Source organism: Adiantum capillus-veneris, chromosome 26 (genome assembly GCF_014529385.1).
Source record: "Adiantum capillus-veneris isolate H3 chromosome 26, ASM1452938v2, whole genome shotgun sequence".
Taxonomy (NCBI): Eukaryota; Viridiplantae; Streptophyta; class Polypodiopsida; order Polypodiales; family Pteridaceae; genus Adiantum; species Adiantum capillus-veneris.
This window is the reverse complement of record NC_140956.1, coordinates 25,897,819-25,969,907: the sequence shown is the minus strand read 5'-3', so window position 1 is coordinate 25,969,907 and position 72,089 is coordinate 25,897,819. Positions and strand designations below refer to the sequence as shown.

At 44.8% G+C, this 72,089-nt stretch overlaps 1 protein-coding gene across 1 annotated transcript; it reads right to left on the bottom strand.

Moving 5' to 3' along the window:
• Nucleotides 1-14,638: 14,638 nt before the first annotated feature.
• Nucleotides 14,639-67,489, bottom strand: LOC147423160 (synaptotagmin-4-like). Its single transcript, XM_086502144.1, has 12 exons — nucleotides 67,054-67,489; nucleotides 66,834-66,935; nucleotides 51,694-51,744; nucleotides 51,483-51,603; nucleotides 50,745-50,866; nucleotides 50,547-50,648; nucleotides 50,263-50,337; nucleotides 50,093-50,172; nucleotides 49,815-50,010; nucleotides 16,872-16,973; nucleotides 16,186-16,339; nucleotides 14,639-15,491 (listed from the first exon to the last, which is right to left on the bottom strand). The coding sequence occupies exons 1-12, from the start codon at nucleotides 67,261-67,263 to the stop codon at nucleotides 15,163-15,165; spliced, it is 1,644 nt and encodes a 547-aa protein (XP_086358270.1). The 5' UTR covers nucleotides 67,264-67,489; the 3' UTR covers nucleotides 14,639-15,162.
• Between the last annotated feature and the right edge of the window lie 4,600 nt (nucleotides 67,490-72,089).

Below are 72,089 nucleotides of genomic sequence, written 5' to 3'. Positions count from 1 at the left end.
AATTATTGGAAATTGTCCACGTGGCCACTGCATGTCCGTCTTTGGATTGTCTAGTGCATTCTCATGGCTAATGTGCATTTTTACTTGCCTCTGTTATCCTGGTCTCAGTTGCGCTTGCAGTCCCTTATGTCTAGTATTTTGGAGCATTTTTGGCGAGCCTCGTGTAGCACAAAGGGTCTTTGGCTTTCATCTATGGACAAGTTGTGTTCTCCCAAGAAACTTGGAGGGTTGAATATTTTGGACTTGCGACAACATGTTCTATCTCGAAAAGCTATGCTGTTGTCCGTCTTGGTGGAGCAGCAGCAACCCTAGGCTCTCATAGTCTCGCATTTGTGTACACATATTGTCATGCATTTTGTTCATTGAGAGTCGACATATTGGGATTTTATTTTTGGGGAGCTTGAAGGATGCATTCCTGGTTGTCCCTTTACTTCGTCTCTCATTGTTGATTGGAAGGCTGTCAATTCCCTTTTTGCATGGCATGGTAGACAATCCTCTGTGCGTAACTCCCGCCATTTGGAGAGTTTGTATTCCAACAAGGCCTTCTCTTCCACTTTGGTTTAGCAGTCTCCTTTCCAAACGTATTTTCTTTCCCAAAAAGAAATCTGCCTGGTGCATCAAGTGGTGGATGCATTAAGAAAAGTTTGGACTCAAAAAAGGACTTTTTGGCATTAGAGAGAGAATGTTGTTCGACCAATAGAGTTTGAGTCACCACAACGGTAGCTCCAATTTATTTGATTTTTATCTCAAATTTTTGCGTTTCAAAAAAGAGTTTTTCTGTTAAAAAGATCTGAATAAGAAGATACGACGCGATTTGTGCAAATTATTCCCCTGCCATGGCCGACGAACGCCGAATGTGCCATAACTCACATTCAATGAGGCACACCTTTTGATGAACACTTTTCAAGCTACTACTTCTTGTGTAAACTAGTGAGCCTCTTTTCTTCTATCGTTTTTGCGTAGTGTCACTTCGCAGCTAATAGAAGCAAAGATGGAAGGAAGACGACCATGATGACCATCCGCCTCTGTTAAATCTGTGGAACTATTCAACAGCTTTGACTTAGACCATGGTCGCTGGATGTCTACCACATTCACCATTGGTAGTTGGGTTCTGCTTCAAACAAGAAGAAGAAAACGGATGTCAAATGAATTCATCAACAGCTACAAAGGACGTGTGAAAGATTTTCGTTTGTCTCAAATGGGAAAGACAGTGAAAGAGGTGCTCATTGAGCATGCATATATGCACTCCGAACTACGACTACAACAGTCACCTTTGGGGTTTCGTGCTCATAGACCAAACTGTGTGACTACTATATTGCTATAAAGTCTTTAAAGATCCTAAATGTTATTTTGTTGACCATTTCTTGTGACCATTCTCTTATCTTTTGTTTTTGCAGATATTTATCCTTCTAACAAAGAAGACTGGCAACTAGTTGAGTGCATAATTGGTATTTTTGATGCTTTTCATGCTTCGGTGGGAGAACTTATGTACAGAACTAGTGCGAGAAGAGCTCTTGCAGAGAGGGGAGTTTTCTTTTATGACTACTTTTACAACGCCCCTTGCTCTGTCCATGGATTTGACACTTTGAAACCTTTCCCTCTTCCCCAACAAGATTCCCCAAAGTAGCCAGTTCCAACTTCAGAAACCTCTGAGTGTTTTAAACTCAAGCTTCATCACAAAATTTTGAAGTGTTTGCGACCAACATTGCAAGCAGGCAAGTACGAGTCAGTCTATTTATGCCATTACATGTCTTTATAGATTTCTTCCACAATGAGGAGGTTAGAAAAACAGAAACCATGTTCATCTGCAAATCCCAAACTTGCCTTGATTTTTTGGATGATAATTGGGATGTCAATGATTTTGAAGGCATTTTGTGCAAAGTTGACAAGCACTCAGTTGTGTGCAAGTGTATGATAGCATCACAGAATTTTATAGTTTCTTTCTACTACATGAGGTGGCATCGAGTGAATGGTCAGTTGGTAGCTATGGATCAAAATTTAAGTGACAATGCTTTTAATCCTTTGATGTCCATCGAGATATGGTTTTCAAATTATTTGCTTACAGTTGTTGTGGTCAGATCAAATGTCACTTTAAGACAGGTTCGAGAGGATCTGTTAAATGAGTCCGATCTCAATTTGCCTTCAAAATTTGTTTTCAAGTGTAACATGCGAAAGGTACTAAGCTACATGTATTAATTTTATACGTTGATGTTTCTATCGTGCTCATGTATCCCAACGTCTTATCGCGTACGTTGCATTGCAGGTACCTCACAGACAAGACTCTTTGTGCACAGATTATCAGTGACAAACTTGAAATAATGAACTAACTATACACAATGATTCAAATACTATTCTCAAAGATTACTCGACAAAGGCATCTCTCTACATTACCAAACACCATTGGATCCTCACTCTCCCTATATTTTGGAAAGCTGTATACAATATTTTGTAAACTTTGAACCATAATTAAAAAAAAAGTCAAATTTCGATCCACTGCTTGTAATCAATTTGTCAAAAGTACATTTCATAATCTCTTTCTAATCTTGTGCGTGCGGTGATGTGGGGGCTGTTGGTTGAAGTTGAGGAGAGGTGGTGGCTTGGGGGTTTGGGGGCTCTAGAGCTGCTTCATGAGTAGGAGAGGTGTTGGGTGGGGGGTTTGGGGGCTCTGGAGATGCTTCATGAGCAGGAGAGGTGTTGGGTGGGGGGTTTGAGGGTTCTGGAGCTGTTTCTTGAGGACGAGAGCTGGTGGGAGCTTGGGTTGGGGAGGCATCTAGGGAGATATTGATATGTGCTTGTATTGGTATGGCAGACAAGGGGTATCTTGTCGGCGGAGGCCTAGGCGTGGGCCTTGTGCTGGCGGGATAAAAGCATCACGTGCTCCGTCTGGACGCATGGTCATGCCATTGATCAAGTTTTCAATCATTCTGTTTCTAAACGAAGAAACATCAGCCTTTGAATAATTTGCCAAATTTCTTACCTCCATTAAGAACATCATGTTTATTAACATAGCTACTAACTTATTAAGATACAAATCTGTAAACGAGTGTCAAATGCTTACACTTTTACAACTTCCATCAAGCATGACCCCTAACAAAATTTCTGCATTGATTAAGACCCTCCATCCACAAGAGTAGGCATCGTCCTGCTTAGGGACTTTGCAACTAATAATCGTAAGATTCTCATATATCTGCTCTTGCATTAAAGCTTCAAGAGCAGACACAAGCTTTGGAACAAATCTACGCAAAATACAATTAAATTTCATAAGCGACTTTTAACAAAATTCTATGCGATGTCGAACAAAATACAAAACCTCTTACCTACGTACTTCACCATGAAATCCATGGGATGAATTAGCAAGGTAGCACCGGTTTCGTTCAAGGTGTAAGAGAACAAGACTCCAATGAGCACTGTTACAAATAAACATAAGCAAAACATATGTCATCACAACAAATTAGAGTTCAAGATAAAATAATTTTACTATTGAAAACATTGCGTACCCTTCATGATAAGCCAAAATAAAAATTTTTTCCGTCTCCATGTTCATTGACTGGAACTAGTCAACTACTTCCACTAAAGATGTATCCTCGGCTGTCAAAACGACAGAGAGGTTCGAGTCAAGGACGACGACATCATCTTGCATATTCCAAGGCAAATTTGAAACTACAAAACTGTAAAGAAATTCGTGTCATAAAAAATTGAATATATTAAAAGAATTTATTGTGAAAAAAAGAATAGCACGCACCAAAGCAATCAATTGATAATTGAGTCTATGAGTTCCCTCGTCCGGTTCTGTAAAATTGAAATCTCGTGGGGGTGATACGAAAAATACAGAATGTGTCCCCACAGAGGAAGGCCAACATGGAAATAGGGAAACAGCAATGACAAATCATCAGCGTTGGTGTCGCTGATGGCATCTGCCATTTGTTCCTCCATCATCTCAAGGCGTAACTGCTCCAATCTTTCACTATCTTCTTCTGTTGTGTCCCACTCGGTGTTGATATGGGTGCTATATCGATGCATTTGTGTAGAGACTTCATGAACTTTGACCTTGTCAATAGGTGGTATTCTAAGAATATTGTCCATCTTTCGGTCTGAAATACCGGCAGGCGATATTGTTTTGTCATACCTGAACCTGAAAAGGCAAAGTGTGTTGATGTCTCGCGGCATCAATGTTGCCCTATGGACGTGGGCCGAGAGAATGTAGCTGTCTTGGAAAAGCTCTACAAAAAAATCCTCGACGACCTCGTGCAAGCACCCCATTGCACTTCGAGACCACCGAAAATTCAGGTTGTGTTGCTCGCAAATCTCGCGAACAACTCTCTGGAATGGCAGTTTAGGTATTGCCGATGAAATGTGCTTTTGGATCTTATGAAGTTCGAGTAGAACGCTCCTATTCTGCTCGTATCTTCTTCTTCGCATTGTTGCCCGTAAGTACGGTATGGTCTTGCCCGGAATCACTTACGGCACTGCAGACGAGCTAGCCTGGCCCTGCGGACCAGACTGGCCAGGATAAACCTTCCTTGCTGTTTGCTTTGTGCAAGCCATGACCTGAACAAGGAGAATGCAAGGAAATATGGAAATCTGGATGTGGGTAAAAACGTAGAGTGACTAGAGACAATTCGGAAAAAACGATGAGAAAAAAGAGGGGGGGGGGGGGGAATGTTTATATTAGCGGAATAAGCATAATCACATCTTAATCATGTGAAGAGGCGGTTGCCTTAATCATGACATTGCGAGGTATGACGGGAAGCGTGCGAGCATAATGATTACGCGCCACGTTGCACATTGAGACTTAACGCGATATTGGTGGTGCCGAAATTAGTGGCACTGCCTATTCGCGGTGTGGCACGACGAGGAAAGAAGCGCCCCAACGGGTATCCCTAGCAACAACGGTATGTCGCGGCACAACGCGAGGAGGCGGACCCTGATGGTTCCGAATTGCAGTGTTCGCATTGTGGCAAGACAAAATGTTGTCGCGTCAAAACGCGATAAGTAAGGTCCCAATTAGTTTGACCGCAAGTATCGCGTTGTGGCGCGACAAAAAGGCGTCGCGTCACAACACGATATGGGGCATTCCTGAGTACTCTGGACTAGCCGTATCCCGTTATGACGCGACAACAAGTTGTCGCACCAAAACGCGATAGTGGTGCTTTTGTGGAGCAGCGGCACCAGTTTTGCGTTGTGGCGCGACTGTTCCACGGCAGCTGACACGTGGCGTAATCATCACGGTGATTGAATGATGCACGGGTGGCGCGACAAAAAGGCATTGCGTGACAACACGATACAAGATGTTCCTGAGTACTCTGGATTGGCCATATCCCGTTATGACGCGACAACAAGCTGTCGCGCCAAAATGTGATAGCGGTGCTTTTATGGAGTGGCGGCACCAGTTTCGCGTTGTGACACGACCGTTCCACGGCGGCTGACACGTGGTGTAATCATCACGGCGACTGTATGATGCACGGCGGCCCCATGATGCACGTCAATCGATGTCATCAATGTCCTCGTGAGTCCTATAAATATGACTTGCTCCCCCATTTGCCCTTTGTTTGGATGTTGTGCTCTCTCGTCTATCTTCGCTTTTGAATTTCCGTTATGGACCCCTTCAATGTTGAAGTAGAGGAGGAAGTGCCTTGCTCTCAGGATGCCCCCCAAGACAAACTATCTCATTTTCTATACCGCATTGGGCTTCAGCAGCGCGAGACAGAGATCAGGATGATGTTCAATCCATATTTTTCTTTGCATGAGTGGATTGTCTCCACGCAACATTACCTATCAGGTTTTGAGCAGACCTACCATAACAAACGTTTGGTGGCAGTGTCGAGATACAAGGAGCTCGTTTTGTTCACATGAAGGATATCAATTCAGACTCCTCCAAGAAACACATATTTTCTAGGAGTTGCCTTAAGCTGCCAGTGCACTTGCGGATAACAGACTACAAGTGTACACTTCATAACTGCAAGTGTCGAGTGGCTGAATATTATGCAGGTTTTATTTTATATTTGTATTTAATTTTGGATGAGCATGTTGATGCTGCAATGGCCTCGCTAGAGGATCAGACTGGGGAGGGTCAAGAGCCCAAGTCTCGGGGAAGCCTTGCCTTGCAGGTTTCAGAGGGAGTCCAGCTTCAAGAGGGTGCTTTGCCTACTAGTGTTCTACCTACCATACCTATTGGTGATTTGCAGTATGTCATGCTTAACGACATTATGGAGATTTTTGACCTTCGAGAGGACTATTGCCTTGCCATTGTGGCACAGAATCTGAAAGAGGATGATGCTGTCATTGACCCTGAGCACGACAAGTATTCTATTATAGATGCCCATATAAATGACGATGATTTCGTTGACCCCGCAAGTGCACTTATGATGATTTACAATGATGTTGCTAGGTATGAGCGCACGCTTCCAACAGAAAAGGAGTTCATGGAAGTGCAAAAAAAGCTAGGGATTGAAGAAATGGGTAAGGCAAGCACTTCTTCATCATCTTTGGCCTCAACCTCCAATGCGCCCACTGGAGGTCAGGGCGGCATCAACCTATGGAATGAGGACTTACTTGAGGAAGATCAAAACCAGAAGGTAATCTTTTTTTTTTGCCTTACCTTTTTGGTTTCTACTTATCTCATTTCATAACTTTAATTTGTTGCAGTTGGCGGTCTATGATGATACCTTCATTCCTTGCCCTCGTGGACAAGGCATGCGAGATTTAGGGAAGAATTCCTCTCTCGGCCAATACTTAAAGAATCTTAAGTATCCGAGTTTTTTGGTCTTCCATTCGTCGTTCTCCAATGACAACGCGGAGCTACCCTTGATGACGTTGAAGACACTTTCAAGATATTTAGGAGGGGCCGTCATTAGGTGGAACGCAGATAAAATAACGCTTTTAGAAAAAAACGCCGCATTGTATATGTTTGGCCAAGGGCTAGGAATGTATGGTTTGCGTAGTCGCTATTTTTTGACTCAAGAAGCATATGGTTTGGCATACGGAATCACTCACCCTGTGCAATTACTAGAGTATGACAAGCATACTATGTTTCGCAATAAGCAATCAATTGCGCATCTGCCTACTGAAGAAATGCCTCTTGTGGCTGTGGAGGTGGAGACAAATGTACTGTCGACAAACGAACCTGCAGGACTAGGTTGCAAAAGACCAAGGCAAGAAGAAGACGATAACACACAGCAGGCAAAAAGGCCAGAATATTTTGTAACTTTTCCTGACAAAGATGAAGAATAGAGAAGCTCCAATGTATATTGTCGATGCCAAAAAATAGTACATTTTCTATCAAAACAACGAGTACATTATGTTTCTCACTTTTGTGACTAGTTGTCTTCTCTTGGCACAAAAAATTATATTGTGTTACAATGCGCTATCTTTAGGAAGTCTCAAACAACTTGGATCAGAGTTGTCCAAGTTTTTTTCCAATACGTTCTTTTTGAAGTCGCCACTTTGCATGTTGCGATGCCGTAGAAGATGCCTCCCATATTTCCTTCTTCTGTCGTTTGCTTGTTAATCTCATTGCTTGGCTAATCTGACTGTCTTTGACACATTCCTTTCGGTGTGTTCTATGCATAAGTTTTTGATAAGTCCATTGATGTAGTTCCTCCAAACTGTTGGCTTTGTTTGCACCACCTCCGTGACGAGTGTGGCTAAAATAGCCAGTACGGGCTTGGTAGTGAGTTTTCTCCATACCTTGTGTAGACCATATAGCCAAGCTACCATACTGCCTAGCAAACCAAGGCATGCGGTTGCATATGATATGCTGCAAAAAAGACCAGCCTATTGTTTATATGTAAATATATAATCATAATTTTATTAAATAAAGTAATATACCATGTAATGAGTTATGTGTTGATTTGTCCATGCAGCTATGAAAGACCTGTGGAAGGTCTCTAGAGCGTCTTGAAACAATGTATAGTCAGTATATCTCCAAGTATTGAGCTCACAAAACTTGAATATGGAATCCAAACTTTTCCACACGTTCGCTTTGCGAGTCCTTGCTGCACCATTGTCTGCGTGGTCAACCACTGCATTGTGCAGGTTTCTCCACCGGTTGTATCTCAATGTCAACCTTTCCTGAGCACTTTGGATTTTGCGTTGTCTGCCACTTGTTGGCATCGACAAGAAGAGACGGGCTTTCACATCGCCAATAGACAACTTCTTTGGCACATCTCGACCATTCTTAGACCTCTTCTCGTCCTGCTCTATTTTCACATGTCCTCCATGCAAGCCCATATATGAGAAAACTGTTTCCAATGATAATATAGCTCTTTGTTTTGCTGATGCTGGCCGAGTGGTCCAAGCAAAACAAATGTACAAAAAAATAAGTTTCTCAATGATTCTGCAGAGTGCATGCATCGTGCAAATATGTACTCTGGATAGTGGAATATCCAACACTGGGCGGAAGTTAAGGTCCTGCAAGTGCTTGTCCAGTGCTCTCCTCCAATTTATTTTGTCAAGACCAATGACTCCTCCCATGCAATACAAACAAGGGCTTTTACTTGTTGCTCCTTTTGAGATTTTGTACATACACTTTAGGCTTTTGAGATCTCCAGCCATATGCCACTCTACTGTGTATGAACCCATGCCTAATACATCGAGTGTCTTTCCATTTCTCTGTTCGCTTATGAATTCAGGAATACTTGTTTGATGGAAAACCCAGTTAAGAATATCGAAATTCTTTGCAGGCACCTGAAATGGGAAAACCAAACCAATCAAATGAAACATGTCTAACCATTTTTTAAAGCAAAAACTTGTTGATATCAAATCTTGAATGTGGCTAATAAGAAAACATTTTTTTCGGATTGCACGCTAAAGTTTCTAGGGTCATCTGAAGCAATGCTTTCATCTAATGCTCTATTCATAAGTGTTATTGTGACACGCTCAACCTTTGTCTCTTTCACTAGCTCGCACTCATCCAGTTTAAGCACAAACTTCAAAACTCCATTGCATTCCTCTTGAGAAACCTCGAACAATTGAACAATATATGTCTGGAAAGCTACTAAATCATAAAAGATATTATTGTATTTGTCATAGACCACTTCCTGCCCAATGTCCGAAGCACTTCTTGGTTGACCTCCAATCTTGTCTTTCGAATGGAGAAAGGATTTGGCAGCAACGTGTGCTTGAGATTGAACTTTTTACTTTGTTGCTGCATAGTTCTGTAAACAGAAAATTAAGTAAATGGACTATTTCCAAGTTTTCAAATGCTACACATATCCAATATACCTAAAAATTACAGACATTTGATTTGACAGGTGAAGACAATTGATTCAAACACCAGACATACCTAAAAATTGCAGAATAACCTTTGTTGGATATTTCGGGTTCATCCAGAATTGACTGAACATCACGTGTTTGGAGTTGATTTTGTTTCAAAAGAGTGTCAAGTTGCTTAGCAACAATCTTTTAGTAGTGCTTATCGTCCAAAAGTCCGGCGACATCTTTGCGTTTTAGTATGAGACCATAAGGAATTGAAGAAGTTGGTGTGTTGCTGTCAATATTTGACTAAGGATGTAGCAACGATCTAAGCATAAATATGAAAAGTAAGATATAAAACTACAAATGTAAAGATGAATTAAACCTGCTTGAATGATAATCTTACTTGATTGCTTTAACCCTCTTCTTCAAACCCCCAGAACCAACCTTCAACGGTTCAATGTCTCATAAGCGTCGTTCTCTTAACCGAGGACCCAAGACAGTATTTTTTTCTCTGAGATCCTGCGTGAGCTGCGTGATGCTTTCATCCTTGCCTTTCAGTTGCTGAGCGCACTCTGTCACAGTTTGCTTCAAGCAAAAGTTTTCTTTGTGTGCAAGGTCTCTCTCAAGCTTAAGAATATCACTTATGGCCGCCAAATTCTTGGTGTAGCTATATAAACCAGAATAACCGTCTCCTACGTAGTTCAGCAATGACGTTATGTTTCTGAACGGTGGAGTTGAGTTGGTGATAGGATGCTCAGGATACATCTTGCCATCCACCCAAAGATCGATGCTTTTTTTACCTTGAAATCTGAAGTTCTCTTTTGAAGCTTCGGAAAGGATGCCTCACTTATTCTTCTTCTAGAGGGGCTCGTATTCTCTAGACAGTTCGATATGCATATGATACACATCGTTTTGACTCGTCGTCTGAGTTCTGTATGAAGATGATAATGACATTAAGACGACTTGGTGAATGAGAAAGCTCAAAACAGAGGAGAGCGCAAGAGTGGAGCAAATGGAAGAGAGCTCAAGGGAAGAGACTGCGCGCAGGCGAAAAGCAAGAGAGATGTGGAGCTGAGGAGAAGAATAACATTCAATGCACCTCGTTGAGCGCCAAATCTTAGTTTTGAAAAATCCAAAAGATTGAGATAATCGGCGTTCAATTCGAAGCTGTCGTATGTTATCATTGTCTGAACACTTTTTGAGAGTTTTAGTAAATGTACCCCCCAAATATGATATCTGAGTTTTTTTGAAAGTGAATATAAAAAATGAAATTAGGGACTTTGTATTATCTCTCTCTAAGCTGACCTGGCATTTCTTACAAGGCCCATTTTTGAGTCCAAACTTTTCCTAATGACATGGGTCATGTTTTTTCGTTCGCTGATGCGACATCCCATTTTCCATTAGATCTCCATTATTCTCCTTTATGGTAGGAAGTTCAAAATATGGTTGCTGATCACTTGCCCATTCCTCCATTGAATGTGTCCGGACTCTCACTTCTCTGAATGGAACCTTGCTACTACCAGATTGGATTGCATTTCAGTTGGCAATGTCTATGCCCTCCTACAATCTCATGTGTGGATTGTGCATCATGGTAATCAAGTGTATTCACTCTCTGAGTCATCCTTGTGGTGGTACCAAACATTGTCCAGCCTTTGGCAAAGTCATCTACCTTTGAAGGAACGTATTTTCTTGTGGCTCTACTTAGTGGAAGCATTACCTGCTGGCAGTGTATTACATGCCCGACATATTGCTTCTCTGATTGGAACCTTGATACTACCAGATTGGATTTCATTTCAGCTGGCAATATCTGTGCCCTCCTATAATCTAATGTGTGGATTGTGAATCATGGTAATCAAGTGTAGTCACTCTCTGAGTCATCCTTGTGGTGGTAACGAACATTGTCCAGCCTTTGGGAGAGTCATCTACCTTTGAAGGAACGTATTTTCTTGTGGCGCTGCTTAGTGGAAGCTCTACATGCTCTGCTGGCAGTGTATTACATGCTCGACATATTGCTTCTTTGATTGGAACCTTGCTACTACCAAATTGGATTGCATTTCAGCTAGCAATGTCTATGCCCTCCTACCATCTGATGTGTGGATTTTGCATCATGGTAATCAAGTTTAGTCACTCTCTGAGTCATCCTTGTGGTGGTACCGAACATTGTCCAGCCTTTAGCAGAGTCATCTACCTTTGAAGGAACGTATTTTCTTGTGGCGCTACTTAGTGGGAGCTCTACCTGCTGGAAGTGTATTACATGCCTGACATATTGCGCCTTCTTGCTGCTTGAGATGCTTGGAAGTTGAAGAGATTGTGCCACACTTATTGTGGGATTGTCGCTGCTCCAAAGCCTTCATTCGACAAGTGTTGAGAGCTCTTTGGTTGCGTTTTCCTTATGGAATTTTTCACAGACGGTTTTGGCTTTTTGGGCTGCTTCAATCTTCGCAACCTCAATTTACGATGTTCTTTACTTGGGTCAGATTTTGGGATATGTGGGCCATCTGTGACCATAGCAACTCATTAATGTTTCAAGGCATTGATGTTGACCCCTTTCCCTATTTCAAATTGTCGCTTGGTCAAGCGATACATGTCGCTCATGATACTGGGGACATCACTCTTGATGCCTACATGATCTACTTTGACTGTTTCTAGCCGTCAGAGTCTCATCGTGTTGTGCTATTTGTATCTCTTGTTTTTCGTTAGTTTTCCTCGCTTTGAGTTTTTAAACTTGTGAAGTCTATCAACATGATTTACAAAAAAAAAATGTGTGTGCTCGCGCACGGGCACACACACACACACACACACACACATATGTATATGTACATCTGTATATGTACATATGTATATATCTATATATACATATATATGTATGTATGTATATATATCTATATACACGTATGTATGTATGTATGTATATATAAATATATATACATACATACATATACATATACATATATACACACACACACACACACACACACACACACACACTTGTTTTACCTTGTTCATGAAAGCATTTTACCTTGTTTCTGACTTGGTACAATGCTTAGTACGCTACAATCATGACACCTCACAAAGGAAGCATAAGAAGCATTTACTTAGGTTGACCCGATCATTTGTACATTGAATTTTTAAAGGTTGTCCCCTTTTTCTCTTTGGAGGGAAAAAAATAAAAACATGCAAGTTTCCTTGCCTGGGAGAGTTTGTTGTATGTCTCCAGTTTGTACGTGGGAACATGCCATTTCCACGGCAACATGAGATTTGTAGTGTGTTCATTTCTTTGTGTTGTTAGTAACAAGTAAAGAGTCGAGAGGCTTCTATTTTAGCATTCATTACCAATTGTTGTAACGGCTATAATGTCGTCGGCTAAACCGTTGTCAATGAGCTTGCCGACATGCTTCCTTGCCTGTTTTCATTGGTATATTGTTCAGTCAATGCGCTCCAAGAGATTTCATTTTGAAAATATACGTCAAATCAAAACATGGGCCAAATGAATTTGCATTTGGTTTCCTCACCACAGCCATATCACGCAATCCGGACACGAAGCTAATTAGTCGTGCTTTCAAAAGGGCACCACATTTAGCGTACATATTAATTAAAGCAAAGCATTGTGAAAGACTATGTTGCCACAACTATGCTTTTGTTAAGGGTGCCACATTTGAAGCCCGTCAAGAACTTCTCAGGCTTTCATGATTGCTAGTGGATTTGTTGCCACGCTGTGTACACAAAATATTTGACGCTTTCAAGATATTATTTTTTGGGAAAATTACCCCTCTAATTTGTGGAGATTCCCAAAATACCCCTCAAATTTAAAAAATTACCAAAACTAGTCGGATCTATTTTGGTTGGACCGTGCAATCTTTATTCCTTCTTGACAATTTAGATCCGTTTTTGAGTGCTTAGCATGTAATTTGTCACAAATTACCTTGCAAAAAGGGCAATTATGTCTAAAAATAATGAAGAAATTCATCTCCAACACCTACGTAACATACCCAAGTTCTAGTTTTAGCAGCTTGGTTTGATAGACAATCAGTTTTCTTATGAAAAGTTACAAATTTTTTCGTCTTTCAAGAAATTTAATCTCACGACCAGGGGTACTTTGGGAATTTTGAAAAAATTGAAGGGTATTTTGGGAATTTTTGAAATTTGAGGGGTATTTTGTGATTTTCCGCAAATTAGATGGGTACTTTGGTAACTTTCCCTATTTTTTTCCGATGCACCAAAGGGCCCACGGGGGTGGTGCCTATTCCTTCCAAATATTAGCCATGAAACATGGTCTAGCAAGGGCCGCTTGGCTTTGGGCAAGAGCCAGGCGTAGGCATCACCATGGCCACCTAATTGATGCACCAAATGCTGCCAACGATGGAGAGAACTCCTAGCAACCAGCTAGGAACCTCCTCCTCGGATGACCCACCCGTGGAGGAGGATGCACTCGAGTAGAGCCAATGGAGGGATTTGAACCTACAACGTGTAGCTGCTGTCGGTGTCGCCTGGAGCAAGTGCCGCAAGAAATTCGACAACCTGGAGGAGCTTCAAAGAAAAGTGAGGCAGCTGAGGATTTATGCAAAGCTAGCACCTAGCGATTAGAAGCAATATTGCCTAGTGAAAAGGTGCAACGTAAAATATAGCAATATTGTCCATTGAAAAGGTGCAACACATGGATCAACGAGCTGCGAAGTTTTTGCATGGAGATAGATAGCTAAAAGTAAAAAGTGATGTGTTATTTTGTTGTATGGACCTTGCTGGTGTTGTTGTTTGCACACCCATAGCCGCAAGCCAAGCTCCAAACCATGCATTCACAAAATGTTTTGGACAGATTCTCACAATAATTCCCACATTATGACTTTACCTCAACATCATGAGCTTCTGTGAGGGAGGCACGGCATACCTAGCTAGGTACGATTGGGACAGGGGACCGCCGGCCTGCCCCCAACCCCCAATCGCACCTAGCTAGGTATGCGGTGCCTCCCGAACAGAAGCTCATGATATGTATTGTATGAAAAACACTAAAAAAAGGCTCCCTTTGAGAAAATTTCTAAATCTTCTTGTGATTGTTCTTCACTGTTGCTACGAGCATCAAGGTTGAGTGCTCTTCTTGTCACAAGCTCCCTTATAGAATCACACACATTAAAGGCCACCACAAGATGCTTCTTGCCCTTACTAGTCCCCAACCACACCGATTTCTCACCTAAGGGGGGATAAATCAGCTGATGGGACATAGCAGCAAGAGTATGCTGCAACTTACACACTTGCTTCGAAGCATTTCCAAGGCACCTAAAGATTTTCACGCATGCAGCTAAATCTACACGTAGTTAATTGAGAATGCAAAGAGCAAGAAGGTCACAAAAGGAGGTGAACAGATGGTGCTTGAAGCACAATACGCCACAATTTGTGAGATTAACAAAAAGAGAAATGAAATGAAATGTTATATTAACGTCTTCAAAAGGCCAAAATGACCTATGAGATCAAACTGTTACATAATTGTAAATCCGATACCATGTCTGGGTACAACAAAACTAGAACAAAAATACTACTACTACTAGAATCCATCCTCGTCTGCACTCTGGATGTTGAGAGTATGGCTCAAATCCTTTGAGACTCACCAAGCTGAGTATTATTGACATATCCATCAATCATCAAACATTTTTCTCAATAAACTTTTGTTAAATTAAGCATTAAACTTTTTGTAAACTTGTTCAGTGAGATGACCCACCAACTTAACTGTACAAGAGTCATACAGAAATTGACAAACAAATGCTACAAAACTTGTGATTGTTCAGATATAACTATGCCCATTACAACTCCTTCCACTTCAGGCTGTCCATTTGAGATGTGAAGCTATCTGTGTGGTGCCTTCATGCCCACTTTGGCAGGGGCTGCGCTCATTTTGAGAACTCCATGGCGCATTATGTCCATGAGCTGCCTCATCCCTTGCAACATGCATTCACAGACCTGTGTACCAATGAGGTTTTACACTGCTTGCTTTGCGTCCACGTCATGAAGTCCTTTGTGTGCACTCTCCCTCAACATTCCATTATTCTTGTCAATGTGATGTTGGTTGCTCGCCGCCTCGTTAGGCTGTTGGTCATCGTGATTCCCTTCTTGCTCTCTCTCCATGGATGTTCCACTGTTTCTGTCTGTCTGCTCTTGACTGTTTACCGCCTTGCTAGGCTGTTTTTCGTCGTGATTCCCTTCTTGCTCAATCTTCATGGACGTTCCATTCTTCCTGTTGGTTTGTTCTTGACTGGTCGCCATTTCCTGTTCAGGCTGTTTGTCCTCTGTGGAATGATCTTTTGTACCTGTAAGAGCCAACTCTCTCAAGGGATAAGTAAGGTGAAATTAGGGGTTCATATTGCTGAATGGAGGACACACTCACTCTCATCTCAAAGTTTAAAAACCCATTGGGTGCACATCTTTTCAGAAAGTTACTTTTCTAACATGGATAAGTGGAATACTTTTGCTGAAGTTTCTCCATGCTTTCAGGGGTTCCAAAGAATTTTGATTGGTTAGAATCCCAAGATCCAAGCTAATGCTCACAAATTCCTTGTAATTGTAGTTCTAGTAGAATTTAGGAGCTTGCCCCCCCCAAACGTACTGAAACCATTCCAAATCTGTGTGAGCAATATATGATGGTTTTTTCTCTCAACACCTTGTGGGACTCGGCTCAAAGTGTTAAGGCAGTGGTCACGCAATGCATAGTTACCAATTACTTTTTGAAATAACTATGCCTCATGCATGGTCACATGTGCACCAGTTATTTGTCTTATATGCAACCATGCAAGGCCTTTTGTAACTATGCCGATTTTGGCAGTTGTTGCATCAGTTACATCTTATTGATTACTGATGCATGCATGACCACATCCTAAACACAGAGACTCAAAACCAAAGCAAACATGATCAATAAAGACACAGTATCTAACTTGAAACACAAAAGCTGCAATCACATCTAAATCTCAAAAAGCCTATACAAAGCAGAGTACTAGTATGCCTTACCCTCATCATTTTCCGCAAGCTCCACCGCTCTTGACTGTATCTCAAATGGTTCATATACAAGAACTACTTGAACCCTTGCACGAGGCTTTGTACACTGTAGATCTGCGCTTTCCATCATGTCCAAACACGTCTCCTTTGGTTCATGGGGTACCAGCTGCATAGTATCCTCATCATGAGAAAAGACCCACAAAAGCCAAAAAAGCCCATCATAAAAGCAAGGCTTGCTATAAAAATGATGATAGTTTGCATTCATGGAGTTTTAATAGATACAAAATATTAAAAGGCACAAATTTTCCATGGAAAAAACATTATCTATGATCAAAATATCAAGAAAACATGGGAAAACTACAAATAAAGGCATTGTCTCCATGTATGTTTTGTGCACCTTTGTACAGCACTTGATTTAATAAGGTGTGCGTGCATGCACATTAGTCGTTGCTCAGGTGTGAACCTTTGTGAGAACTTGTCACTGAATCACCGATTGTTTCATGCTTGTGCAAAGTTTTTCCACCCCCAAGTCTACCAATTAATACAATGATAGAAGCAAGTGTGTGTGTGTGTGTGTGTGTGTGTGTGCGCGCGCGTGCGTCCGTGCATGCATTTTGAAATCCAAGAGCCACTTTGCTATTAGTAAAAATAATAAAATAATAAATATAAAGATCAAGTGTGAGTGAGCAAAACCATACATCATTTAACGGTACAGTCGCCCGCCCAATAAATTCTGCTTTAGTGACTGACTCCTCATCCATCAACTGAACCGTTAATATTTGATATTGAGGATCATCAACCTGTTCCAAGGTCTAGTTGGTTAGTTATCTCCATGTGCAAAAGTATTCAAGAACATACATAATCTTTCCCCCTCTCTCTCTCTCTCTCTCTCTCTCTCTCTCTCTCCTTATCAGTGTCGCCCAAACCTGTTGGAGGGGCTGTAGATCATGCTCAAATACCTTTTGCAGTAGATTTTACTCGCAATATTAGTGTCTTTCATCATGTAGCACATCGCGATCCGAGATTCCACTTATGCAGAGAGATAGATGGGAGTGTATATAGAAGAGCTGTATAGTCTTCTAGCATGTGAGAATCCCCATAGACCCTTGTCAAAGCTCACCCACATATTGACAGAGACGATACACACAGCAGCAGTCACAGCTTTTCCCCACTCTCAGCCTAGTGGGAGACAATGGTCTAGGAGCACACCTCAAAATAGTTGGTATGATGGTGGTGTCGAGAGACGAGAACCCATACTCTTCTGCCACCTTATACGGTGAAAGAAGAGCGCTTTCTTAGCTCAGCTTGAGAGAGATATCTATCAGTTACTTCTCAGCCAAGACTTTAGGGAGGCTTGGCGACTCTTTAGAAAGCACTCACCCTCTCATGTCATTACTTCTATAGAAACATGGACACAATATGCATCCTCTCTTTAAATAGTAATAGAGTAGTTACCATTGTCACACCCGCCGGAGCCGTGTCCTCCCACTTCTACTTTCTTCACAACAAAGATGATGAGGCGAGCCATTAATAGATTGCACACAGGGAGGGCATAGAATCATGATGGTATAGTGGCAGAGCATTTCGTACATGCTAGGGATCATATTGATGGTTTGTTGGCCTTCATGTTCAACAGGGTCATGCGTGAAGGGTTTCATGAGACCTAGAGTACATCTACTGTAAGGTGCAGCGGAAGTGAATGTTGAACTTTGCTCAAGATGAGTGCTCCGAAGTGTGCTCAAGGTTCCTTTTACTTATGGAAGGGAGATCCTTCCGTTCCTTTAATGAGAGAGTGTAATGAACACAAACAAAAGTGGTGAACACTGTGAATGAAGTTATTGAGACTGAGAGATAGAGAGAGAAGAATACGACACCAGAATGTTGTCAAATCCTCCTCCGAAGGCCCCACTCTCTATGGCGAGAGCGGTCTACTATTGATTGCACAAATCTCTACAATGCTTGGACTTGCCGATGATGTCGACAACGACGAGATGGGCTGAAATCTGAAAACGCTAATGGCCGAAATTTGCAAATCTTTATCTGCTGAATTTTGACTCTATGACGATGACGATGATGCGACGACGAGGAGCTGAAAACTGAAAACGCTGGTGCTTACTGAGGTTCTGTCGCAATGAATCTGCAAAACGTCGAGGCTGATCTGCAAACCAAAAATGCTTGGGCTGGTTCTGTCTTGCTGGAGAAATCTGCTAATGCTAGGGCTGATCTGCTATGTTGTTGTGGAATCTATTGTCGCCGGGGCTGGTTCTGTCTTGTTGGAGAAATCTGCTAATGCTAGGGCTGATCTGCTATGTTGCTGTGGAATCTACTGTCGCCGGGGCTGATCTGCAATGCAAACATCAGGGCTGATCTGTCATGCAAAAATGCTAGGCTTTCAGATGGGCTGAAAATGCTAGGTCTATTGCGGGAAGGTCGTCTTGCTCAAAAGGTGCCTCTTGAACGCGAAGTTCCTGCTGCCTCTTCTGCCAGAAACTGCTAGGCTAGGTTTCTTATGTACTTGCTTATCAAAATTGCCCTACCCAGTTTCCCAACAAAAGTCACTTAAAAATAATAAGTGAAAATTGGCTAAAATAGGGAAAATAGGTCTATGCATTGTAAAAATGCTCCTGATGGGTTTTGATGGAATCTGATGATCATGCTATGTGCAACCAGAGGATATGCATCTACTCTAAGTGTCTGGACATGTACAGTCTACGAACAGACTCACAAAAGTGGGAGAACACTTCCTAGACTTATTGAACCCTTGCCCTAAAGTAGCTTGTCCACGTACACATAAGGGTTAGATGTGCACGTGACATCCCCTCCTTTTCAAAGTGAGGTACTGGTACCAAACTGTATGGCGTCGAGAGAGATCGCCAACAGCGTTTGGAATCCTGGAAAGGACTCTTCGCCGGCCCGCTCTGATGCGTGGGTCATGTGATACTTGAACTACATAAAGGTCTGCAATGCTTGCTTCTTTGGGCCGTGCCGAAAGTGGCACAAAGTCTTCAGTGGCTCCTTCGATGCTTCAAATTCGTCTGTAGTCATGCGTCTACCTTCTTCAAGAATCTCCGAGGATGAAAATTCCTGAAAGCACTTCCAACACAAAAACATGAACATATCATTCCATGTAAAATGATTGAAAAATTGTAGTCTTCCTTCGAGAAGAATGTGCATACAATGCAGATGAACAAAGTGACGGAGTGCCAACCCGTTCATCAAACACACGCAAACTATGGAAAATCACAATGGATGTCACGTGACACATCCAACCCTATGTATCCCTGGACAAGCTACAGCATGACCAGGGTTCAATTCAGTCAAGTCAGTCTAGAATAAGAAGTGATCTGGCACTTCTGTGAGTCTGTTCGCAAACCGTGCATGACCACACACTTAGATTAGATGCATTTCCTCCGGTTGGACAAAGCATGATTATAAGCATTCCAATCAGAATCCATCAGAATCCTTCAGGGGAATTTTCCAGTGCATTTAGCCTATTTTATCTATTTTTGATATTTTTCACTTATTTATTAAGTGACTTGTTGGGAACTAGGTAAGGCAATTTTGCTAAGATAATATATAAGCAAACCAGAGCTAGGACTTTCTGGCAGAAGAGGCAGCAGGAGCATTGCTCACAGGCAACTTCTCAGCAGGACCCCAAGTTCTTTAGCGTTTTTGCATCACAGCAGAAGAGCTAGCGTTTTTGGACAAGAACCCAGATCAGCCAACGTTTTTGCATCTGTGTCAGCCTGGCGACAACAGAGGAGAATTCAGCCCTAGCATTAGCAGTTGCATCAGCAGATCCACAACAGATTACACCAGCAGTAGAATTCAGCCTTAGCGTTTTTGGAGCAGTAGACGACCTAGCGTTTTGCAGTTCCGTCGCGACAAGGCCACAAGAAGACCAGCGTTTTCAGTTTTCAGCAGTTAGCACCCACTGTACAAGTCCTGAACCTGACACATCTCACCTTCCCACAGCAGATCCTCACCGCACGGTCAGATCCCACGCAGTTCACAGATTCTGCCCGGAAAACGCAAACTTCAGCATCTGCATTTTCAGCGCGTCCTCGCCATCGACATAAGAGTCAAAATTCAGCAGATAGAAGATTTGTAAATTTCAGCCCTTAGAGTTTCCAGATTTCAGCCCATCTCATCGTCGTCGACATTGTCGACGAGTCCAAGCATTGTAGAGATTTGTGCAATCATAAGTAGACCGCTCTCGCCATAGAGAGTGGGGCCTTCGGAGGAGGGTTTTACGACGTCTCTGGTGTCGTATCCTCTTCTCTATCTCTCAGTCTCATACACTTTCACGCACAGTGTCCATTCACTTTGTTTGTGTCCATTGTACTCTCTCATTAAGAACGGAAGGCTCTCCCTTCCATAAGAAAAAGGAACCTTGCGCACAGTTCGGAGCACTCATCTGAGCAAAGTTCAAACATTCATTCCGCCGCACCTAACATTGGTATCAGAGCTTTGGCAGTGTTCTGTATCACTCAAGGAAAGAACCACAAGAATCACAAGAACTTTTTTGCTTGTTGCGATCGCACGAACCCAAGTTCGCTTGGGCGTGTTGATTCCTAAACGTGTTTTTGAAGAGTGACAGGAATCCCAAGAAAGAATGTCTTGTCCAGCCTCCCCTTGTGCCTCTTTTCACTCATTGAGAGCGGACCGTGCACTTGGCGGCCGGCCAATCGAAGTGAGGTGGAAAAAATCAACCTTGGTGTGAGCGCAAGGCCGCCAAGGGATGTGCCCGCGGAAAAGAGCAGAACTCGGGTGAAGAGAAGATCCTTCTCAAACACAGATTGCAAGCTAAAGAAGAACCTCAAGAACCTCAAGACCCGCAAGAACCTCAAGAACCCAAGAACCCAAGTTCCTCGTGAGCTTAAGAACCCAAGACCATAAGAATCCACAAGAACCCAAGACTTCAGAGAATGGTCATCACTCGAAGCGGAATGGATACTTCGCTTGGAGGTGATGAGCATGAGAGAGGCGAAGAAGAATTTTCCCCACCAGGAGGTTTTTCCGACCCTCCCCCTTCCCCATCTACGTCAAGGATTGCACTAACTCCTATGGAGGCTTTCAACAAGATGGTGATGGACATGAAGTTAGAACGCGAAGCAAGACACGCAGAAAGAAAAGCGGAAATCGATTGTAGACACGCAGAAAGAAAAGCAAAAATAGATCACAGACACGCAGAAAGCAGAGTAGAAAGAAAGGCAACCAAAGTAGGACAAGAACAGAGCGACCGACACATGCAAGAGTTCTTGCGACTTTTTTCTCAAGTGCAGGCACAGATGCAAGAGATTCAGGAGACAAAGACTCTCTGAGTCTCTTCTTCTGCCAAGCATGACACATAGGATTTGCATGATTATGAGAAGCATGATGAATTGAATGATAATGATGAGCATGATGATTTGAATGACAATGATTTGCATGATGATTTGAATGACAAAGATATGCATGATGATTTGGATGTTAATGATGAGCAATGATGATTTGCATGATCAAGATGTGATTTCTTACAAGCATGATGATTTGCAGGATCAAGATGTGATTTCTCACAAGCATACTGAGTTGCATGAAGATGATGTGATTGTTCACAAGGAGGATGTGTTAGTTGATGCTTTTTCTAGCGAAGCTAACCTCGTTGCAGATTCAATCAATCACGAAGGATCGATCTTGGCTCTCGAGCCTAGGTCCAAAGAACCCCCTCAGGAAGAACCGATCTTTGCTCTCGAGCCTCGGTCCAAGAACCCTCACAGGAATTATTATGTGTTCGCATGATTCATACGCACGCATTGTTTGAGTGTTTCATTCGTGATCATTTCCTGTTTTAGTCAGCGTCTTTATGTGATCCCTTTTCCTAGGCATGACATATTGTACGTTGAGCACGTTTCACTCATGAATGAGCACGGATGTATGCGGATATTTCATGAAAAGCTGAAAAGTATGCATTCAAGGAAGTCACATTCCATGTCTCTTCCTTGGCATGACACAATTGTAGAAAGAGCACATGAAAGTATGAGCACCAAGCATGGGCATTTCCATTGTGAATTGCCACAGTTGATTGCCTCTAGATCTAAGAGAAAGATTCGATCTCATTATTTGCGTGTATGTGGTGACGGTTTAGCACTCCGTCTATTTGTTTATCTACATTGCATGCACAGTCTATTAGGACGACAAGATTTTTTCCACTCACTTTACATGAAATAGGTATGTTCATGGTTTTGTGTTGGAAATGGTTTCAGGAATTTTCAGCCATGGAGATTCTTGAAGAAGAAAGAAGCATGACTCTCGACGAAGTTGAAGCATTGAAGGAGCCACAGAAGACCTTGTGTCGCTTTCGGCGGGGCCCAAAGAAGCAAGCGTTGTAGACCTTTATGAAGTTCACACACATCAGAGTGGGTCGGCGAATAGTTCTTTTCGATTCCGGATACTATCGGCGATCTCCCTCGACGCCATACAGTTCGGTACCAGTACCTCACTTTGAAAAGGAGGGGATGTCACGTGACACATCCAACCCTATGTGTCCGTGGACAGGCTACAGCATGACCACGGTTTAGTTAAGTCAAGTCAGTCTAGAATAGGAAGTGATCTGGCATTGTTGTGAGTCCGTTCGCAGACCGTGGATGACCAAACACTTAGATTAGATGCATATCCTCCGGTTGCACACAACATGATCACAAGCATTCCCATCAGAATCCATCAAAATCCTTCAGGGGAATTTTCCAGTGCATTTAGCCTATTTTACCTATTTTTGATATTTTTCACTTATTTATTAAGTGACTTGTTGGGAACTAGGTAAGGCAATTTTGCTAAGATAATATATAAGCAAACTAGAGCTAGCACTTTCTGGCAGAAGAGGCAGCAGGAGCATTGCTCACAGGCAACTTCTCAGCAGGACCCCAAGTTCTCTAGCGTTTTTTCATCACAGCAAAAGAGCTAGCGTTTTTAAACAAGAACCCAGATCAACCAACGTTTTTACATCTGCATCAGCCTGGCGACAACAAAGGAGAATTCAACACTAGCGTTACCAGTTGCATCAGCAGATCCACAGCGGATTACACTAGCAATAGAATTCAACCCTAGTGTTTTTGGAGCAGCAGACGACCTAGCCTTTGCACCCGCATTACAAGTCCTGAACCTCACAGATCTCACCTTCCCGCAGCAGATCCTCGCCCCACGGTCAAATCCCGCGCAGATTTCAGCATCTGCGTTTTCAGCGCGTTGTCGCCATCGACATAGATTCAAAATTCAGTAGATAGAAGATTTGCAAATTTCAGCCCTTGGAGTTTCAGATTTCAGCCCGTCTCGTCGTCGTCGGCAAGTCCAAGCACTGTAGAGATTTGTGCAATCATAAGTAGAGCGCTCTCGCCATAGAGAGTGGGGCCTTCGGAGGAGGGTTTTACAACGTCTCTGGTGTCGTATTCTCTTCTCTATCTCTCAGTCTCATACACTTTCACGCACAGTGTCCATTCACTTTGTTTGTGTCCATTGCACTCTCTCATTAAGAACGGTAGGCTCTCCCTTCCATAAGAAAAAGGAACCTTGAGCACAGTTCGGAGACTCATCTTGAGCAAAGTTCAAACATTCATTCCGCTGCACCTAACAATGGAAATGCCCATGCTTGATGCTCAATCCTTCTTGTGCTCTTTTGGATACTATGTCATGCCAAGGAAAAGACATGGAATGTGAATTCCTTGAATGCAAACAATTCATCTTTTCATCAGTAATCCACAAACATCCGTGCTCATTCATGAGTGAATCGCGCTCCGCGTACAATATGTCATGCCTATGGAAAGGGATCACATAAGGATGGTGACTAAAATACAGGAAAGCATCATGAATGAAACACTCGAACAATGCGAGCTGACTAATCATTTGTACACATAATACTTCCTCTGGCGGTTCTTTGGACCTCGACTCGAGAGCCAAGATCGGTTCTTTGTGATTGATTGAATCTGCAATGAGGTTAGCTTCACTAGACAAAGTATCAACTAAACCATCATCCTTGTGAACAATCACAGTTTCTTCCTGCAAATCATCATTCTCGTGAATAATCACATCTTGATCATGCAAATCATCATGCTTATGATTATTATGAAAATCATGTGTGTCGTGCTTTGGAAAAGAAGAGACTAAGAGAGATTCCTGAGAGAGTCTCCTTTCCTGATCCTTTGCAATCTGTGCCTGCATACTAACAAAGAGTCGCAACAACTCTGCATGTGTTGGGCTCTCTGTTCGGCCACCAAGCACGCTTGCTCCGCGCTCGCGCTCAATGGCTGCCCTTGTTTCTTGGTACTTACGATCAATTGCTGCCTTTCGTTCTTCGCGTTCTAACTTTCTGTCCATCATCATCTTGTCGAAAGCCTCCATAGGAGTTAGTGCAATCCTTGGCGTAGATGGGGAAGGGGGAGGGTCAGAAAAACCTCCTCGTGGGGAAAACTCTTCTTCGCCACTCCCATGCTCACCACCTCCATGCGAAGTATCCATGCCGCTTCGGGTGATAACCATCCACTGAAGTCGTGGGTTCTTAAGTTCACGAGGAACTTGGGTTCTCGAGGGTCTTGAGGGTCTTGGGGGTCATGAGTTCTTGAGGTTCTGGAGTCTCAAGGTTCTTGAGGTTCTTACCTCGCTTGCGATCTTCTCTTCACCCGAGCTCTTCTCTTTTCCGCGGGCACACCCCTTGGCGGCCTTGCGCTCACACCAAGGTTGCTTTTTCCCACCTCACGTTGATTGGCCGGTCGCTAAGTGCACAGTCCACTCGCAATGAGTAAAAAGAGAAACAAGGGGAGGCCGGACAAGCCCTTCTTTCTTGGGTTTCCCGTCACTCTTCAAAAACACAATTAAGAATTGACATGCCCAAGAGGACTTTGGTTACGTGTGACCACAACAAGCAAAAAAATTTCTTGTGGTTCTTTCCTTGAGTGATATAGAACACTGTCAAAGCTCTGATACCAATGTAACGTGCAGCAGAAGTGAATTTTGAACTTTGCTCAAGATGAGTGCTCCAAATTATGCTCAAGGTTCCTTTTACTTACGAAAAGGCAGAGCCTTCCGTTCCTTTAGTGAGAGAGTGCAATGGACACAAACAAAGTGGTGAACATTGTGAATGAAGGTACTGAGACTGAGAGATAGAGATAGAAGAATACAACACCAGAATGTTGTCAAACCCTCCTCCGAAGGCCCCACTCTCTATGGTGAGAGCGGTCGATTATTGATTGCACAAATCTCTACAATGCTTAGACTAGCGGATGATGTCGATGAGGAGGACGAGACAGGCTGAAATCTGAAAACGCTAATGGCTGAAATTTGCAAATCTTTATCTGCTGAATTCTGACTCTATGTCGATGACGATGTTGATGGCGATGATGCGACGATGACACGCTGAAAAATGAAAACGCTGGTGCTTACCGAGGTTCCGTCAATGAATCTGCAAAACGCTGAGGCTGATCTGCAAACCAAAAATGCCAGGGCTGGTTCTATCCTGTTGGAGAAATTTGCTAATGCTAGGGCTGATCTGTTGTGTTGCTATGGAATCTGCTAACACTAGGGCTGATCTGCAATGCAAACGCCAGGGCTGGTTTTTCATGCACAAACGCTAGGCTTTCAGATTGGCTGAAAACGCTAGGCCTGTTGTGGGAAGGTGATCTTGCTGAGAATGTGTGTTGAACGCGAAGTTCCTGCTGCCTCTTCTGCCAGAAAGTGCTAGCACTAGGTTTCTTATGTACTTGCTTATCAAGTTGCCCTACCCAGTTTCCCAACAAAAGTCACTAAAAAATAATAAGTGAAAATTGGCTAAAATAGGGAAAATAGGTCTATGCACTATAAAAATGCTCCTGATAGGTTCTCATGGAAATCTAATGATCATGCTATGTGCAACCAGAGGATATGCATCTACTCTTAAGTGTCTGGACATGCACGGTCTACGAATAGACTCACAAAAGTGCCAAAACACTTCTTAGGCTAGACTGACTGAACCCTTGCCCTAAAGTACCTTGCCCACGTACACATAGGGTTAGATGTGCACGTGACATCTACTATTGTACCACTGCCAAGCTATATGTATCTATACTTGAGCATGAGTTGAGCGATGGGAAGAGAGAGAGTGTACGAGCTTTAGGACAGGCTGGAGTCGGGAGGGATTCTCTACACTCGATCATATCTTCACGCTTAGAGCTATCATCGAGGAGAGCAAAGCACATGGGAGAAGGACTTATTGTCGCTTTGTGGATTTCCCGAGAGCTAGGTGGATACGACGACTACATGATTTGGGAGTCCCATAGGAGCTTGTAAGGGGGATCATGGAACTGTATGAGACACTTACAGGGAGAGTACGGACAAGGATCACTTTAAGCGTCCCACAGGAGCTTGTAAGGGGGATCATGGAACTGTAGGAGACACTTACAGGGAGAGTACGGACAAGGATCACTTTAAGCGTCCCACAGGAGCTTGTAAGGGGGATCACTTTACTATTGGGGTGATGCAAGGATGCCCACTTTCTCCGACTTTGTTTAGATTGTATATTGATGAGGTTGCTGACTATATGGAGACTGCAAGGGATAGAGGAGCACAGTTGTCAAGTACATGGATACCTCTATATTGCTTTATGCCGATAAAGGCTTATGCACACGATAGTGGGTTTGCACAGATATCATCTTGGTTTGAGCTACATGGATTTAGTATGGACATGCTGCCCCCTTTTCAATTTTCCCTGGATGCACCATCCATCACTCTCACACATTTAGAGATTAGCAGGATTACCAGACATGATCTCATTTAGCTGGATACTAGGAGGACTTGATTGCCTCCGTTACATGAGTTACGGACAAAAATGGCTTTTTATTGAGAGCATCTTCTTCGGACGACAGATGATGGGTTTATCTCACACCCCAAGTATATGGATACCCACCTGTCCCATGGCATTATATGTGTTATTGGTAAGTTGCGCACCTCATCTCACCAATTGGAGATAGAGACTGCCGGATATAGAGGTATAACCCTCGAGAGATTATGCCAGCTTTTCCAAAGAGAGCCAGAGATAAGAGGAGCACTATATCTGCCAATGCACAGCATACAATGAGATCCGTGAGCGTTCATTGCTTATTTAGAGAAGGCTTGGGCCCCTTATCATGCATCATGGATTACTACGATCAGAGGTGCTTAGGTCTCTTCTTGCTGGAGATCGGTAGACACAGAGAGACTACCCTTAGGCGCGGAGGACCTACACATAGAGGATCCATACAAAGCCAGATCATTACTTTTTACAGAGGGACTACTCGGGATGGCCCACCACAGGTAACCCAGTCACACCCTCATTGGAGCAATCTTCTTAATTGAGCCATTCAACTTCGCTGCTCACGATGCCCTAGGATGCGAGGATCTTCACACCGTAGACGAGGTCTACATCAGAGGCTACTGAGTATGATTGAGCGACATCTAGCACACCCCCTCGAGAGCTGACCATGGAGGATATTGAGGTCATACTCTAGAGACCCATGAGAGAGCTCATGGGATGATCACCATTGCCTATTTTCCCCATGTGCACCTCATTAGCCCTCACGTGATTGTACCCCTCCTCATATATTTTGAGCTGATGTATTATGTGATGAGGATGTTGATGATGATGAGGATGTAGGTTAGGCTTACATACCTACCTACTCTAGGTACCCTCATTTATTTTTATCTTTATGTTCCCCTAACACTGTAGTAGAGTCACACATGGATGTAATAATTTTATTTTTATTTTGAGAGAAAGATCCTTCCATTAGTTAATAAAACTACCCATATGGCTACAAACCGCCTCTACTAAAGAGGGCTACATCAAAAACAAGGGGAGACTCTTCCAGTGAGTAAAAAAAGTATGTACAATTGAGCTAAACCACAAGATGGGAGGAGGAAAAAGCTACACTGTCGCTGGTAGTGCCATCTAGGCACTACCGGCGAGGGTGTGCCATCTAGGCACACCCTCGACATGCTGAAGAAAAGCCCTGGGTGCCAGAGTCGCAGGAAAGCCTCTCTGCACTCCCGCATGCGGTCAGAGCTACCCTTGAGTCTCTCGAACCGACTCCTGAGAGTGTGAATCAAATCCAGCCAAAGGTCAAGAACAGTCTCTGTCGGTGGAACAGGGCGAGCCTTCGAGATGCAGAAGCCGCGAGCCCGCCAGATAAACCTGAGTGTCAGGCCGCAAACGAGCTACCAACACACCTCTTTTATCACTGCACCACTCCTAGGGAGTAAGCTCTGTGGCAAGCTGGAGAGTAGGTCGACCCCCTGGATCACTATCATCCTGTTGGTGGAAGCCAACTCAAAATGGAGCGCAGGGCCCGTGAGAGTGGACCAAGCTACAGCACCCCAAGTGTACTGTCAAGCTGTGGAAAGAGCTAGCATCAGCCAAAGAACCCGAAGCCAAACCTGCTGTGCCATGGGGTAGTCCCACAGACTGATGCCGACTCTTCAAAGGATAGCCACAAGCTGCACAGGCTGCCGAGAAGCCGCTATGTACAAGCCAGCTCCCACAACTGTTGTAGCTCTGTGTGCAACTAGCCACGGGAACATAGTAACTCTCCTCGATTTCCTGCAGTCCCACAACCGCTCCCAAAAATCTAACAAAAACTCAACTGTGAGACCCTCCTCCTGCCAATGAAGTGCTGCAGTAGGACGAGCCTCTCTCTGTGCTGCCACTATACGACGCCCCACGCAAACTATGTACTGAAAAAAGGGGGTCCTAGGGTGATCGTTGAAGAGAGAGAGAATCCCGCCAGAACCACTCTCCCGGGTCCCACTTTACTTGTGCAAGAGGGTAGCTCTCCCAAGCCCAAAGCCACTAGTGGCCTGTCTCAAGATCTCTTGAGTCGGGATCTCTGACATGGGTCCTTCCACATATTCCCGCAACTCGTATTCTCTAGAAGCAACACTCTACAGCCTGTGGAGCCTCTACTGAGACTGTGTCAAGGTGACCCCCTCCCTGAACCTCAAAGAACATGTGTGGTACTGACTTTGAGCAAGCTCGAACAGCAATGAGGACCTCGAGACGTGTGAAGGGCCCCATCCATCTGGGAGACGCTGCCTCTAGAGAGGTGAGACACTCAGCTGGTAGTGCCTCTGTAATATCCTGACACATGCTCTTCATCCCCCTCGTGCCTCGTAGCTCGATGCTTTGAGCCTCCTCGGACAAGCCTTAAAACTGAAGCCATTCGCTAAAAATGTGGGCTGGACTCTCTGCCATGGGACCCCAAGAAACATGAGGCCTACTACCAACCAGATGGCCTCTCTGAGTGCTAACCATGGGGTTTCAAATAAGAGGCTGCCTCAAACGTTCCTCCATGCAAGTGGGTTGACGTTGCTCTAGGCCACTCCTCAGTTGCTCCCAAGACCTGAGCAGGCTTGCAGCAAATCTGTCCTCCAACCTCCTGCTCAGACCAACTCTGTGCATCTCTATAAAAAATCCACCTGATGGATGGGCTCCAAGGGCCACCCGCATGAGGAACTCGAGCTCGAATCCGTTGAAGCAACAACTCCTTCCAAGGCTCCTTCCCTGGAAGGAGTCCTCTAACCACAATCTTCCCAAGGAGAGCTCTGCTTTGCTGTGCTGGGTCAATGATCCCCAACCCCCCCTGAAAACAAGGTAAGGTGATGACCTACCAGGCCACTTTGGCCCGAGCTAGCTAGGTGTCGTGCCCTGATCACAAAAAGTGCCTGATGAGCCTCTCGAGCTGGCTGACACAGGAGCTCACGAAGATCCAGCAAGACGTGATGTACCACATAGTAGCCAACACACCTGGTTGGCCACTACAACTCTGTCTGCCAAAGAGATCCGTGCCGAACTCCAGTAAAGCAGTTTCCTCCTAATGGATAGGAGGAGGAGAGATGTCTACTGCTCCGGGGTCAGATCCATGCCAACCTGACAACCTAGATAGCGTACTGGAGTCCCGGGGAATCCACTTGAAGCCCTCACCCGGCGACCAATCATCACTGTCAACCCAAAAGCCATTGTCTTCCTCCAATAGATCAATGCTCCTGATGGACAAGAAAACACCTCCAGAGCCTGCTCACACCTGTGCAGATTGGCCTCCTGGCCCTTCAAATACAAGGCTGAGTAGTCAGCAAGCTCAGTGTCAAGTAGCTTGTCTCCCCTAATAAGAGCTCTAAACCACGCAAGCCAACCTCCTGCGAGGTCAAAAATCTGCTCATCGCCTCGCATAGAAAAGAAAGAGGAAGGGGGCAAGAGGACAACCTTGTCTAGCCAAACGCGTGAGCATGAAGCGTTCCCCTCTTCCCCCTACCAAGAGCACTTGGCTGTACACACACCTGTAACGAGCTAACACACCTCTAATCCAAGCATCTGAGAATCCCATCATGCGTAGAGTGCCCGCCAAGAAATCCCAATCGACTCTATCATAAGCCTTCTCAAAATCGAGGAGGAGTATCACAAGATCCTCTCCTCAAAGATGCGCGACGGTAGACGCCTCCCAAAAGGTGAAAATGTTGTCAAGGGTACTACGCTCCTTGAAAAAACCTGTCTGGGTCCCATGTATAATGCTCTCAAGTAGCAGCTCCATCCTCAAACTCAGAGCCTTTGCTAAAATTTTGTAGGTTGAGTTGAGAATGGTGATGGGTCACCACTGCCGAATCTCATCCAAGGAGCCTCCCTCCTTGGGAATTGAGGTAGATCAAGCCCTACGCTCATGTTGTTAGGCATCTCTCTAGTGTGCAAGATGTATTGATAGGTGCTGCAAAGATTTGAATCGAGCAAGTCCCAGTACTCCAAGAAGAGAAGCTGGGAGTCAAAACCATCCTGCCCTGGACAGCTACCTCGAGGGAGTGCTCCGAGGGCCTCTCCAACTAACAAATAATGGATATGTGATCAGACCGGCCTATATGGACACTCATTTATCCTATGGGATATGATGTGCCATTGATCAGATGTGCACATCATCGCATTAGAGATTGAGACTGGCAAGTTTAGGAGAGTACCAGCAGAGGCCAAAATATGCCAGTTGTGTCATATAGAGCCAGAGACAGAGTTACATCACATTTGTCATTGTCCGGTGTACTATGAGATACGAGTCCGCTTGCATTGTCTATGCACATAGGACTTTGGACCATTGGCTAGAGTCATGAATATCACGATCAGAGATGCCTCAGGTTGTTTTTGCTAGAGCTGCGTAGACATAGGGAGTGTCTCTTGAGGATATCGGGCAATGGGCGATGCCACAAACTATTGATGTGTCAAGCCACTGAAGAACGGAGCCAACATGTAGATCCCGAGAAGCCTAAACCCTGGCAATAGAAGAAGTTTCACCAACTTGCAAAGTTTGGCCGAGTAGCCTATTTTTAAAGAAGAGTTCCCACCAACTTATGGGATCCCGTCCGATGGGGCCAGGGGACCTAAGGACATTAAAATAAAGCAGGACCAATACACACATACATACACAGATTTACGTAGCAACTGACGACGTGGCAGTAATACGGACGTCCCACAAATTGCATTGACATGTTGACGTGGCCAAATAGCCAAAATGACCTATGAGACCAAACTGATATAAGCTTGGTGAATCTAATCCAATGTCTGGGTACAAAAATAAAAATAAAGTGCAGTAAAGTGAAAGACTAAGAGAGTCCGCACGTGCTCACTGTTGCTGCTCTTCCCTCCCGCCTCCCTGCTCTCCATCGCACTCCCCCCTTCTCGCGCCTTTCCCCCCCTACCTGCCCACTACCCTCCCGCTGCTTGCCCGCCTGCCCACTGCCTGCCCACCAGCCCTGCTGGCATGCCCACCTGTCCGCTGCCCTGCCCGCCTGTCCACTGCCCCCTGCACACCTCCTCGCCCACTTCCGGCCCTGCTTGGCTGGTCTCGCTAGCACCTTCGACGTGCTCGGTCCAGCAAAAGGCCTTCGTTCGCCGACGCCACTTTGCCCTTTCTTCACAGCAGCAGACACTGATGGAGGCTCATGCTCCACTCAGAGGGACTCTCAAGAAGCCCCCTCGCCCGATCCTGCAGAGCCCACCATCTAACTTGCTCTTTCGCCGACAGAAAGAGCGAGCCTTGCAGCAGAGGTGGAACGCCTTCAGCCGACTTCCGTCATCTGCAAGATTCTCATCACGAGACCCAGCAATGGAGAGCTACGTGATCTTCTCCAGGCCCGCCTTCTTGCAGAGGTGGACAAGATCTTTGATGTTTAGTCTCTCAGACGCGGCTACGATCAGATAGCGTTCGAGACTTCCGAGATGGCGTCCAAGGTCATCACGATGAGCCCCTTGGCCATCCGAGCAGTTCGAGCCCACTTTCGACAGTGGAGGCATGGTTTTGATCTAGCTACAGATGTTCTGGTGGAGGAGGCAGACCTTCCCATCTCCGTCTGCTTCCTCGGTTTGAGGAGGGACTACCTATCACTCTTGTCCAGGATAGACTCAGAGATTGGGACTGTCTTGGAGACACCTCGTACGACAGCCTCTGTAGCTGCCACGGCGGCCGGCATCCCCTCAGTACGTTTCTGGTTCGGGACACCCATACTCTCCCGAAGATCATCCTATTACATGGGTGACTGGGGGTTGGTTCCGTAGGAGTGTGGAATATTCAGGCCTCATGAGTCAATGTTTCATTTGCAGACAGATTGGCCATTTGGCAAAGGCCTGTTATCGCAGGAGACCTCGACCCACAGCGCATGCACAGCCTCCCAAGGCTGAGCAAGCCCAACAGCCAGACACACAGGACGCACAGGCTGGTACCTCGACTAAGACTAGTGATCAGACAGCTGACGATAGGCAGCATGTGTCTCACCGCCGCCGCTGCTCACAGGGGCGGGCTCACCCCATTGCTCCCCCTCCAGGCCGACCTTCCGCAGCTCAGCAGCACTGGGTTCTGATTGGGAACCGCTTTGACCCCCTTCAGCAAGACCCGCCTAAGGAGGCCCCATCCACTTCAGTTCCTCCACCTCCGCCCCCTCCTTCCTCGGACACTGCCGCTCCGCCTCCCCCGCCTCCTTCACCTCCATCCCCTCCTCCCTCAGACACTTCCGCTCCGCCTCCCCCGCCTCCTCCCCGTCCCCCTCCCCGTCCCCTTCCTCCACCTTCGCCTCCCGTCCGTCATCTCTCCTCGGTGGGACCCGCAGCCTCATCTCCCAACCCCTCGACCACTCCTCCTCAGACGCAGGGGACTGATCACGTGTGCCGCGAGGCGATCTCTTGGTAGTGCTTTCGCTACGAGCCGTGTGGCTCGAGAGGGACAACCCCACTTGAGGCCGCCTTTTTTGGTGCAGACTTCTCCTTTTGCAACAGTCCCTAGAGATTTGACTAGCTTTGACATTCGGAGACGCTGCGACTTCTTCGACTACAGTTTCACACGGTTTTTGGGTGCCTCATCTCTTGACATGGAGGAGTCTTGCTTTCGAGTCCACGTCCTCTTTCTTCAACTAAAGGCATTCAGGCTTTAAACATAACAGTGGGTTTCTCCTTTCCGCTGTGCGGTAGGGATCTCACAGAGTAGACTCAGTAGCCAAGTCCAACGTGATGCCTCCGGATGCAGTGGGTTGCGGGCACATTGTAGTGCATTTGGTTGTGGGCACATTGTGGTGCATTTGTTATGTGTTTGTACATGAGGATTCTTGGGTAGAGGATGTAGCCCTTCGGGCTGCACGCTTAGCTTCGGCCAGGGCGTGACATTCACTTCTTTCGCGCTTGTCCAGAGGTCGTTCGGATGTGGATTACTCTCCCCATCCAAACCGGCCTCAAAGATAGCGAGGTTGGCCGCTATGGTTGCACTTGTTTTCTCCCATTGACTCCATGAGGATCATCTCATGGAATGTGCAGGGATTAGGAGGGTCCCAGTTTCAGTGTTAAGAGGGGTCGGCTACGTCAAGAGTTTCAGAGATGCCTTGTGGGTGGTGAGATTGACATTCTTATGCTACAGGAGCATCATCTTTGTGAGAGCCACATTAGACAGTGTGGTCAGATGTTGCGTGGTCGCTATGAGACATTTTGGTCCGGTGCATTTGAACCTGGAGGCATCTAGGGTGGGGTATGTATGACTATTGCGGATTCTTTGCAGCAGGCCATTGTGGGCAGAGGGATTATTGTGACAGGCAGGGCTCACTGGATTACTATGCGGGTTCAGGGTTGCCTCATGGGCTTCCTGAACATCTACGCGCCCAATGTGGCGTGTGCACGTGCAAAGTTTTGGTCTCATATTGTAGAGTCTCTGCCGCTGGCAAAGCAATGGTGCATTGGGGGTGACTTCAACATGTTGGAGGACCCCTCTGACAGGATTGGAGGTAGCCATACTACTATGCATGGAGTTGAGTTGGCAGCTTGGGAGAGGTTATTGTATGACTCAGCGGGTTTCAGATGTGTGGCAACATTCTAGCTTTGTGAGGCCCCCAGAGAGCCTGACCTTCTCTCATTCGGACCGCAGAGTGGGAGGAGTGAATCTCAAATAGATCGCTTCTACACTAGTGACCACTTTTGTGACTTCGGTGGGTCAGTTTGCATTCTGGCTCGAACTTCTTTTTCGGACCCTGCACCAGTAATCCTCACAGTGACAGATAGACAGAGGAGGGGGAGCACGATGCTTCGCATCCCTCAGAGAGTCTTGCTGGACTCTGTGCTTAGAGAGTGAGTGGTGGCTATTTGGACAGGGGGTTTAGCCATGCAGGACTCTCCTGTTGACAGAGTGGCCTCTAGATTTCCTCAGCTTAGTCGGCTATTTTTCCAGGAAGCGAGAGAGGAGTAGCGTCTCCGACGGGGTGTTGCTTCCTTGCAGAGGATGCAGGAGTAGCATCCAGACAGTCCTTGGTTCGAGGAACAGTTGCAGCAGGCTCGCCAGGAGCTTGCAAGCACAGAGAAGAGGCGCTTGGAGTTTGCTTTTCATCGACAAGCATCTCAGTGGACCCACGTGGGTGACAGAGTGACAGGGGATTTCTTTGAGACAGTGGGGCTCTGACATGCGCATGCCAGGGTCAGCCAGTTGAGGAGGCCTGATGGGTCAGTTGCTTCAGAGCCAAAGGACATGCATGCAGTTGCCACCGACTTTTACCGTGACCTGCTGTTACTAGAGCCTCAATCAGAGCGTCAAGATGCATGCAAAGAGCAGGTGTGGGCACAGATGCCTTGTCTTGTGACTGAGGAGATGCGCCAGAGGCTTGAGCTGCCTCTTCAGTTAGAGGAGCTTCACACGGCCCTCATAGAACTTTCCCGCGGTAGATGTCCAGGTGAGGATGGTTTCACTCCCAACTTTTTCTTAAGAGTATTGGAACTTGCTTGGCTCAGATCTCCGCAACGCTTTTCAGTACATCCTACACACAAGAGAGATGCCTGACAACATGAGTGAGGGCCTGATTTACCTCATTCCCAAGGAGGGTGGCTCCTCAGATGAGATTCAATAGTGGCGCCCATCATCATCCTCAACTCAGCCTACAAAATTCTTGCCAAGGGAGGATTCATCCACTTCTAGAGAGCATCATACACGGGACACAAATAGTTTTTGTCAAGGAACGTAGTATCCTTGACAACATCTTTACTTTCTAAGAGGCATTTGTCCTCGCGCGCCTCTCTGGTGAGAATTTGGTGATACTTCTTCTCCATTTTGAGAAGGCCTACGACAGAGTTGACTGGGACTTCTTGTCTACGCAGGATGTGCTTCTCAGATGCCTGCATCAGAGGTGTGTCAGCTCTTAGCTCTTTACAGACAGGCACAATCAAGTACTTTTGCCAGGTGGTGGAAGAGATCGTTTCATGCTCACACGTTCGGTCAAAGAGAGCTGCCCTCTTAACCCCTTCCTCTTTCTGTTCTATGATGAGGCGATGAGCAGGTTTTTGGTTTTACAACAGGTTGGTCTACGTGGCTTAGCGCTCCCTATTCGAGGAGATAATCTACTGGATGATGAGTTTGCTAACGACCTAGCCTTGTACTTGGGAGGGCCAGGAGGCCAACCTTCACATGTAAGGTGCAGCGAAAGGAAGAGCCTTCAGTTCCTTTAGTGAGAGAGTGCAATGGACACAAACAAAGTAGTGGACACTGTGAATGAAGGTGTTGAGACTGAGAGATAGAGAGAGAAGAATACGACACCAGAATGTTGGCAAACCCTCCTCTGAAGGCCCCTCTCTCTATGGTGAGAGCGGTCTATTATTGATTGCACAATCTCTACATGCTTGGACTTGCCGACGAGGACGACGACGAGACGAGCTGAAATCTGAAATGCTAATGGCTGAAACCTGCAAATCTTTATCTGCTGAATTCTGACTCTAAGTCGGTGACGATGATGGGACGACGACGCGCTGAAAACGCAGATGCTGAAATCTGCGTTTTCCGGGCTGAATCTGCAAACTTCGCGGGGTCTAACCGTGCGGCGAGGATTTGTTGCGGGAAGGTGAGATCTGCGAGATTCGGGACTTCTTCTGCGGGTTCTAACTGCTGAAAACTGAAAACACCAGAGGGCTGATTCTGTCGCGAAGATTTGCAAAAACGCTGAAGTGTCTTGCAGATGCAAAAACGCTAGGGCTGAAAATGGTTTGGCTGTGGAGAATCTGCTAACGCTAGGGCTTCTGCTTGGTCTGCTATCGCCAGGAATCTGCAAGAGCAAAAACGCTGGCTGATTTGGTCCAAAAACGCTAGCCTTCTGCTGCGATGCAAAAACGCTAGGCCTCTTGGGGGTTCTGCTGAGAAGTTGCCTGTTGAGCGAGTGCTCCTACTGCCTCTTCTGCCAGAAAGTGCTAGCACTAGGTTTCTATATATACAAACTTAGCAAAATTGCCCTAGCTAGTTTTCAACAAAAGTCACTTAAAAATAATAAGTAAACATGTCAAAAATAGGAAAAATAGGTGTATGCAATGTAAAAATGCTCCTGATGGGTTCTGATGGAAATCTAATGATCATGCTATGTGCAACCAGAGGATATGCATCTATTCTAAGTATCTGGGCATACACGGTCTACGAACAAACTCACAAAAGTGCCAAATCATTTCCTATTCTAGACTGACTTGACTGAATTGAACCTTGGTCATGCTGTAGCTTGTCCACGGACACATAGGGTTAGATGTGTCACGTGACATCCCCTCCTTTTCAAAGTGAGGTACTGGTACCGAACTGTATGGCATCGAGGGAGATCGCCAACAACATCAGAAATCCTCGAAGGACTCTTCACCGGACTCTTCACCGGCCCACTCTGAGGTGTGGATCATGCGATACTTGAACTTCATAAAGGTCTGCAAAGCTTGCTTCTTTGGGCCGTGCCAAAAGCAACACAAAGTCTTCTGTAGCTCCTTCAATGCTTCAACTTTTTCTATGGACGTAGGTCCAGAATCTCCAAGGCTGAAAATTCTTGAGACCACTTCAAACACAAAAACATGAACATACCTAATCCATGTAAAGTAATTGGAAAAACTCTCGTCTTTCTAAAGACTGTGCATGCAATGTAGATGAACAAAAAGACGGAGTGCCAAACCGTTCACACCACACACAAAAACAATGAGATCGAAACTTGTCTTTCTGATCTAAATCTATTAACTGTGGCAAATCACAATGGAAATGCCGATGCTTGATGCTCAATCTTTCTTGTGCTCTTTCTGAGACTGTGTCATGCCAAGGAAGAGACATGGAATGTGAATTCCTTGAATGCAAACATGTCATCTTTTCATGAATAATCCGCATACAATCGTGCTCATTCATGAGTGATATGTGCTCAACGTACAATATGTCATGCCTAGGAAAAGGGATCACATAAACATGTTGACTAAAGTACAAGAAACGATCACGAACGAAACACTCGTACAATGTGTGTGGACTAATCATTCGAACACATAATACTTCCTGTGGGGGTTCTTTGGACCTAGACTCGAGAGCCAAGATCGTTCTTCCTAATTGATCGATCTGTAATGAGGTTAGCTTTACTAAAGAAAGTATCAACAAACAAATCTTTTTCCTGGAAATCATCATGCTCGTAAATAATCACATCTTGATCATCATGCAAATCATCATGCTTGTCAGTGTCATCCAAATCATCATGCTTGTCATTGTCATGCCATTCTTCATGCGTATCCTTATCATCCAAATAATCATGCTTATCATTATCATTTAATTCATCATGCTTATCATCATGCAAATCCTGTGTATCATGCTTTGGAGAAGAAAAGACTGAGAGAGTCTCCTTTTCTCGAATCTCTTCGATCTTCGCCTGCACATTAAAAATGAGAGAGGAAGAATGAACAACGTTCTTACGATCCAATTTTGTTTTTCTTTCTGCGTACTTGCGAACAAATTCTTTGGCCTCCAAGCGTAATTGCTCGCGCTCACGTTCCATGGCTACCATTCTTGCTTTGTGCCACGTTGTCATAATGTCCATCATCGCCTTGCACCAAACCTCCATAGGACCTGGTGCAATCCTTGACGTAGATGGGGAAGGAAGAGGGTCGGCAAAACCTCCTGGTGGAGAAAACTCTTCTTTGCCACTCCCATGCTAACCACCTCCATGCAAAGTATCCATTCCGTTTCGGGTGCTGACCATCCACTCAAGTCTTGGGTTCTTAAGTTCACGAGGAACTTGGGTTACTGGGTCTTGGGTTCTTGAGGGTCTTTGAGGTTCTTGGGGGTCTTGAGGTTCTTCTTTCGCCTGAAATCTGTGTTAGAGAAGGATCTTCTCTTCACCCGAGTTCTGCTCTTTTTCGCAGACGCACCCCTTGGCGGCCTTACGCTCACACCAAGGTTGCTTTTTCCCACCTCATGTCGGTTGGCCGGCCGCTAAGTGCACGGTCCGCTCTGAATGAGTGAAAAGAGGCACGAGGGGAGGCTGGACAAGCCCTTCTTTCTTGGGTTTCTTGTCACTCTTCAAAAACACGATTAGAATCGACACGCCCAAGAGGACTTGGGTTACGTGCAAAGCAAAAAAAAATTCCAGTGGTTCTTGTGGTTCTTTCCTTGAGTGATACAGAACACTGCAAAAGCTCTGATACCAATGTAAGGTGCAACGGAAGTGAATGTTGAACTTTGTGAGTGCTCCGAACTCTGCTCAAGGGTTCCTTTTACTTACGGGAGGGAAAGCCTTCCGTTCCTTTAGTAAGAGAGTGCAATGGACACAAACAAAGTGGTGGACACTGTGAATGAAGGTGCTGAGACTAAGAGATAGAGAGAGAAGAATACGACACGAGAATGTTGTCAAACCCTCCTCCGAAGGCCCCACTCTCTATGGCGAGAGCGGTCTACTATTGATTGCACAATCTCTACAATGCTTTGGACTTGCCGACGATGAGGACGACGACGAGACAGGCTGAAATCTGAAAATGCTAATGGCTGGAATCTGCAAATCTTTATCTACTGAATGAGACAGGCTGAAATCTGAAAATGCTAATGGCTGGAATCTGCAAATCTTTATCTACTGAATTCTGACTCCGTGTCGGTGACGATGTTGATGGCGATGATAGGACAACGCGCGCTGAAAACGCAGATGCTGAAATCTGCATTTTCCGAGATAAATCTGCAAACTTCGCGGGATCTGACCGTGCGGCGAGGATCTACTGCGGGAAGGTGAGATTTGCGAGGTTCGGGACTTCTTCTGCGGGTTCTAACTGCTGAAAACTGAAAACGCTGAGTGTAGGGCTGATTCCGTTGCAAAGATCTGCAAAAACGCTGAAATGTCTTGCAGATGCAAAAACGCTACCTTTGAAAATGGTCTGGTTTGTGGAGAATCCGCTAATGCTGGAGCTTCTGCTTGGTCTCCTATCGCCAAGAATCTGCAAGAGCAAAAACGCTGGCTGATTTGGTCCAAAAACGCTAGCCTTCTGCTGTGATGCAAAAACGCTAGGCCTCTTGGGGGTTCTGCTGAGAAGTTGCCTGTTGAGCGAGTGCTCCTGCTCCTGCTCCTGCTGCCTCTTCTGCCAAAAAGTGCTAGCGCTAGGTTTCTATATGTACAAACTTAGCAAATTGCCCTACCTAATTTCCAACAAAAGTCACTAAAAAATAATAAGTGAATAATGTCAAAAATAGAAAATAAGTCTATGCACTGTAAAAATGCTCCTAATGGGTTCTGATAGAAATCTGATGATCATGCTATGTGCAACCAGAGGATATGCATCTATTCTAAGTGTCTGGGCATGCATGGTCTGCGAACAGACTCACAAAAGTGCCAGATCACTTCCTATTCTAGACTGACTTGACTGAACTGAACCCTGGTCATGTTGTAGCTTGTCCATGGACACATAGGGTTAGATGTGTCATGTGACATCACAGGTGTGAGCAGGCTTTTGAGACCTTTTGTTGTGCATCAGGCGCACTCATCAACTGAAGAAAGACAGTGGCTTTCTCGGTTGGTAGTGCTCCTACGCCTGATTGGCTACCAGGTGAGGGTTTCAGATAGATTCCCCGAGGGACTGCAGTCCAATACTTGTGCTGTCAGAATAGTTTGGACTTGTCTCCTGAGCAGGAGATTGCTCCCCTTCTCCTATCCATGAGGAGAAAGTTGTTACATTGGAGCTCCGCACGACTTTCTCTGGCAGGCAGAGTTGTAGTAGCCAACCAGGTGTTGCTGGCTACTATGTGGTACATCACTTCTTGCTGGATTTTTTTGAGTTCCTGCATCAGCCAGGTAGAGAGGCTGATCAGGAACTTCCTTTGATCAAGGCGTGACACTCAGATAGCCTAGGCCACAGTGGCATGGCATGTCATCACTCCTCCTTGTTCTCAGAAAAGGTTGGGGATCATAGACCCAGCACGGTAGAGTAGAGCCCTCCTTGGGAAGTTTGTCGTCAGAGGATTACTTCCAGGAGGAGCCCTAGGAGTTTTTGCTTCAGCGGCTTAGTGCTAGAGTACCTCATGCTAGAGGCCCCTGGCAACCTTCGACCAAATGGATTTTCACAGAGATGCGCAGAGTTGGCATGAGCAGGAGACTAGAGGACCATTTCGTTGTGAGTCTGCACCGTTTCTGGGAGCAGCTGCGGAGAGGACCGGAGCAGCATCAACCTACTTGCACGGAGGAGCGCCTGAGACAACCCCTTGTTTGGAACCCCGTGGTTAGCACTCAGAGAAGCCACTCGATTGGTAGTAGGCCTCGCGTTTCTTGGGGTCCCATGGCAGACGATCCAGCACGCACTTCAGGTGACTGGCTACAGTTTTCAGCCTCATCACAGGAGCTTCAAAGCATCCAGCTATAGGGCATGACAGGGGTGCACAGCATGTGTCAAGACATCATAGAGGCAGTACCAGCTGAGTGCCTCACACCTCTCGAGTCAATAGCGCCCAGATGGATGGGGGCTTTCGAGCGGCTGGAGGTTGTCATCGCAGTTCGGGCTTGCTCAGAGACTGTACCCTCCCTGTTTTCTGAGCTACAAGGTGGGGGTCGCTTACACCGAGTTTCAGTAGGGGCACATGTGGCAGAGTGTTGTTTTCAGAGGATCAAAGTTGTGGGCAACTGTAGGAGGACTTGTGTCATAGATCCTGACCCTGCAACTCTTGAGACAAGCCACCGGAGGCTGTGGGCTTGGGAGTGCTGTCCACTAGCACGAGTGCAGTGGGATCCTGGAGAGTGGTTTTGGAGGGACCCTTTCTCCTCAGACGATCGTCCAGGTGTCCCTTTCTTTCGGTACAATGTTCGACTGGGACATCACATATTGGCAGCAAGGAGAGAGGCTCGTCCTGCTGTAGCACCTCATTGGCAGGAGGAGGATCTCATAGTTGAGTTCTTGTCAGCTTTTTGGGAGGGGTTGTGGGACTCTAGACAGCCGCGGCAAGTCACTTTGTTCCAGTGGCTGGCTACACATCGAGCTACAGCAGTTGGGAGCTGGCTTGTACACAGTGGTCTTTCGGCAGCATGCGCCGCTTGTGACCATCCTGTGGAGAGTCAGCACCATTGTCTTTGGGATTGTCCTTTCGCACAGCAGGTTTGGCTTCGTGTCCTCTTTCCACGGCACTGCAGTACACTTGGGGGGAAGCTGCTTGGTCCATTCTCACGGGTCCAGCACTTCAGTTTGAGCTATCCTCCACCAACAAGACGATAGTGATGCATGGGAGTCGACCCACACTCTAGCCTCCTATAGAGCTTACTCCACAGGAGTGGTGCAGTGAGAGAGAGGTGTTGAGAGCTCATTTGCGGTCTAACACTCTGGTTCATTTGGTGGGCCTGCTACTTCCGTATCTTTGAGGCTCGCCCTGTACCACCAGCAGAGACTGTTCGTGATCATTGGCTAGAGCTGATCCATACTCTCAGAGGAGAGTTCGAGAGACTCCAGGGAAGCTCCGACCGCATGTGGGAGCGTAGAGAGGCCTTCCTTCGATTCTCGCACCCTGGGCCTCTCTTCACCATGGTCCAGGGTGCGCTGAGATGGCACTACCGTCCACATGTGTGGCTTTTCCCTCCTCCCATCTCTTGATTTAGCCTCATTGTACATATGTTGTTTTTCATTGGGAGAGTCTCCCCCTTATGATTGTTGTAGCCCTCTCTAGTAGAGGTGGTTGTAGCCCTATGGTCAGTTTCATTAACTAATAGAAGGATCTTTTTCTCGAAAAAAAAAAGGTGAAAGACTAAAATCATCATCATCATCAGTGCCCGAGGATGCCCGACGTTGGGCGTGTCCAAGAAAGTACTGCATCTGTCACTGAAGAGCTTCGTCAATGTCCACCTCTGTAAATAGTCGTACTGGGCATCTCCCATGTCGTGCTAGAATAGTCCTAATCCTCTAATGGAGCCTGTTAAGTAGGCTCTGAAGTCTGTTGTGGAGCATGCTCATCTGGCTGCTAAGACCTTGCTCTAAAGAAGTAAGTAATCTCCCTTTGTAAATGTCTCCTGTCACAAACTGCTAACGTATCGAGCCACTGAAGAACGGAGCCAACCTGTAGATCTCGGCCAAGAAACCTAAACCCTAGAAGCAGAAGAAGCAATTTCACCAACTTGCAAAGTTTGGCCGAGTGGCCTTTTTTTTAAGAAGAGTTCCCACCAACTTATGAGACCCCGTTCGATGGGACCCAAGGGTCCTAAATGCATTAAAATAAAGCAAGACCAACACACACACACACACACAGATTTGCTTAGCAACCGATGATGTGGCAACAATACGGATGCTCCGCAAATTGCGTTGACATGCTGATGTGACAGCCTGTACGGATTTACACTACTGACGTGGCAGTTATACGGATTTCTGCAAAATGCGTTGCTTGTTTTTTTGAGCACCAGCTTTTGAGCCAGCTGCTTTTGAGTTTCAAGCTTTTCATGTAAACTACTTTTCAAGGCCAAGGGACTTTAAATAAGTGCAGAGGGCTCAGTCTCTGGCACTCTTCCGCGTGAAGGTGCAGAGCGCGAGTACCGGCATTGTCCTGAAAGAAATGCCAATAGGGGCGCCAAGGTTTGGGGCCAGTGCTCTCTGGGGGTGGAATTCCGCCACTCTCTCTCTCTCTCTCTCTCTCTCTCTCTCTCTCTCTCTCTCTCTCTCTCTCTCTCTCTCTCTCTCTCTCGTTGAAGTGCTAAAAGTCTGTTCAGTCTGTTCTTTTCTATTGGCATGTGGTGCTCGTCTCGTGATAGTGGTACCAAAGCTTTAGGCGTGTGCTTTTCTGAAAGCATACTGGTCCCACCAAAGAGCAGACAAAGCAAACCGGCGTTTCCAAAGTCTACTAGAATTTTATTTGAAGAATCTTCGTTCTTCAGTGGCCGACCCCGGACTTATTAGCCACTCCCACCCTTCACGCATCGGGCGCGCTCCCGTCTTCACCACTCTGTCTTACAGGGCATAAGCCATATAGAACCCAAGACATGGCATTCATGGATTCAGCAGAATACTTGCAGTTTCTCCTCAACGAGCTTTGTGACATTCTTTCGTAGCATCCTCAACAGAATCTTCCGATGTAAGTTTTCAACAATTTTTGAATTACATGTTACCCCCTTTGATGCCCCAGGTGGTGGTACCTCCTCCTCCGACAGCAGAAAGTACAAGAGCTTCCAACCGGCAACCTCCCAGCCGTCTGTTCTGATCGGGGGAGTCTTCAAGAATATGGTGTAGCCATCTGACCCTGACCCTGTGCGACCGCCTTTGCCACCGCCGTTGCTCCCACCACCACCGCCACTAGGCTACTATGGTCAGAGCCCATATGGATACCGTTATTATCCGTACCCGAGATACGCGTCTAACCAATCGAAAGATTTAAGGATAGCGACTCTCAAATTTCACACCTTTTCCAGGGTGAAAGATCGGAAGAAAGCATTGCAGTTCCTACAACAATTCAACAACATCTATGTTTTGGGAAACTGTACAGAAGAATCCAAGATTTCTCAGCGGGATTTCTTAATGCGATGCAGTATTGGAGTTCAATCGTGACACAACCGCATGCTCCAACGACCTAGCAAGCTTTCAAGACAGTCTTTGCACACTGTTACATGACTCTCTCTTTGAAGTCCGGATTTCGGCAGAGGGGCAACTTTTTTTTTTCCGAGAAAAAGATCCTTCTATTAGTTAATGAAACTGCCCATAGGGCTACGACCACCTCTGCAAGAGAGGGCTACAACAATCATGAGGGGGGGACTCTCCCAATGAAAAAACAACATATGTACAATGAGGCTAAATCAAGAGATGGGAGGAGGGAAGAGCCACATAGGTGGACGGTAGTGCCATCTGTCCACACCCTGGACCATGGTTAAAAAAGGCCCAGGGCGCTAGAGTCAAAGGAAAGCCTCTCTGTGCTCCCGCATGCGGTCGGAAATGCCCTTGAGTTTCTCAAACTGTCCTCTAAGAGCTCGTGGTCGAGGGCGAGCCTTGAAGATACGGAAGCAGCGGGCCCGCCAGATGAACCAGAGTGTCAGGCCGTAGATGAGCTCCCAACACTCCTCTCTCTCACTGCACCACTCTTGTGGAGTAAGCTCTGGAGTAGGCTGGAATGTAGGTCGACCCCCCTGCATCACTATCATCCTGTTGGATGAAGTGTCGGGCCCGTGAGAGTGGACCAAGCAGCTGCCCCCCAAATGTACTGCTGCGCTATGGAAAGAGCTGGCATCAGCTGAAGAATAGGAAGCCAAACTTGTTGTGCCAAAAAACAGTCCCAAAGACAGTGACTCTGACTCTCCACAAGATGGTCACAAGATGTGCATGCTGCCGAGAGACCACTATGTACAAGGCAGCTCCCAACTGCTGTAGCTCGATGTGCAACCAACCACTGGAACAAAGTGACTCACCTCGGCTATCTGGAGTCACACAACCGCTCCCAAAAAACCGACAAGAACTCAGCTGTGAGACCCTCCGCCTGCCAATGAGGTACTGCAACAGGACGAGCCACTCTCCGTGCTACTAGTATGTGACATGAGTCGAACAGAGTACTGAAAGAAAGGGACACCTGGATGATCTGCTGAGGAGAAAGGGTCCCTCCAAAACCACTCTCCAAGATCCCACTACACTCGTGCGAGTGGAAAACTCTCCCAAGCCCACAGTCTCTAGTGACCAATCTCTAGAGCTAATGGGTCAGAATCTATGACACACGTCCTCCCGCAGATCGCCACAACTCGGATCCTCTGTAACCAGCACTCTGTTACATGTGGGGCCTCTACCGAAACTCGGTGTAAACGACCCTCACCCTGTAGCTCGAAAAACAGGGAGCGTACAGTCTCCGAGCAAGCCCAAACTACGATGAGAACCTCCAATCGCGTGAAGGCCCCCATCCATCTGGGCACTGCTGACTCCAGAGGTGCGAGCCACTCAGCTGGTACTGCCTTTGAGATGTCCTGACACATGCTCTACACCCCTCTCATGCCTTGTATAGCTGGATGCCCTGAAGCTCCTCTGACAAGACTGAGAACTGTAGCCAGTCACCTAAAGTGCGTGCTGGACCGTCTGCCATGGGACCCCAGGAAACATGAGGCCTACTACCAACCTAGTGGCTTCTCTGAGTGCTAACCATGGGGTTTCAAACAAGGGGCTGTCTCAGATGCTCCTCCGTGCAAGTAGGCTGACGCTGCTCCAGGCCTCTCCGCAACTGCTCCCAAGATCGGAGTAGACTCACAGTGAAGAGGTCCTCCAGTCTCCTACTCAAGCCAACTCTGCACAACTCTGTGAAAATCCATCTGGTTGAAGGTCGCTAGGGGCCTCCAACGTGAGGCACTCTAGCACTAAGCCGCTGAAGCAAGAACTCCTTCCTGGGCTCCTCTCCTGGAAGAAGTCCTCTGATGATAAACTTCCCTAGAAGAGCTCTGCTCTGCTGTGCTGGGTCTATGATCCCCAACCCTCCCTCATAGACCCCCAACCCTCCCTGAGAACAAGGAAGAATGATGACTTGGCATGCCACTTTGGCCCGGGCTATCTGAGTGTCACGCCCTGACCAAAGGAAGTTCCTGTTCAGCCTCTCTACCTGACTGATGCAAGAACTTGAGAGTGGGGCAACTTGAAAATGCTTGCCACTAAAACCATGGACGACTATAACCAAAGGTTTTGCGATGTGTACCTTTTAGTGTTCTTCTTTAGGTTCGTTCCCTTGGAGGCCCAATGTGAGCGATACACCATTGGACTATCATCACCATTGCAGGAATATTTTCTCTCCAAGCATGAGCTTAGGGTCCATGCCGCGGTCGGCTACAAACTGATGAAGGGAAAGCTAGAGTTTACCACAGAAGAACCTCCGGCCACTAACCACATCTCTCGGCAACAACAAACAAATTCTCTCGAGTCTCGTGAAAATCAACCGCAAAGGCCTCGTTTGACACCTCAACAACGAGACACCTTCCTACAAGACGACCGATGCTTTGGATGCTTTCAAACAGGGTATAACCATTCTAGTTGTCCCTATCGCACTAATAGACTAGTGGAGTCGACGCCCACACCAACGGTCGACAGAACCCCAACACCACCTCAAGCTAAGACAGTTAGACCCGCATCGGACTAGTACCTGATATCTATGATGTGTCAAGCATATTGCAAAGTTAACGGCTTCAAAGCCCTAATTTTCTTTGACCTAGGAGGTGTAGAGAACTTCATCCATCCAGAATTTTGAAGCAAATGCACTTTGATTATGATGCAAAGGGTGGAGAAATTGAAGCCGAGCTAGCCACAGGGCAAACTCACAAAGTGGTACCACTCAGGTGCTCTTCCAGTGACTATCGGAGATTATCATGAAAAAGCCAATTTCCACATTATGAAGTTGGGCAATTGCGACGTTCTCTTGGGCATGCCTTGGCACAAAAAAATGATGCGACTCTCCACATTTGGAACCAAACTATTACCCTCATGCAAAAGGACAAGCCAGTTGTCCTCAAAGTTCGGCTGTCCGAACAAAAAACCGAATGAATTTTCTAGTTGTTTTGTAGTTCGATACTTTTGAACTCTGTTTGAGCACATATTGTTTGAAATTTGTTTGAAATGAATGGTAACTGTGTTAAACATGTCTTGGTGACGATTTGAATTGTTTGACTCTAGTTTTAATACTAGTTTCATTGATTGGTGATTTTACTCCCGAGTGTAGTGAGAAATGTTGTTTTGGTGTTGTTTGAACCTCGGAACGATGCAGACGGTATGTTTGGGGAGCATTTCGTTGTATGCTGGAAAACCTTCGAACGACGCAGATGGGAGGTCTCGGCTGCATTTGGTTGTATGCTTCAACCTCCAAACGACGCAAGCTACGGTCAGGGGAGCGTTTGGTTGTAAAAGGATTCTATATCTCCCGGCCCGAACCTTTTTAGGTTATGCGGGAGAAGTAATGAGGGAATCGTTGAATATCTCCCAGCCAAGACCTTGTTAGGTTACGTGGGAGAAGTGTTCATTGGCGACTTAATGTTTCTATGTCTTGTAACATAGATATGTATTTGTGTTGTGCCAACCACTGAATATTCCTTATTGGATGAGATAATTCTGGGAAAAAAACGACCCAGGATATCAAAAGTTTCGATCTAGAATGAGACTCCTTACTGAATGAGATATTTCTGAGAAATGAACGACCCATCATATCAAGAGCTCCAATCTAGAATGAGACTCCTTATTGAATAAAATTCTTCTAGGAAGCCAATGACCCAGGAAATCAAGAGCTCCGATTTGGAATGAGAAAACTCATTGTCCCTCAGACTGTCCCTCAGAATGACCCTCGAAAATCTTTCAGCTAACTTGAGTTGTTTTGAAGATATACGATAATCGCTTTCGTTCAAGAAGGGGGAATGTCACAAACTGTTGACGTGTCAAGCCACTGAAGAACGGAGCCAACCTGCAGATCCCGGTCGAGAAGCCTAAACCCTAAGTAAAGAAGCAAAATCAGCAGAAGAAAGAAGAAGTTTACCGACTTACAATGCTCCAGTGTGAAGGTGCAGGGATTGGAGTACCGGCATTGTACTCACTGAAGCAATATAAAGAAACACCGAAAGGGGCGCCAACGTTTGGGGCCAGTACTCTCTGGGTGGAATTCCGCCACTCCATGTCACGTGTGCTCTCTCTCTTTCAATTCAGTTGTTATTGAAGTGCTAAAAATCTATTCAGTGTGTTCTTTTCATTGGCACGTGGTGCCCATCTCGTGACACACGTACTCTAAGCCCCAATGCCTCCGAGAGCCCAATGATCCTCTGACATCCTCATGTTCTCCTCTACAAAAGAGAGGCTTGGTGTACAGGCTTGGAGTTCCTCCAATACGCGTTGCATTTCCTCCCTCCTTGTAAGCTCTTCCATATACAAGACATACAATCTTCTACCCTACCCATGCAACCGCCGAAACCATCACTTACAAATAGCACAAGCATGCTAATGTTATATGAAGGTAGAGGGCCACTGGGCGTGTGTGAGAGAGGTCTAGAAAACATGCACATGCCCTTAAGACGTACAGTGCTTCCACACACCCCCGCCCCCCGCTCGTTGCCCTCCCCAGATCTCATTTGCTACTTTCCAAGCCTCACCACCTGCAGCTCATGCAGCTTGCACTCCATTTTTTCCATGCTCCTGCATATCAACCTGCAATCTCTTTGATACAATGGAGCTCTCTGACAGTCGAGGCATCATATACATATACATCAGTATCCACTCTGTCGGGACGGCTCCTATGTCGTGCTAGTATGGTATGGATCCTCTGTCGCAATCTGCGTCGATGTCGAGAGGGACCCCTCATCCGTGGACGACAAGACCACCCCAACTCTATCGCCCGATCAAGCAGTATGCCTGTGGTGCCTCTGGTGTTGTTATGCTGTTGGGGCTGCTCGGACTCCTCTGTCTGTGACTGAAAGAAATCTGTAATCTTCTGCTATTGCTGGATCTCTCTCATTGTCCCCCTCTTCAAGAGGTCCTCTCTGTGTTTGCGAATCTCCAGTAAGTATAATCCGAGGCATCTTTGATCCTGGTATCTCACTCTAGAAAGTGGCCCAAAACCCTCTTTGAATAGATAGTGAAAGCGGCCTCCTATCTCATAGTATACTGGGCAGTGACATATGTAATGTAGCTCTGTAACCAGACCTGGTATCAAATTCACCACATGTAACCTTTTGGTCTCATAGGTTATTTTGGCTTTTTGAAGACGTTAATATTACATTTCATTTCATTTCATTTCTCCTTCTTATTGCTACATACACCGGCTGATGTTCCTTTCGACTTGTTCTGCACACACGCACACAAACAATCTCTCTCATACAGCACTCACAGACACTCTTTCAACCTTAGATTCACACACTCACACAATGCATCGCACATTGAAAGACACGAGATGCAAGATAAAAAGGTCCAAGATAACCTCAATCCGGAACCCTTCATTCCAAACTGGATTCAAGGTGTTCTTCTTGGTGCTGCTGCGCTTAATCCGCTCAGGCTTCTTCCGGACAAAAAGTATGACAAAGCAATCCGATTTCCCCAAGATATCAGTGTTCATCACTCCTTCAGCTTTCAAAAGGAAAACGTCAAGTATTCCAACTGGTTTAAGCTCCAGAAAGCTGTACGAGTAAAAAGTTAAAGAGTAAGTTAAAAGAACCCCAATTCCAAATCCAATACTAAGAGTGTATATCACATGCTTGCCTATAATCGCCCGGTAGCACTGGGCAAATAATACGATTGGGCCACACTAACATATCCTCCACAGCATTTCGAATAGAATTCTTCATTTATAAGAATGGACCAAAAGGAGAACATGATTATCTGTCTACAAAAACCTTCAAGAAAGAAGAGCCGACCAACAAAACACTCACATCAATCATCCTCTCTATTCCCGGCAATGCATTAGCATCACCTTCAGCAATTTTCAAATCAAAATCCACCACTGGCTGATTACAACAATAATAACATCAACGAATCAAACTAGTTATTTACTAATAACTATAAATGAACCAATAAACGGACCTCACATTTTAAGTAAAAAACAAACAGAAAACATTTTCTCACCTGGAACATATTGCAAAATATGCAGTTATAAACATAGGCATTTACATCGCATACAATATGCATTATATAAAAGCATTCAGGTGTCACATACAACTCCACTTAAAGAGACCAAGATTGCTCCAAAACCCGGTATGGTGTCTATCAAAGGCTTTAGAACAATTTTTATCGTTGCCATAACCCTGATGTTTTGCACCTGTCATGCAAATCAGCCTCTCATCAGAAAAAGACCTTACATTTATTATACCTTTTAAGCAAAAGATTACACTGCTTCATAAACATGTGTGCACACCTTCACTTTGAAATCAGGACCCACAGTTTTCACTTTCACTTTGATCTGCTCTCTCTCGGCTGTCCATTGCAGGTCTGCCTCAATAGATGCTTCATCCTCACCCATCTCCTCCGTCTTCACACCTATTTTCAATAACCAAGGTATCATGAAAAAGCGGAAAAACTACGTAGTCACCTTCATGAATTTATACCTTTGGTGCATCACAAACTCCAAGCAAGCCAGTAAGCATGTATGTTCCAAATGGCCCTTAATGTAAAAAACTTTGCGAACCATGGACAATGCCGTGAGGCAACCACTAATACACTGAGTGACGTGGCTTCAATGCAAATGGCCCTTAATGTAGAAAACTTTACGAACAATCGAATATGGCATGAGACAAGCACTAATCCACTGAGTGATATGTTATTAACGTGGCTACAATCAGAGTGTTCAATGCCATGTGCAATTGCAAATGTTAGCAGGAGCATTAAGTGAGAGCAGTGTCTGAAAAAGGTTTGCATCAGAGTGACAACCCTAATCTATTGTGTGATCTATTTACAAGGTGCACATATACCAAGTATTTGAACCCTCACAACTTCCCTTTCATGAACATTTTCCCAAGGTACGTAAGTCTCAGATCCATAACCCAACATGTCATTGGTAGACTTATCCACCACAAATGGCAAGTTTGAGGCAACAACATATGCCCATGCAAGAAACAAGTATAGATGTTAGTTGAACTAGGGTTCCTGCATTTACCAAGGAATTGAGGAGCTGCAGAACCAAAAGACATCCACTGTATTTTCATTTCTGCAAGTGCGCCCACTTTGTACTGATCGAGCACTGGTTGCAACTGATCCCTTACAACGTCTGAAACAGCCTAGCCAGAATTCCATGCTTTTGATAAGCATAACTACAATACTTGGATACATTTCTGTCAGGAACCTTTTTAAGTAAGAATGGACCTTACGTCATTGAGGGAAGGCCAGGCCTTTGCTAGCTCCAAATTCAGCCATTCAAACTGCAAGAAAGTGTAAACTGGCCAAATTAGCAAAACTTCAAGCCTAAGGTTTATCGTTGAATCTCATGGAGCAGAAAATCTCATATTCAAGTTGTTGCAAAACGGAAAGCGGACAACAGTATCCAAACTTACCCAACATGAATGAAAAGGTCACTGTATTCTGAGTGGGAGAGAAAACAGGTGCTGAGGGGGAAAGATATACAAGTACATAAATGGGAGCATGGTTCGGTTAAGTTAGTGGAGGTTTGTTTTCATGAACCTTCCACTGTTTGACTTCCCAGGAGAAAATTGCTTACGAAAAAACAACTAAAAACTGCATAAATGTGGAAGACAATATCTACTATCTTCCTGCGCCGACTAGTAATTGTGTCTTTTATTTGCACCTGATGCACGTTGCCACCCCTATTCCCTTGTTACCGAATATTGGGGGGAGATGGGAATATTTCAATGCTCTTGTCAGCCCTGTATGGGAAGTCCAAGGGCCAAAAAACAGCAAAAAGAGCAAAACTATAATTTGCAAATTCACCCGAATTGTGCTACTATTTGCTCCATTGCCGGCATTGTCAATGACATCTATGAATTGACAGCTGAAATTTATACATTTCTAGAACAGCTCTGCAAATAAATAATAGGACATGAAATGTTTGTTTACATCTGCAAAAGACCTAAAGGCTAAAAGACCTATGACATTATAAAATTACATCATCATCATCATATGATCCAGAATGCATAATTTTTACTCTCTTCAAGTTCCGTATTTCAAAAGTTTCTTAAACTACCATTTCTTTTAGTCTTGAAAAATATCAAACGTATTTTACTCCACGTTCATACAAAAGACTAAGGTAAAAAATGCTTTAAATGTAAACAAATATGTGAATGAGTAGAGCCATCTGGTAGTGAAACCCTCAAAGTCTTGATCTTTGTCAAAGTAGGCGGTCGTTGTAACTACCATCACATAAACTCTTTCATGGGCCAATGCATCATGGCCTCAATCTCCTCCTTTGTGAAGAACCTCGTAGGAGCTGTTGTATGCATCTTGATAATGGCCTAGATGCAACAATGCTCAATATATCGGTGACGGTGATCTGCGAGAGGGACAAGGGCATCGAGGTTCTGAGCTCTATCGAGAAGAGTCCCCATGAGCTGAACATCGGCGTGTCATTTTCATGATTTGTGTCTGAGAACTCGACGGGAATGATGATGTGAATGTGATTGTTGATTATCAGTAACACTGTCCTATGTAATTTGTGCTGATGCATGGTTTGAGTAGTCAAATGCATGTCTGCATGAAGTCAGTGTTTATTGAGTTGGTTTACCTTTACTGCCTGTTTTGCAAGCGTAATCGAGGGTGATTACTCTTCTCTTAAAGGGGGAGCGGGGGGGGGGGGGGGGTCGAAGTGATGATGTGGCTTTACACTAGACCAGATAGAGGAGAGTAACAGTCAATGAACTTTATGAACAAGCCGCAACACACGCCACAATTCACAGGCTTCTAACGGGGCAATGGAAGGGCTGCTTTTTGGTCAGTTCATGAAAGCACTTGACTCTTTGGGCGCCAGCTTTTGGATAGAAAATCTTTTGGGGTCTTTTCTTTAGAAGATTCTCTTTTGGTTGCATTGCTTTGTAAGGGACACCACTGGCAAATCAGTGCATGGTTGCACAATAGCAGAGTGGACTCTCAACAATTATGTCCCCATCACAAGGAGGAAGCCTAGTCTATGACACTGTCGGAATGGGTGTCCAGTGTCCAGGCAGATGTATTGTGAAACCGGCTGGTGTAGCCAGTCACTTATAAAATGAGGCCAAAGCCTCATTTGTAAACGACGATCTCCACTAGCAAAGTGCTAGTGGTCAGTCCGTGGGACTAGGCATGCACGAAGTCACCTCGAGTGGGTGAGACAGGGTGGTATGGGACACTCAGTCTTAAAGGTGCGCATCTACGCCCTCGGGTGTTGGTCCACTTAGGGGGTGTTGTCAGACACTCGGTCTTAAAGGTGCGCATCTACGCCATCGGGTGCTGGTCCACTTGGGGGTGTTGTCAGACAGTGGCTATGGTCAAGTGGTTCGATGCATGTTCCATAGGCCCAGGTAGTCGGGAGATCTTCATCTCTTTATTCATTTCATGGTATCAGCACCCAGCTTGGCTACTAGCTGACTTGTGCACACTTACAGAGTACTTTTAACATCAGATAGTGTCAATTTTAATGCAATTTTTTAAATAAAAAAGTCAATTGCTGATTTTTCTTCTCTCAAGCATATGTGCAGGTGATTTATACCAGATTTTTGCTGATTTTCTGATAACAATCAGATTTTGACTAGTGCTTTTGCCGGTTTTTGACAAAACAGAGAATTTCAACATGATTAACTTCTGATTTTACAAAAAAAACAGCGATTGTACAAATTTCTTTGTTGAATTGTGCCAAAACTCAGGTATTTATTGTTAATTTTACAAAAAATCAAGGACATTGCAATAGAGAGACAATGTTTTCGGCAGAAATAGAGAGAGCAAGACCCTCTATGTGGGGTAGAGAGACGCTCTATATACAATTCAAAAGAGAGAAGGGGGAACATGTATTCTCCTACAACATACCCTACATGGGTGCAACTACCAACACATTGTTGATGCAAACCCTTTTGTGTCACTATCACGAGGAAGCGGCAATTGCTAACTTGAGTTGTTGGTTTCTTTCCGATGATTTTTTTTTAAATTTTTGGGGCCCTCTTTTTGAAGTTGCAAATGACCGGACATTGCGTGACAAATGTGAAACGGCCAATGGCCGATAGTTTCACCCGCAGTCGGGAAGGGCAGGTCACCACGAGTTGGTTGGGCTAATCGGCACTGGAATTCGAGCAGAGTTTAAAGTCATTTAGGCCCCACACTTATAAGTTGGTGGGTACTAGGGAATTAACTCAAAAGAGGTAAACTGGACACATGGCGGCTCCAGGCTGATCTGCCAAATCTGCATGAAGAGGGGGCGCCCAATTTAAGAGTGGAGGCTGGTTTTTGTTCATTGAGGGTTGCTACAGTGTGTGTGAGTAGTGGGTGCAGGTGATCACAGCTTTAATGGAAAGCTTGCCTTCTCCCTTGCTCTATGTAGCGCGACGATTTGCTCTCATGCATCTCTCTTTCCCCTTTGCACATATGGTAATGCCCCACTAGTTGGGCTTCTCAGATGACCATGTACAGTTATGGCGGTTTTGTGCGCGTTTGCAAGGCAAGAGCCTTCGGTACAGGAACCGGATTAAGTAATTGCTAATCCCCTTCATGTACACAGTTCCAGCGCGAAGGAATGCGAAAATGGATAGTTTTCTCGCATGAAAACTCGTCCGATTTGAAAGGGAACTATCCCATTGCGTGCGGGAGCACCTGAGACACGGGTAGGCGTGCTCGCTCCGCTCGAAACGGTCCAAAACAGAGAGTTACAGCCTGCTATGTTTTTCTGCAGGTTTAGGGTTTCGCACCTAAACTGCAAGGAATCGCCAGGGGAGCCTCGAAAAGGCCTTGGGATGCGTGTATAGGGCAATAGGAACCTAAAAGTGGCAAAACAGAAAATTACAACATGCTGAAATTGACTTGCAGCTCACTAGAAAGCTTCCATACCGCAAGGGAAAGTGTCCTTGACGTGTACTTTTGACCTACAAGGATATTTGCGCCGTTATGCTGGCGAAATTGAGTCAAAAACCTGCAATTACAGTTATGGACAGGTTTGGACAGCTTGGTGAGAGCTAGGTGCAAGAGTTCGGATCGATTATTTGTCAGGGGAGCCTCAGGAAAGCATTGGGTGCTTGTACAGGCCATTTTGGAGAGATTTCGTGCGAGGAATCTCGTCTAAAGGGGCTAGTGATCCTACAGGTGCGAGAGCTCGAGGGCTACCCAGAAAAGTGATCGGCACACGGATCAGAGCCCAAAACAGAGAATTCAGCGAGTTGCAATTTCTCGCCAGGTTTTGCAAAGCGCTCTAGAGTGCGTGGAAAGTCAATGTTTGCTTCGGATTTTGTCCGTGGAGACTTCTAATGTGGTTATGTTGCCGAAATCAGGTTCGAGTAGAGAGATTTCAGCCCGATAAAAGTGGGACATCTTTTGGAAGTTTACATGTTTTTCTCGAATATAATGAGAATAAAGAAATACCGAAAGGGGCGCCAATCTTTGGGGCAAGGTGTCATTGTCTGCTTGGTAGCTGTCACGAGGACGTGGCAATTGCTAACCTTAGTTGTTGGTTTCTTTCCAATGATTTTTGTTTTATTTTGGAGACCCTCTTTTTGAAGTTGCAAATGGTCGGACATTGTATGGCCCATGTGAACGGTAGTTTCACCCGCAAACGGGAAGTTGGTCGGCACTGGAACTTGTAAAGTAAAAGGATGTCTAGGCTCGGCTCAAGATTATGTAGGTCCCCCCGTCGCACTTAGCAAGTTGGTGGATACTAGGAAGTGAACTCAATAAAGGTACAATGTCAACATGGGGTCACCAAAGGAAAGGACCTGACAGCTTGCCTACATTGCATTTATGGATGTGGTCCCAATGGGGATAGATGGTAGAAGACCAGTGGGAACCCAATGGAAGCATCTCCTAAATTTTAGGGAACTGCTATTTTGGGCCATGAAATATGTTCGCGTCATTAGCTTCAGAATGACAAGGGAAACATTTTATTACTCTGCTGCAAAGTCAACTAATACCCCAATTAAGAGATTTTTAAGCAGGAAGCCCAATGGGGGGAAATTGCATGAGTGCCAAGTGGCACTTTTTGGCCAATTTACCAAGTTTGGGAGAACATAACTCGTAACTGACTTTTGGAGCAGTTTTGGAGGCTGATAACTCTGATTTTCAGCCATTTCTCTCCATTTTTGAGCTTCCCATGACTTCACCTAGGTCCAGAGAGCTCATTTTCAACATTGGAAGGCATCAGATACGTGTTTACAAGGCTGTTTTGCTGCGTTTTCAGCAGTACGTAGGTTTTGGCAACCATGGAAATCTTCCCCTTTTTGCATCTATTTGTTCACAGATGCATTAGAGGTCAAGCGCAGAAGAGGGGGCGCTCAATTTATGCTGGGGGGATGCTTCATTGAGAAACTGTCATAGGTTAAGAGCTATGGAGTGCTTTCTTTCCCTCTCATGTACAGTGTGGTGCTAGGAGTGATGCTGTGCACGCTACACACTGCTCTCTCTCTCTCTCTCTCTCTCTCTCTCTCTCTCTCTCTCTCTCTCTCTCTCTCTCCTCTACGTGTAGTTATGTGATGCCCCACAAGAGGGCTCTTCATTTGACTGATGTACAGAAGTGAGCCTCGGTAGAATATAGGAACGCGGGATTATACTATGGCCGACAAAGGGAAGGGCGTTATGGAAGAGGGTTCCTCTTCACAAGACAGACAGGAAATGCCGCATGTTTGCCCTGCCAAAAAGTGGTCAAATTAGGACTGATTTTCTGCTGCGTTTTAATGATTTGCAAGTGTGAACCAAGATGAGATAGGGAGATGTCTCACGGTGGTAGATTGGCCACTAGATCTCCTGCGGGAGTGATACGGGTCTGCCAAGTGGCACGCAACTCGCCGATTCTCTGAGGTGATTGCTTGGATTCAATGACGCATTGGTAAATCATCTTGAAATTTGAGCTTACTTGGTCGTGGGTAGTACGCTGTAGTGTTGTGAAATTATGCTCGTTTGCAACGGCAAGAGCCTCTTGCACAGGCAAAAAGTTAAGGGACAGGTTGCAAGATGCTATGTGGTGAAGTTCAAGAACTATCCACCTATGGATGGAAAGTGGATGAAAGAGCATGAACTGTCAGAGTCACCAAATGTAATGCAGCTTTACCTTGAGGTCTTTGGGTTACAGCCTACTTATGCCCCAACTCAACGTGTGCAAAGGAGGGATAATGATAGAGCTAGCAGATCATATGTACATATGAATTCGGTGTAATAGATGGAAATGACAAAAGTATGAAGGTCTCATTAAGTCATTTGTATCTATGTGTTACGACCTTTTTTGTGCATACATGCGATGATGAACGAGTACTAACAACACAAGATCATTAGTGGCATGTATTTATGGTATGCAATCGAGGACGTTTGCGATTTCAAGAGAGGGATATGTCACGAGGACGTGGCAATTGCTAACCTTAGTTGTTGGTTTCTTTCCAATGATTTTTGTTTTATTTTTGAGACCCTCTTTTTGAGGTTGCAAATGGTTGGACATTGTATGGCCAATGTGAACGGTAGTTTCACCTGCAGACAGGAAGTTGGTCGGCACTGGAACTTGTAAAGTAAAAGGATGTCTAGGCTCAGCTCAAGATCATGTAGGTCTCCCCATCGCACTTAGCAAGTTGGTGGATATTAGGAAGTGAACTCAATAAAGGTACAATGTCAACGTAGGGTCACCTGAAACCGGCCCATGGAGCGGTAGGCGTTGGCTTTCACCCAAAATTCTTTACTTTATACACACATAGAGAGAACGTGCAAAGGAACCTTAAGTACACACACGGCTCGGAAGCTAGAATGCTCCGAGCAAACGCTAACAACCTGTAGGCCCCAAAATTGGCACCCCTTTCGGTATTTCTTTATTCTTTAACAGAGGGAGTATAACCGGTGATTTCCTATGAGCTGCCTCGCATAATCCGGGCTGAAATACACCTGTTCTGGCCCGATTTTGGTAGCATAACTGTACTAGAACGCTTCACAATCAATATCCCCACACAATAGATGACTTTCCCGATGCATACGGTCACTTTGCAAAACCTGGAAAGAATCTGCAGCACGCTGAATTCTCTGTTTTTTGCCCCGAAAATGCGCCAGTTCACCTCTACAGCGATACCCTCGCATCCCCGAACCTCCTGGAGGTATTAGGGACCGTTTAGTGCCTAAACCCTAAACCTGCAAAAATACACAACAAGCTGTAATTCCCTGTTTTGAGCTCCGTTTCATGTGCCGGTTACATCCGTAGCAAGTCCTCGAGCTCCCGCACCTGTAGGGCTACTTGCCCTTTGAATCAGACGAGACTTCTCACGTGAAACCTCTCTGAATTCACCTGTACCTGCAGGGATTAGCCACTAGCTAATCCAGTACCTGTGCAAGAGACTCTTGCCTCTGCAATCACGCATGAACCCAAACAACTGTACATCAGTCAAATGAAAAGCCCTCTTCTAGGGCATCACATAACTGCACATACGGGAGAGAGAGCAGTGTGTAGTGTGCAGGGCATCACTCCTAGCACCACACTATACATGAGAGGGAAAGGAAGCACTCCATAGCTCTTAACCTGTGACCGTTCTCAATGAAGCATCCCCCCAGCATAATTCGAGCACCCCTCTTCTGCGCTTGACCTGTAATGCATCTGTGAACAAATAGATACAAAAGGGGAAGATTTCCATGGCTGTCAAAACCTGTGTATCGCTGAAAACGCAACAAAACAGCCCCATGTAAACACGCATCTGATGCCTTCCAATGCTGAAAATAAGCTCCTTGGTCCTAGGTAAAGTCAAGGGAAGCTTAAAAATGGAGAGAAATGGCTAAAAATCAAAGTTATCAGCCTCCAAAACTGCTCCAAAAAGTCAGTTATGAGTTCTGTTCTCCCAGACTTAGTAAATTGGCCAAAAAGTGCCACTTGGCACTCATACATGCGATTTCTCCGCATTGGGCTTCTCGCTTAAAAATCTCTTAATAGGTGCATCATTTGACTTTGCAGCAGAGTAATATATGTTCCCTTTGTCATTCCGAAGGTAATGACACGAACAGATTTCATGGCCCAAAATAGCAGTTCCCTAATTTTTAGGAGATGCTTCCGTTGGGCTCCCATTGGTCTTCTGACCATCTATCCCCATTGGGACCGCATCCAAAAATGAAATGTGCCCTAATTGTTGGGTATTTTTCTTTGGTGATCCCACCTCAACTTTATGCCTTTATTGAGTTCACTTCTTAGTATCCACCGACTTGCTAAGTGAGACGATGGGACCTATATGATCTTGAACTGAGCCTAGACATCCTCTTACTTTACGAGTTCCAGGTGTCGACCAACTTTCCGCTTGCGGGTGAAACTACCGTTCACATTGGCCATACAATGTCTGACCATTTGCAACTTCAAAAAAAGGGTCTCAAAAATAAAACCAAAATCATTGAAGTTAGCAGTTGCCACGTCCTCGTGACATCACCAAAGGAAAGTACCCGACATTGCATGTTTGGATGTGGTCCCAATGGGGATAGATGGTCAGAAGACCAGTGGGAACCCAATGGAAGCATCTCCTAAAATTTAGGAAACTCCTATTTTTGGGCCATGAAATCTGTTTGCGTCATTAGCTTCAGAATAACAAGGGGAACATTTTATTACTCTGCTGTAAAATCAACTAATGCACCAGTTAAGAGATTTTTAAGCAAGAAGCCCAATGCGGGGAAATTGCATGAGTGCCAAGTGGCACTTTTTGGCCAATTCACCAAGTTTGGGAGAACATAACCGTAACTGACTTTTTGGAGCAGTTTTGGAGGTTGATAACTCTGATTTTCAGCCATTTCTCTCCATTTTTTAGCTTCCTATGACTTCACCTAGGTCCAGGGAGCTCGTTTTCAGCATTGGAAGGCATCAGATGCGTGTTTACAAGGCTGTTTTGCTGCATTTTCAGCGGTACACAGGTTTTGGCAACCATGGAAATCTTCCCCTTTTTGCATCTATTTGTTCCCAAATGCATTAGAGGTGAAGCACAAAAGAGGGGACGCTCAATTTATGCTTGGGGAATGCTTCATTGAGAAACTGTCACAGGTTGAGAGCTATGGAGTGCTTTCTTTCCCTCTCATGTACAGTGTGGTGCTAGGAGTGATGCTCTGCACGCTACACACTGCTCTCTCTCCCCCCTATGTGCACTTATGTGATGCCCCACAAGAGGACTCTTCATTTGACTGATGTACAATTGTGTGGTTTCATGCTTTTGTGCTGAGGCAAGAGCCTCCTTGAGCAGGAACAGGGTAGCTAACTGCTACTCCAAAGCAGACACCGGTGAGGGTCATAACCTCACCGTACAGGTGCGTTTTCAGCATTGTGTATGCGCTGTCATACGGACGCCACAATCATTGGAGATAGTGCCCCATTGGCAAAGGACAGTTAGGGCATTATTTGGGGCTGAAAACATGGTAGAAACCAGTAAATACAGCGTGCTGAATTTACTGTTTTTGGGCGAGAATCAGAGGGTTTATGCCAGTGGAAGTGAGTTCCAGCAGGGGAATTGGTTTCACGCAAGTTTTGGGGCTGTTATGCTGCCAAAATTTGGCCAAAACAGTTGGTATCTAGCTGGATACAGGTAACGGATTCCCAAGACTACTTTGTAATTTACTCTCTCAAAGTATAAAGAAATACCGAAAGGGGCGCCAATTTTGGGGCCGACGGGTTGTCGGCGTCTACTCGAAGCATTCTAGCTTTCGAGCCGTGTGTGCGCTTCAGTGTTAATTCTCGTCGCATGGTTCCTTTGCACGTTCTCTCTGTGTGTGTCTAAAGTAAAGAATTTCGGGTGAAAGAAAAAACCTACCACGGTCGGTTTCAGTAAGGGTGGACCACCATGTTCGAGCATTTCCCTTGAAGAAAGAGGTAGCCCTCCGAATCTTGGAGTGCTCTGAGTAATGCCCTCCAGAGAAAGCTATATCAAACTGCTGTATGAAGGCCAAAGCCCTCGAAGCATCTCGGATTCCAGAAAAAGTATCAAACTTAATTGACTGTTCACCTTCTTTGTAAGAGACTTGGCACTCCAAGTCGAGAATCAATCACGATAGCACCAAATAACCACTTCAAAGCAATTTAGAGTTCACAATAGATTTGCACTGGCCCGACAAAGTTCCATGCCTAGAGATATTGGCCCCAAAGATTGGCGCCCCTTTTAGTATTTCTTTATGTATTAAACAATGTTCAAAGTACAAGAGAGCGGTTAGGGTTTCGCTCTAGCTGCCATGCCATGGTTTGTCTTAAAGTGTTGAATTCCAGTCACAGACTTATTCGTGAAGTTCATTTGTGTCCTAAAGTCTAAAGTAAATAATTTTCCGGTGAAAGCCAACACCTACCACCCTACGGGCCGGTTTCAGTCACTATCTATCACTCGTGTTTTGTATGTACAAGCCCTAGGGATTATACTTGAGCATATCAGTGGTTACAGGTTATCCAATGTTTTGGCCATCCTCTCTAGTGATTTCTCTCTAGCGCTTTGCTAAGTCTAGCGTCTTCTTCTTTTTCTCCACCGGCATTTTCTCTCTATCAATCATTGGCAGCGATCTCATCTTCTCTTTGGCACTCCCCTTCCCCTCTGTTTAGACCCCTTACTTGCAAGTTTACACTTGCAGATTGCTACTCGTGCCTGTTCATTAAGCGATACGCAATGGAAGGTCGTGTTTTAGGAGATCTGTCACAGTAGATCTGAGATCCATTGGCTGCCCCGCACCAAGAGGACATTTACCTGCTGTTATAGACGAGACCACCAACCGATTCACCCTTTTTCGCTCCACCTTTGACATGGTATCAAAGCTACGGCAAGATCTCAAGTTATATAGGTGATCCGTGCGATTTTTTGGGGCTGAAATTTCAGCGACGAATAGAGGCAATTAGCTATTTGTTCTGCTGATTTTCACTCATTTGGAGCTGATTTGGCTGTAGCCGGCAGATTTGAAGGTTTCCCTTCATCTACCTTTGCCTAGCCTCGTCACATGTCCAAACGTCTAGTCTGACATTATGGAGAGGGGTGATGGTTCTGATTATAATTCAGTCCATGATGAAGAAGTACGACACAAGGAAGTTCATGATGGAGCCTTTGTCAACAAGGAGTGGGAAGATTGCCAATTCTACTCAGGAGTATGATCAACTATTACAATCTTGGACACTTCAAGCGAGAAATCAATAGCGACATATGAACAAAAACTGCAAATAATTAAATAAAACTTGAAGAGAGAGAGAGAGGAGTCTACAAGGAACGGCGGAGTTCCATTCCCAGCTCCACTGGCGACCCTTCCAGTATTTCTTTATTGATTGGCGATCACAAAGGTACAACTCCCAAGGGTCCAACTCTCCAAAACTCTGCATCCAGATGCTCTCTAAGAGTGGCCCCAAAGGTTCCTTTTCAACTTACAAGGGATGCCCCAAAAGCAGAGCCCAAAAGCATCAATTCTAAAAGATTCAACCTCAAAAGCTTTTGGTCCTCAAAAGCAGAGCCCAAAGGCATTAGTTCTAAAAGCTTCAACCTCAAAAGCTTCTGGTCCTCGAAAGCATGGCCCAAAAACTACCAGCCAGAAGTCCATACAGTAGTGCCACGTCAGCAACAGCCCATGATTTGCGGAAAATTCAGCCAGCTTTTAGGTTTTGGCTTTTTAGGGTTTAGGCCTCACGGCCGAGCTCTTCGAGTTGGCTTGTTTAAACTCTAACCCTCTTGTCCTCTCGGCCAATCTCTTAAATTGGGCTTGCCTTGTCGCAAACTTGTGACATACCACCTTCTTGAAAGAATTGTAATCACCCTCGGTTATGCCTACAAACACACGAAGGCCCAAAGACTAGCTCAATAGACACTGAATCTATGTACCCATGCACTAGACTGCATACATCCAGAACTTGCACAAAGACATCAATGATCATTGTCACATATTTAGCAATCACATCCAAACTGCACTGATTGTCACAAATGGGTGACGTGGTAGCAGACCCCAGACACACTCTGACACGTGGCAGCAGTACGGACCCCGTAGTGCTGACGTGGCCAACTGTACGGACTTCCGGACTTTGAAGCGCAAAACGGGCTGATGGGCTGATATGGCAGCGTACGGATCTCCACAAATTACGGAGGCTGCTTTTTGCGCTTGCTAAAAATCATTGGCAGCTTCCGGGATAATTGCTTTATTTTGAGAAGCTTTTCACTTCGTGCTTTTGGGGCTCTACTTTTGGGCATACCTTGTATCAATAAATAAGTGGGTTAGGCCTCACTTCTTAGAGCATCTGGATGCAGAGTCTGAGAGTGAGCACCTACCCACTCTCTTGTACTTTGAACACAGATTAATACCAAAAGAAATACCGAAAAGGGGAAAGTCTTTGGGGTCAATATCTCTAGGCACCGAAATCCCGGCTGCCGTGTCGAATCAATTGTGAATTGTGAACTGTGTTGAAGTGAATCTCTGCTATGTCGCAGTAGAATCTTGACTTGGAGTGTCCAATTTGTTACAGTGGTATCAGAGCATGCCCGATTTATCTTCTACCGGGAAATCCGATCCTTTTCTCGCGACACTTATGGTTTCCAGCAAAGAACAGTCGGCTTCCTCTGCATCTGGGATGAAGGAAGAGATCACGAAGAAGATTCTCATGAAGAGTACGGCCCACCTCGGCCTACTCAGGCAGAGATTGAAGAGATGGAACGTCGAAAATTGGTTGATGACGCAACAAAGATGACGATCAACATTGCGAAGGATCCAAAATTTGCAAAATTTTTGACCAAGACATCCTTCGAAGAAGTGTACACCCAGTGAGATAGAAGGCCACAGAGCCACCCATCAAACCGGCACTCAAGAAATCTCTTACTCCGCGGATGTTTACAAAACAAGAATTGAAAGAGGTGGTTGATGCATGGATTAGTGAGCTTTTTGACACGAACAACAAAGCCAAAAAACACGACAAAAAGCAAAAGAAAGGAACAGACTTCCCAGGTTATTGGGGTCGTCAATCTACTTTTGCGTCGGCAAGAAAGCAGAAGAAGCATGTACCATTTGAAGGGGTATCTATTTCTTCTTCTTCTTCTTTTGACAGTTCTTCTAGCTCTTCAAACTCGAGCGAAGAAGACAGGAAAGGGAAAAGGCGAAGCAAAAAGCAAAGCTTCGGAAAGGACAAGAAAAAGGCAAATAAGCCTGAGTTTCACCCAGTTTCTAACAGTCCTACAGAGGACTCGTCCTCAGATAGTTTGGACTCTGATGATCACAGATTTTATGCAAAGAAGAAGCATTTCTATAAAGCCAGCCAGTATGACTTCCTCGAAGATAAAAGCAAGAAAGCTAGAAAATTTGAAGAAGGTGGACAATCAATTAAGTTTGACACTTTTTCTGGGTTCCGAGATGCTTGGAGGGCTTTGGTCTTCATACAGCACTTTGACATAGCTTTCTCTCGAGGGCATTACTCAGAGCACTCCAAGATTAGGAGGGCTACCTCTTTCTTCAAGAAAAATGGTCGAACATGATGGTCCACCCTTCTACTGAACAAGGAAGTGCCAGTTAAATGGCTGAAATTTAAAAGGCTTTTTATTTCTTCTTGGCTGCCTCGGGAGTACGAACGAGATATACGAACTGCTTGGAATCATCTTCGGATGACCAAGAGAGATCCTTTGAATGCATATTGCGACAGATTTTGAAGCTCTTTTCTACCCGCTTCTTCATTTGAGAGAAACTCGTTTAAAGAACAAATTGAGTGGTTTAGCTGCGGACTTCCTATAGAGATCCAAGATCTCTGCTTAGAACAAAAGTCAGATTCTATTCAAGCACTAATGAGTCATGCGAAACGAGGCTTTGCCATGCATTCAAGCAGTCTGACTTACCCCATAGATGAGATCATGACGCAGAGAACCGAACAAACTTTTAATAATGAAAATAGAAAGAAGAAGAGCCCCCTAGAAAAGAAAGATAAGAACACACAACCCCGGCTTACTCTTTGGGAGAGAGCCAACTACATCAAAGAGGAAAAGTGTTTTGAATGCGGGGAACATGGGCACATCTCTGCGTAATGCCGTAAAAAAGAACAGAAAGAACAAGATGTAGAAAGGCAAGAGAGTTCGAAAGCAACTGAGGAACGTGGAGAAAAAGGCGAGATGAAAGCAGGACTCGTTCCAGATTGCATGGGTACTGACCAAGCACGATTGATGAAAGTACAGAACTTTGCCTAGCTTGGAGCAAAGTGAAAGATCAAGAAGCCCTGATTTTCTTTGATGGAGGAGCCAAGGCCAACTTTATTTCACCTGAATTGGCGGCCGGGCTAAAGATTACACCCGATCGGATGGGACCACAAGCAGAGGCAATTCTAGCGGCACCTGGCAGGGACGTGGCCATTACACCTGTCATTGGCAAACTTTGGTTGCATTGTCAGGGATATTTGGGCACGAGGACTTCTACATAATGCCCTTGGAAGGTTGTGATGTTCTCCTGGGAGTCCCTTGGTACCATAAGAACAACGCCATGGTCGTTCATCGGGCGAAGAAAGCGACATTGACTACTGAAAAGGGCCAAATCATTGTACTTGATGTGAAACTGAAGGGCGAGTCTCTCCCTATTGTATCAGCTTCGGCCGTTTCGAAATTACTTAAATCTAGTCTGTTTGTTTACTCAATCTGTTTGAAAGAGTTGAATAATGAATAAAGGACAAATATGTTTGAACTTGATAAAGAACACCAAGATTTTTCCCACACTCATGCCGATTGCTTTTTTTGAGGGCCTGCTAGGCGAGTTGCCACCAGCTCGTCTTGAGGATCATACCATTGATCTGATACCTGGAAGCACACCACCAAACCAGCCACCTTACTGTGTGAGCCGAGCACAGAATGAAGAAATTATGAACCAAGTGAAAGACCTCTTGGAGAAGGGTCTTATCCAACTGAGTATCACAAGAGAGGGGACCTAGTCTATAACACCATCAAGATGGGTGACAACACAAGAGCAAGGTGCGCAAGACAACGGACAAAGAAAAAACAAACAAATCAGCTTATCTAAACAAACCCAAAGAAAGATAGAAAAAAGAAAAACATGAACTTGAAAGGCTTAGGCAACAAAAAAAATAGCAAAGCCTGCTTGATTGTAACTTTAAAACAAGTATTCAACTTTAACAATCACAACAAGGATAAGACAACACAAGATTTCTGACTCCACATGATTACACAAATGAAAGGAAACCATAAATTCCTAATGTAAGCTAAAGGTTAAACTGAGAAACATGCCGATTTTTTACACGTTTTGTACTTAGTGAGGTGAGGAATGAGCAGCCTAAATGGAAGGGAGAAGAGCACAAACTAACAGCAAAAGACTTAAACATAACAACTCCAGAAAGCAACTAGAGATGCTAACACACAACATAGACACATTTGTAAGCACGTTGATGTAGATTATGTAAGCTGTGATAGACCTGGTCTGGCTTCTTTAGAGACGCCGTCTTCGCGGTCTCTTCGGGTAACAACCTAAATAGATCCTCTTTGCTCAAACTAGTCATCTGCCGTGCATATGCCTCCTAGTAAACACAAATGCAAAAACAGACAGCCACATTTAGTATGAAGCATCCCAATTTAAACTGCTCGAAGTCCCAATTACGACCAATGTGCAATCCTGCATTTTACCTAGAAACTTACCCGCTCTTTGCGGATCCTTTCGCGGCGCCAATACGAGAGATGACACAAGAAGGTGACGATTATGCCCACCACAACTCCCATAAAGAATCGCAGAAGTATGGGCAGCGATACTGTCCATTCGTGGATGTGATAGCAAACTAGGCCTATGATTGCTGACCAAAGCAGTAACACCTGTGTGCTTTGGAGACGGAGTAGAGGTGGAACCTCCATTGCTGATTAGCCAGCTCTCTCTCTCTCTCTCTCTCTCTCCACACGCACCGCTGTCACCCTCGTATACTTGAACCGTGCAAGTAGGCCATCGTTGATTTTCTGCGCGACATTTGGCATGCCACTTGTTGCCCTTTCGTAAGCTCTCTCTCGCCCCCTCTCAGCTCTAGAAACTTTGCGGCAACAAATGAAATTCCCACGGTGGGGTATTTTGTGTGGCAAATTGTGAGACTTCTGTGCAGCGCTGGGATTCTTTGTAATCTTGGAGGTGATTAACCAAAATATAGATTGATCAATGTGTAGGCTGGGATTGAATACACCTCCTCACTATCTATTGGGAGTGATTAACCAAAACATAGATTGATCAATGTGATTAAATGCACCTCCTCACTATCTATTGGGAAGGTGACACTGTAGCCACTCCATATAGAAAAACATTTGACTATTGCATTCACATAAGCTATATCTTACTTACCATGCATATTGACTAACTTGTTCTGCAATCATGTGTTTTTGGCAAGCAACCCATTATCTCGATTGTCAATGTCCGGTTTCCTCCCCATCTCTAGGTTGACAAAGGTATTATCTCATGTAGGAGGAAGCAAGACGATTTGAGTGGAGCAACATCTTCATGACAAGGACGAGGTAATTTATATTGCACCTCAAGCACGCCTATTAGCAAGAGGAAGGTGAGAGAAACAACTCGACGATTACATGGAGATGGGGAAGCTAGCTTTCATAATGATGATGATGATCTTGAGATTCCACTTTGTATAGCAATTAATTTTGAGACTTATAGAAAGAAGTGATAAATGCTAGCTTTGCAATCCAATTGCGAACGCATTGCAAAGGTACTTCTAAAGGTACTTCTGCATTGCATATTGTCTTTTACAAAATGTTGTGGGTGCTACAATTTATAGTTACATGAGCTCATTATTAGAACAACCAATTTAGTTTTTGTTAGTTCAACTACCTATTGTTGCTTTTCGCTTGAGTTGTTTGTGAAATTTGATTTTTTGCAACTAATTTATACAACAAAGTACTACTACAAGGGTGTGCCCCAACAAAGATTCTTCATTTTTTCATTGGACACTAATAGGTAAGCTTCCTTCATGGAAGTTTGGGATCGCTCACATAAACACCTTCTTTGACTTACCAAACTAAGCCGCATAGAGAAAACCTCAAAGGTCCTGCCTCTTCTATTGTTGGGCCATTCGTCCCTCAAGTGGGACTCAAAAAAAAAAAGAGTTGAAGGCAACAATTTGATTTTTAGAAATGTAGGGGTCTCACTTTAAAAACTCTCCCAAGGTTCCATTTAGTTTTCTAGGTTTTGCCATCACTTTTCTTGGCACTAATTAATCAACAAGCTTTATCCCATAGTCCATTAAGGTCCTCAACCAAGTGATTGGGGAAACTTGATGGTTGGCCTTCCTTTATTCTCAAGTTCCATTGACGACACCTTACTCCAATTCAACAAAGCAAAGATACGAGCAATAGTAGAGAGAAAGTCCTCTATCCATCGATGTCGTGGGGATATAAGGGTTATATACCAGAAGCCATTTTGATAAATCATTAGTTTCTATATCATGAAGATAAAATCTTATTAACATATCTAGGATCTATAAACAACTCCCCCCACGTAGGAGGCAATGCCGCCATTCATAAAGTCCTAAATGTGATATGTGTAATGGAAATGGCCTATGAACTTTGATAATAGCGGAATGAAGAGAATTAGAGTGAGCATTTTTGTGAAACTACTTTGAGAACATAGAGGGTGAACTTAATTAGCGGTAGCAACATAACCATTATACTTAATTAACTTGGCGTGAATAATACTTTTGCAAGAGAGAGAATTAGGGTTTAGGGTAACAGTTGAGGACAGGATTTATGTGGAGTCGTTCCCCCCTCCAATAGGCTTTTGTATCATAGATTCTTCCATGAAGAGAGACTTGGTACAATAAAATCTTTGGTTCCTTGTGACCTAGGTGATGCAATGAATATGGAAAGCTTCAGGCATCATGAGCATAACATGAATTTTGTAAAATCATTAACCATCTTCGGCCTCATTCCCAATGCCTCAAACACCTTCAAAGGTGGAGAGAGCTAGCAGGAAATGAGGGTAGGGAAGAGGAAGAAGAAGCATTCATACGAAAAAGAAATAGTTCCTCAATTATCATCACTCTTCTTGCTTAGCATAGCATAATAGATAGTAATGAAGATGGAGAAGATGGCAAGCTTAAGCATTAAAGCATGGCTCTTGGTTGGATTTGCATTCCATAGCCAAGAGTGTTAGTGTAGGCTCTCAACTTCTCAACAAGCTTGGAGAAGGAGATGGAGCTCTTGCACTTTGCACCTCACAGGTCGACCCCCTCTTCTAGCTCTTGGTGGAAGCTCATTGGACCCCTTTAAGCGTAGCCAATCACATGCAGAGGGCATACAAAGCAAGCATGTTAGCCTTGGAACAAGTGTCCCCCTTTCCCCTTTGAGAGAGAGGACTTGATAAATGCATACACAATTAATTATATTAGATAAATTATCATTGTACCCCTTGAGAGGCCAACCAATAGGCTTTAGGCACCTTATGAGGTCAATATCGAGAGGAACTTGACATGTTTCCATGTTGCATTAGGCAAGGATTGACTTGTGTGAGGGTGTGTGTATTCTCTCTCTAGCTCCTACAATGAGGGCTCTCCCCCCCTTGTGTAGGGATGTGCTTTGACTTTTTGAAACACCTTAACCCCTCAAGCACCTTAGTCAGCAAGCACGACAAGCACCTCAAGCCTGGTCCATGTTTCCCCCTCAAGCACAGTCCTACCTTTCCTAAGGTCAAAGGAATTTTAACACTAACCTTTGGAGGTCTTTAATGAAGCTAACCCTAAGGTCTTTAAGCTCCATTAGCTAGCCTTGCTCTTTGATAGACCATCTCTCATTTGGACCCCTTGAACCTTGGCCCCGTGTTGAGATAGATCCATAAGCACATGTCTGTATTCTAACCCTTGCTCCCACATTAAATGATCAGTTTAATATGAGAAAATCACTTGGATTGGTTAGATATTAGATTTTATAACATAACCTCTCTCTTGAAATCACACTCGTCCTCGACTATGAGGTAGAAGAGATAAAGCCCTAGTCATTAGTCAATGTTTCTTAGCGGTTAGAGGATCCCTTTTTACCCTACGACATCATTCCAAGATGGATGAATAATCCATTTGGGGCTTGGGATACTTAGCTGCTGCAAGCATGTCTACTCTTTAGTCCATTTCATTCTCCCAAAGTAGAGTGACAAATTCTACTTGGTGTTTGAGAGACGTCGTCATCACAAACATGATTCTCAGCATGCATACTACTTAAATTTCTGCACAATAAAAAGAGAATTAGTCTTATAAGACAAAAACATTGGTCATTTAAAAGAAACATGTACATTTGATTACAATAATGTAGCATTGTAAGCATTGACAAGGTTTATACTATCCTTAAGTTGTATTCCTTGCATCCATCTAGCATCTTCAAAAGGATAATTTTTTAACTTAATAAGATACCGTTGGATAATCTTGCCATATCATAGTACTTTGTCTTCATGCCTAAGGATATGGGTTGTAGCACCTCTTCTTGTTCTTTGGGTTTTTGGAGGGTCTTCAATAATTGGTTCTCTTGGTGGCTCTCCTTTGTAGGGCTTAAGTAGGCTAACATTAAAAGCATTGTGTATAAGCCAATGGTTGGGCAAGTTGAGTTGATAAGCCATCTCATTGATTGGGTTCAAGATTTGAGAAGGACCATAGTATATTTTTGCTAGTTTAGCATAATACTTTTGATGGCCCGTATGAATTTTGCCCGTTGTTTGCCTCAATCGAGCCTTGGGAAACTTAAGTAAGAACCAATCATTTTCTTTGATTGTTAAGGCCCTTCTGTGCTTATCAGTAGTAGCAACTTTTTGCCTTTGTTGAGAGATGGATATAGCCTCCTTAATCTTTGTTAAAGATTCTTGTAGGTCACGGCTATACTCATCAACAACGAAGATCTTCCCATGTACTTTAAGTAGCAAGGGACTTTTAGGTCTTCCCTCTATGATCTCAAAAGGTGCCTTTCCCGTAGTAATATGGACAGTAGTATTGTACGCATACTCTACAAGGGGAGCGTTGATCTACTTCGGTAACATAATTCTTTCGTAGATTGAGAATCATAAGATTGGCTATTTCACTTTGGCCATCCGTTTGTGGGTGATAGGCCAAAGAGAAATTCAATCTTGTACCTAGATTTTCAAAGAGACATTTCCAAAAAATAATGGTCATTTTAGGATCTCTATCTGACACGATGGATGTTGGCAATCCATGATATTTGAAAATCTGAGATATGAAGAGAGTTGCCATTTGGTGTGCCTTCATAGTCTTTTTGATAGGAACAAAGTGTGCTTGCTTGCTAAAGATGTCGATTATTGTCCATATTCCCGTATTTTCATGGATATACTTGGGTAATGCAAAGATAAAATCCATGGATATACTCTTCCATAGTGAATTAGGGATTGGCAATGGCTGGAGTAATCTAGGTTGCTTCCATCTACAATACTTGATCTTTTGGCATACCACACATTTTGAAACATACTCTTGTATGTCCACTTTCATAGGCCAATAGAAGTACGTCTCTACTCCTCGAAGTAGGTTGAATACCTCTATGTCCCACATAGGAAGGAGCATGGGATTCATACACGACTTTTTCACGAAGGGAGTGGGTAACACAAAGCCTATTTCCATGGAGAAGATATTCCTTTAAAGTCAGGGTCAGTAGTATACTCATCTATCATAGAAGATAGATCATTGTGAGTTGCTATAGAC

Coding starts and splice junctions, on each gene's coding strand:
- LOC147423160 (XM_086502144.1), bottom strand. CDS start 67,263: ATGGAGGTTCCACCTCTACTCCGTCTCCAAAGCACACAGGTGTTACTG. Junction 50,338..50,546: donor TGGTCTCTTTAAGTGGAGTT/GTATGTGACACC, acceptor TGTTGTAATCAG/CCAGTGGTGGATTTTGATTT. Junction 16,340..16,871: donor CGACTGTACCGTTAAATGAT/GTATGGTTTTGC, acceptor GATACTATGCAG/CTGGTACCCCATGAACCAAA.